Consider the following 72089-nt stretch of genomic DNA (forward strand, 5'->3'; position numbering starts at 1 on the left):
AGGGTGGACTAACGCATGCCCCCGTCAAGCTGCTCATTTTTTATCATCACCAGGCAACGAACGCACCTGGAGGGAAGCACTGCACACCTGGCTCCAATGCACCAGCCTGCAGACGCCAGTGATGGCCAGCACTGCAGCAAAGCGATGTGGGGAGAGAGCGCCATCTACCCACCCAAGAGAAAGCAAAGCCAATTGTGCGCTCTCTGGACCTCGGCTGCTAATGGCTATCAGCATGACCGTGATTCGAACCAGCGATCCTCTAATCATAGTGACAGTGTCTTAGTCCACTGAACCACTCAGGACACAAATAAAATGTTTTATGCTGATCATTTAAAACTTGGCAAGTGCACCCCCTAGTGGTGGAAACATTCAGCTGTGCTGTGTCTGTAACTCCACCTTAATTGGTGATGAAATAGAGAGGATTATTATTCCCTCTATTATGTAGCGATGGGAGGCGACCTTCTAAATTTAACACTCTCGTTGGTTGGTGCATCAATATACCAAGCAAAGAAGCCTCTGACTTGCCCCATTCTTCCCTGCTCTCCCATCACTAAGCAACATTAGGCGAGAATTGGTATTTCTTGCTACTGAGCTCCCCCTACAGTCAGGGTGTATAATTTGAGCTTTGAGATAGCATTAAAGGACACGTTTTACACATGCATTTCTGGACATGCTGAGAGATTCAAAACCACCACTTGCATGGAAAGAAGCATGTGGACTGAGGCAGTAGAGTAACATTAACATTTACACAAATATGACTTGTTCTCACAAGCATTGTCCTGCCCGCTTCTCCATAGTACAGTTAGCAGTGAGCTTGGAGTAGCAACGATAGAGATGCTCTTCTCCCTTTTACAGTCAAAGGAGCATCACAACCATTTTAAATCTGTTGTTTTAAGATAAGAATGCTACATTAGGTTGCTTTGAGAATGATACATCCATCCATCTCAACCAAACAACATCCATAAATTTCCATGAAACACCATCATTTGTCAGACAACACCATCATTCCCCATCAAAAAGTTAGCAAAGATTGTCATTCTCCACCCAACATTCTCAAACACCCTCATTCTCTAACAAACACCATCATTCCCCAGTAACACTGATATTTTCCATCATACATCAACAACCTCCCCTAAACACCATACTTATCCATCAAACATCATCAATCCCTATAAAACACCATAAATCTCCAATGAATATGATCATTTTCCACTGGCACAGCATCATTCTTCTCTGAACACTATCATTCCCCACCAAACGCCATTTTTCTACTAAACACCATGATTATCCCTGGAACATCATCATTCTTTACTAAACCCCATTGTTCTTTACCAAATGCCATCATTTTCCACTAAGCACCATAATTATTCACAGAACATCAATTCTTGCACCACTAAACACCACAAATCTCACATGTAAATGATAATTTTCCACTGGCCACCATCATTCTCCACCAACCAGCATCATTCTCCTCTGAACACCATCATTCTCCACCAAATGCCAATTTTCTACTGAACACCATACTTATCCCTGGAACATCATCATTCTTTACTAAACACCATGGATCTCCAATAATTATGATCATTTTCCACTGGGCACCATCATTCCCCTCCAAACGCCATCATTTTCCACTAAATACCATAATTATCCACAGAACATCAATTCTTGCACCACTAAACACCACAAATCTCCCATGTAAATGATAATTTTCCACTGGTCACCATCATTCTCCACCAACCATCATCATTCTCCTTCTAACACCATCATTCTTTATTATTCTCCATTAAACAACATCATGCTCCAGTAAATATGACCATTTTCCACTGAGGGCCATCATTCTGCATAAAAACACCCACCAATATTCTTCAGTCAACACTATCACTCTCCGCCATCATTCCCCAAACTTCAACATACTCCGAAATCTCCATTAACATTTTGCAGCGTGAGCACTGATCATCCAAATGACCTACTGTGATGGGTGGAGAACATTCTAGAGGTATTACGAAATCCAACATTTCGCGTTTGTAAGTAACTATTGAGAAATGTTGAGTCAGTGCGCTACACCTTTGCGCTCACCAGTCTCCACTGAGCTGCTGTTTGCCCAAAGGCAGGATTAACAGTACTCTCACAGTCACATCCACTCACATGACCCTCTTCTGTAGAGTGTACGCTCAGAGGAGGAAACAAAGGATGGGGAGTGGAGGAGAGGAGAGGGGGGAGGAAGGAGAATAAGGAAAGAAGAAAAGGCTGGTTGTCACGAGTGTGTGTGCAGAACTCACAAGGCCATTAGCTGAAAAAAAGCTATTAAAGAATAGTAACCTATAAACAGTGGAATTTCTTGTCATGGTTAAGAAGTCTGAAAGTACTGCACTTAGTTCACAAGGCAGAGTTTTACCATCTTACTGTTTCATTAAAAAAAAGGGTCTGGGTGTTTTCCCACCTGTCAATAAACTAAGCCATACAACCTAATGACTTCTTGACCTTACAGCGCTGTGTAGTTTCTCTTTGGACATTCCTTGCAAACGGTGTGTGAAAGTGTGCAACTGTTTGAGGGGAATAGTGGAGTAGCAAGGAAGGCTCAGCCAGTTCACATGACTTTACAATCCATAAAAAGGCCTCTGTCAGGTCAGATGGTTAACACAGCAGTTTCATAACTCACTCAGAAGAAATTCTCAAGAACACTCTTAAAAAATAAAGGTGCTAGAAATGGTTCTTTGAGCGATGCGATAGAAGAACCAACCACATTGGTTCCATACAGAACCATGCTTGGCATAAAAATGTGAGGGTGTGAAGAACTGTTAAAAGACCTAAAAACTTTATCTTTAGGCAAAAATTCTTCGTCAGTTTAATGCTACATCTCTATTACAGAAAATGGTTCTTTATGGAACCAAAACTGATTATTCTATGGCTTCACTTAAAGAACCTTTTGTAGCACCTTTACTTTTTTGAAGGACAATTGTCAGATGAATAGGCAATGAACTTCTAAGCTGCAGTTAATGTTCCCACTCCATTGCATTTCACTTCATTTGAGTATTAAGTAAACACATGGTCTTGGTTTTTCATCCTTGCTTTGGACTTTGAGACCTTTTTCTAAAAGACAAGAACGCAATTTGGGAGTATTCCATATTTCCCTCATATTCTCTGTTTATCTCTAATCCAAAGAGCTTGAGCACATGGCAAGAAACAGGCTTCAACTTGGCCAAATCGAACTAAGTAAATGGTTTTGTAGTTTAGTGTTCCATTCAAATGTGACTGGGATTATGCTCAGTGATTTGGAGGTGGCCTTAGTGTACCTCTAAAACCCGTATGGAGTTACAGCTGGTTGGTCCCAAACAATCCCACGCATATGGCCATTCCTGGCCTTTACCTACTTCTCTGCCTGGTTTCTTGCACTTTCACACACAGGACATATTCATAACTGTTTGTGTTCTGTTTATCCTTACGTTTACTTTAGTTTGTACTGAATTAAGAACGATTCATTTTAAGCACAATGGACAATATCTAGCATCAATACGTTAATCATCTGGCCCAAACACCAAAATTCTCTAAAAAAATGGAATCTATTAAACACCATTAATCCCCATCAAAGTCTACTATGTTCCATCAAACACCATCATTCTCCATTAACCACCATCCATCGCCACTAAAGACTAACAAACAACAAACACTATCATTATTCATTAAACACAATCACTCTCCACCAAACCACCACATTCTAACAAACACTCTCATTCTACACCAACAGGTTCCATCAAACACCATAATTCTCCACAGAACACCAACTTTACCATCGTTCTCAACAAACTTCATCCTTCCCCAGAGTACAACCTTACACTCAAACACCATAATTATATATTAAACACTATAGCTCCCCACCAAATGGCATGCCAAAGTTCCATCAAACACCCTTATCTATTAAACACTAATTTTCTCCCTCAAACACCATCATTCTCCATAATTTACACTCCATCAAACATCATCATTAACCATTAAACACCATCATTTTCACCAAACTATCCATTAAACATCAACCAAATGCCATAACTTCTCACCAAACACCATTATTCTTCAACAACCTCCTTCTCTAGAGTACAACCATACACTCAATCAAACACCATTATTTTCCATCAAATACCACTTTTTCCCATCAAGAACCAACACAGGGCACAGTATAACCTCACTCTCCATCAAACACCATCATACTTTACTAAACTCTAACTTTGTCCATCAAACTCCATCATTCTTCAACAAACTCCACCCATCTCCAGAGATCGTACACCCCACCAAACACCATTATGTTTCATTAAACTCTATTATTATACCATTACATCCCTTTAAATACCAACATTGTGCACAGTAAAATCTCACTCTCCATCAAACACCATCACCATCATTTCCCACCAAACACCATCATTCTCAACTAAACACTTACATTTTCCAACAAACACCAACATTATCCATCTAACCCTGTCACCATCACCACCATTCTCCACCAAAACGATAATTCTCTGTATTGAACATCATTCTCCATCGAACATCATTCTCCACAGTACAACCTCCCAGTCCATAAAACACTGTCATTCTCCATTAAACACCACTATTCTCCATTAAACACTTACATTTTCCCACAAACACCAACACTTTCCATTAAACACCATCATTTTCCTCCATCACCAAATATGTCCCAAACCTCAAATCCGCAAACGTCCACCATACAACCTGTTCACACTTTCCCTCTCTCATTTTTATTAAGTACCAGGATCTTTCTTTCTCCTCCAGTGTTACGTTCTCTCTACTTCTCTGTCCAGTGCTTTTGAAGATACAGTGTGGCATCGGCAAGCGTCTCAAGTTCAGAACTACGCACCATTACACAGATGTTCCAACTCCAACAACAGAAAACACAACGCATTCTCAGCAGCCCCTACTGCATCTCCCTGTTCACCCATCCTCACATTAACAAAAAAAATAAAAAAAACTTGAGACAGGCTCTTAATTAAATCCTCACACCTCCCTTGGGTAAATCCTAATGTCCCTGTGATATCAGCTAATTAATAGCAATGAAAAAAGCTAAACAGACAATTGCAGACCAGACTAGACTGCCTTAAGCTTATACTCATTCTGAATCCAGCAGGGAAGACCAAATGTAATAACTGAATGTTCCATATGAGCAAATTTGATCTGATCAGACATTTCTCACATTGTTGTAACCCATTTGTATGAGCGCCTGGATCTGCCATGTCAGCTTACATCCAGAAAATGGCATTTGATCACTTTTAATCAGGTAGAGAAAAAGGAAAGAAAGGGGAAGGGAGTGAAAGCCAAATAGGCTGGGTGATTTGCCTAATGTGGGGGATATTAGGTTTTAAGAGGGGGGCTTTTTTCTACCAGGCTCTCGTGCCACCTCAGGCTTAAAAGGTCTTAAGACCAAGATCTCACATGAGCAAAAAGAGAAGGGTGTGTTTGAGACTTGGCTGATACAGGCATAGATATATGCAGTAGTGTGCAAAAGCTAAAGTAGCAACTGTGTAAATTAAAATGGAAAAGAAGCTCCTGATCTGGGCAGTAAGTGCTTATTTACTTTCTAATAAAATTCCAATAAAATACTTATTTCTAATAAAATTCATACAAAAAGCAGTGATTTTACATCACTGTGTCCAGTCTAGTAATATTTCTAGCCATCATCCAACACCTGCTTTGGTAAATCAGTGCTTAAAGAGCCTGGGAACACATTTTAAAATATTGAATTTTTCTATAGCACTAAAAGTGGGTGTTAAGTGAAGTGTTCAGTTGAAATAGGAAACACAAAGCAGAAATATGATAAAACACTCCTCAAAAATCGCCAAATCGATCACTGGCAATAGAGTTACCATGGTGACGCACACAGCTTTGAAACAGGGAAATTGTGTTTTTTTTTTCTTTTTACTTTAAATTGCCGTTGTGATTTCACAGATCCTTAGGGTTTACTGAGGTTCCGGTATCGCCCCCTGTCGTCCCTTCTGTCCAGCACCCATCACCTTCTCCACCTAGGTAGACACGATGCATTCCCCCTAGTCGCAGCCCAAGCTTTAGCTCGCCAGTTTTAGCCTTAGTTTTAGCTCTAGCAAGCTCTCTTAGAGCTCGAAGAGAGGGCGGAGCCACGTTAGCCTTGTGATTGATCAGGGGAATGATGATGCAAACCTGACCCACCAGATCAACCTTTCCATGTCTAGATTAGAGCATTACAGATGAAATACAGCATTTATTAGACTTTGGGAAGATAGGACATACTTTTTGTATACTTGAAAAAATAGGGGGTTATGTGAGAAAACATATTATTTGATCATTTGAGTTAGAAATATCTTCGGGTGAAATGGGCACAAAGGGTTCCACAGAAAGAGGCTACAGGGCACATGCCTGTGAAAAAGACTTTAGGGCGTAGTTAGAGTGGTAAGAAATTGCTTTGTCTCAGCCAGATCCATTAGCATTTATCTGACACATTAGCATGCAACGGGCATGCTAAATGTGAGTGAAGCAATTGACCCTGGTTTCTAACCGCTCGCTTACAGTGTCAAATTAACAGTACTACTGCAAACGCTGTGTGTATGGGGACATGGCTGGGTAAGGACAGACATGCTGCTTTCACCCACCGCAAGGAATTAAACCATTTAATTGAGTTGTTTAATGGTTTATTTTATTTTATTAACGGCAAAACATGGAACTAAAGAGGGAGGATACGGACAGCCATACAAGCCAAAAGAAGTATGGACAGGGATTTCAGAACCGTCGATTGCTTTGTACCATTTGCCGCTCCCCATGTCATCGTTCCCCTCTGGCATCAATAGCCCGACCATTGTTGGTACGCTTTCACTACAGCGGCTCTAGAACATCCCATTAAATTAGAGGTTTCAGAGAGGCTGCCACACTTCGCCCGGTGTCCTATTATTATGCCCTTTTGGACATTAGTCAAATTGCATCCTTTGCCCTGATGTAATTTTGTACTCTGCTACAACTGACTGGTGTGCCCGCTTATGTATACATGCAGCAAACCCAGCCAACCCAGATTCCACTGTGACAATATTGTGATAACCTATTGTTTTGTCATGTTCTGAAATATATGATTTCTTCTATTATCAGAAAACGGTTAATGGAAATGTGATTGGTATTTTGGGAAGTCGTCAACAGGTCTTATGACCAAGAGGTAATGTTACCTATTGTTGAGCAAATGTAAACAGTAACAGCAACCTTTGGACAACGTTGTAGCAAAAGACAACTTTGTCACAGTGTTTTGTGTCATGTGGCATCTGTGGCATCCCTGGCCAAGTTCATATCTAATTACAATCAGCTTTAAAGAATTAGCATCAGACATATTTGACAGATATATACAGAAGTGTTAGCTATAAGCTATATATAACTGACCCAGCGTTCCTAGAAGAATAAGAAATGAAAGAAAGACAGAGGATGTCTGACTCCACCCTCACTCTCTACCTCTGATACCATGCAAACAATCACATTAACAACATAACGTATCCAACATACCATACATTTCTGAAAAGTATCCAAAGCATTGATTAGCCTGAAATAAGCCAGTTCTCCTCTAAGGAGTGCAGAGGCCAAGCATGTGATCATTTTATCGAGCATAGTAAGTCCCTTGGCCCTTTATCCTCTTTACTCGTGTAAGCCAAAACCACATTAGCCTGACCCAAAACTAAATCCAGGAGCCCACATAGATGGCTGTGTAAAAGTGTGCCATGCTCCGAACATTCACAGTTCAAATCCCAGAACATGAAAAAGGCCAGTGGAGAAAGTGAAATCTACACCCTCGCCTTACATATTCTCACATTACCATGTAGAGAAACATGGATGCCCCCTCATAATGTCGACACACTGACTACATAATTGTGCTTTGGCTACTTCCTTGCGACGTGACTTGCAAATGCCTGCATTTCTGGATTAAAAAATACAATTTTATGGTCAACTTTTGTCATTTGTCATAAGATAATAGTGATCGGTATACTTATTTATTTATTTACAGTTATATTTTATAGTAATATCTGATATAATGATAATAACAACAAAATACTTGTACATCTGAAGAAGAATGTCCAATCCAGTTATTTTCTGCTTTTTTTTCTTGATATTTCCATCAATTACACCGATCAGCCATAACATTAGTACCCCCTGCCTAAAACTGAGTAGGTCCCTCCTGTGCCACCACAACAGATATGAGCATTCGAGGCAAGACCTTTGAAGGCATCCTGTGGTACCTGGCACTGAGACACTGAAACATTAGCAGCAGATCCTTTAAGTCCTGTAAGTTGTGAGGGGGTGCCTCTATGGATCACATCAGCCTTAGGTGCCCATGACCCTGTCTTTGGTTCACCGGTTGTCCTTTCTTGGAGCACTTTTGGTAGGTACTGCCCACTGCATACCAATGCTGTCTCAGCAATGGGTGCAGCGTAAAGTAGCTGACTGCATTCATTAGAAGAGTCCACATACTTTTAGACGTATAGTGTACAAAAAATGGTGATTTATGGAACCCAAAGTGGTTCTTCTAAGGCATTGCTTAGAGGATTAACTATGCTATGGGAAATCCACCTACCAGCAAGAAAGATGGAAATAAAGAGAGATCAAGAACGAAAGTACTGGCCCTGTGACTGTGGATCTGTAGGCACATGACTCTGTGCTGTGGGGCTTGTAGAGCTGCACTCAGAGCCGTACAGAAGTACAGAGGCAGCTCATTTAAAAGAACTGGGTTAAGTATGTGGGTTCTTGCATTTAATGTCAAGTATACCTCTCAAACTCTAGCCTACACATGTACTATTTTTTAATTAGATGGAGGTACTAGCGAACAGTCGACTAGTGAACCCTCTACAGAGGAAGCTTTCCAGTAGGCCGCCTGCAGTAGTATGCTGCAGCCTGAGGCCGAGCTGGAGCTACCTGACCCTGCTAACCCCCCCTGCAGCTGCCTAGTAGGAAATGTGACGTGGTCACGCGGGGATCAGAGATCCAGGCAGTCACGCGCTAATCCGCTATTTAAGCTTCTGTGCTCATTTGGCTCGCACGCAGCCAATCAGAGGGATGGGGTTTTTTGGGATGGAGAAAGGAGTTCAACAGTGAAGGCTTGTAATTGTCTGTAGGTTCACCAACTAAGCCACAGTCGTGTTATGCAGCGTGACTGACTGACTGACTGAGCAGCTTCTGTTCATTTTACGTTAAGACATAGTCCAAGCACTGAAGACTAACCCAGTAAGCTAGCGCAAGTTGTCCTCAGCTACGATGTGGATGTACGGGGCTTTGGTGCTGTTGTGGGCCGCTGTCGTGTGTGCCCAGTTTCCGCGGGTATGTGTTACACCAGAAGGGCTCCGGAGCGGTCAGTGCTGCCCGTCTCCCTTCGGCCGGGCTGCCGACCCGTGCGGATTGAGCTTGAGAAGAGGGCAGTGTGTGGCGGTGCGGGTGGACGCTCGGGCTCATGGGCCACAGTATCCTCACGACGGGCGGGACGACCGCGAGCGTTGGCCAATCAGGTTCTTCAACCGCACCTGCCAGTGCAGCGGCAACTTTTCAGGTCACGACTGCGGGAGATGCAGGCATGGGTTTACTGGACCCAACTGTGACCAGCCGGTGCCTGTAGGTAAGGGAAATTCATCACTGTACAAGAGAATTCATTGCTATTGCTATACCCTAAACTCAAATTCAAAATAAAGGTGTTTCAAAGGGTTCCTTGGGCGATGTCATAAGAGAACCACATTAGGTTCCATCAAGAACCATGTTTGTTATAGAGATGTAGGAACCTTAAGAGGTTTGAAGAAATGGATGTAAAGGTTTTTTGCCAGTTCTCTCTTTCACAAAAGTGGTTCTTTATTAATCCAAAAGTGGTTCTTCTGTGATACCCCTTAAAGAACCATTTGTAGCACCTTTATTTGAGCCTTAATATTTTTTTTCAAAAAATTGACACACTGTGAAGAATGGCATGAATTTTTCTTAAAAATAAAAGCGCTAATATGGGTTCTTTGGAGTGATTTCAGAAGAACCACCTGCGGTTCCTTAAAGAACCTTGCTTAAGGTTCTTCAAAAACTATTTTTACCAGTGTGCAAGAGCTTGATATCAGTTTAAGTTACACGTTTGCTCTCTCTCTTGCTACCTCTCACTACTCTCGCCACTACTCTCGCCACTTCACCCCTCTCTTTCTCTGCCTTTCTTAGTCAGAAGAAATGTAATGACCCTGACCCCGAACGAGAAGCGTGCCTTTGTGGACGCCCTGGACCAGGCCAAACGTACCGTCCACCCCGACATCGTCATCGCCACCCGCCGCTATTCGGAGGTGTTCGCACCCGGCGGAAATACTACCATGTTTGAAGACATCACCATCTACAACTACTTTGTGTGGTCTCACTATTACTCGGTCAGCAAAACCTTCCTGGGTGGTGGAGAGCCAAGCTTTGGAGGTGTAGATTTCTCTCATGAGGGACCTGGCTTCCTAACCTGGCATCGCTTCCAACTCCTGCAGTTGGAACGGGACATGCAGGTAAGAGCAGCAGAAGCAGTGCTGGTCTAATCTATTTACTGCTTCTCAAATCTAATCCAGATTTGCTCCAGGCTGAGGTGCGCATCTTCATGCATCTTCAGATATGGAGCTTCAGAGGCTTCAGATCATTTGTAGCTGTAGAAAATAGGATGGGTTCAGGATGATCAGAGCTGTGGATGATTTTAGAATGTCTGTAAAAGTTATGTTGAGAGTTACAATGGAATTAATATCCAGAAGGCCTCATATTTGCTTGCTGGTGATTACAAATCAATCTATCTAGTTTATATCACATACACTACATAGACAAAAGTATTGGGACACCTGCTCATTCATTGTGTCTTCCAAAATCAAGGCTATTAAAAAGAGTTTATCCTGCTTTTGTTGGAGTAACTGTCTCTACTATTTAGGGAAGATGGCTTTCTATTAGATTTTGGCTGGGTAGTGGCTGTGAGGATTTGATTGCATTTAGCAACAACAGAATTAGAGAGGTCAGGATGTTGAATGATCACCACCCCATCTCATCCCAGACTCAACCCAACCCAACAGTATTGGATGGAGCCCCACCATCATTCCAGAGATCATTCCACAGTTCCACTGCTCCACAGCTAATGCTAGCATTAGGCACGATGCCAATAGGTTTATGTTTTTTTTGTTGGCAATACTTCTCTTCTAAGCTATGTGTGTGTGCATTTGCACGTTTGAGTCAGCAACGGTGCAACTTAAAGTAGCTGAATGCATTCATTAGAAGGGTTGTCCACAAACATTTGGACATGTAGTGTATACATGACTGCTTTAATAATTAAGAGTTGTAAGATCATACTTCACACTCACTTCTCTAGTACGAACTTGATTCTTTATGGAACTAAAAGTGGTTCTTCTATAGCATCGCTCAAAGAACCTTTATTTTTAAAAGGTGTGCAAAACAAAAGATGAATGGGAGAGATCTTGCAGCCTGTGATAAGTATTTAGTGATTAGGTCTTCCACCTGGTGCCGACATCCTAGGCGAGAAGCGGATATCCAAACCTTAGGCATGTTAAAGTGGTCTAAAATCAGAACTGTGGGGGGGGAAGGATAATATTATGCTATCATAATTAGAAATCAAATAGCAGAAAATGTTGTTAGGCTTGTAATGATGTGAAGCCAGCCTTGCTGCTCACTCTAAAACAAAGAAACTGCTGATCCCAAAGCTGATACTCATCTGGAAGCGCTTTGCTCTCTGCATAGCATTACAAACAGGATTACAGGCCTACGCCATTAAGCATGGAAGGCTCCTTACAAAGGAAATCATTCCTTGCCTTTCGCATGCGCAGGCCCCCCAACGTCGCAAGATAAACACTGCCGGGTTCTTCCATGGTTTCTTAGGCATCTTCTTTCCATATCTTGATGTAAAGGATAGCCTAAAGCTACAGTCATATGGAATTTACCAGATGACAAAAGATTATGAATCTTAATAAGAGGGTTCAGTGTGCACTAAATGTTTGTAGACACTTCACACACACACAGTGACTAGTCCCTGTAAAGAAGTATAGAAAACAGGACTATCTGGATCAGAATAAAACTGAGCCTATTGGCATCCTGCCTAATGCCAGGCGTGGGCTAGAGGGACATAAAGTCCTCCAGCATTGAGCTCCATTCAATACTTTTGGGGTGAGTTGGGGAGTTGGGGATGAGGTGGTGGCCTGGTGATCATTTAACATCCTGACCTCACCAATGCTCTTGTGGCTGAAGGCAAACAAATCCTCATAGCAATGCTTCAAAATATAGTAGAAAGCCTTCTTCCCTGGACAGTAGATACTAGACAGTTACTTCAACAAACACAGGATAAGCTCTTTTTTTTAATACCCTTGAATTCTGAAGAAACAATGAATGAGCAGGTGTCCCAATACTTTCGTCCATATAGTGTAGTTAAGTGGAGGAACTACAAACCCCCTTTAAAACACATTTGAAAATGGCAGTGGAGAATGGACAAAGTCATGGTTGTGGGTTTGATATTCACATACACAAAGCTTCAACTGTTGGGCCCCTAAGCAAGGCCCTTAACCTTCTCTGCTGTAGAGATACCATAGCATGGCTGTCTGTGCTCTGACGCCAGCTTTCTAAACCAGGGTATGGAAAGAGACTCATTTCATTGTACTGTAAAAGTGTATAAATATAATGATGATGGAGGTTTACATTTATTTAATCAATACCTGCATCTAAATCAACCGGTACATTGCACATCTCCACGCAGGACATGCTGCGAGACCCGACTTTTGCACTGCCATACTGGAACTTTGCTATCGGGGGCAGCGAGTGCGACATCTGCACGGATGACCTAATGGGCGCCCGCAGCAACTTCGACATGAACGGCATCAGTTCCAACTCCATCTTCGCACAGTGGCGTGTGATCTGCGAAAGCGTGGAAGACTACGACACTCTGGGCACCATCTGCAACAGTGAGATCTCTAGATTCCTCTTATGTTTTTTCAGCGGTGCCTTTACAGCTCTGAAGAGTTGTTGCCTCACATATGGGATTTGACATTATTCTAACTACCAATTCATTGTTTGGCATCATAATTCAAGACCTGCATGTTTTCAATAATAGACAAACAATTTGGCTACAATTCACTACAACTACAATGCTAATGAAGCCTAACCTCCTAACCTGTGTGATGACTATGGCATGCAGTTAGCACTATACTCACTATAGTTTTTATACTACATTGGCTTCATAGACCAAGATACGGTCTCCACCCTTTTCACAAATGTGGAGTCAATCAGTGGATCCCTGCATCATTAAGCCCACCCACATAATAGTTCTAGGCCCCCAAGTTAGCTTAGCATGCATAGTACGCAAACCATGTCCATGTGTGGAAGAGCCACAGGAAAAGCATCTCCAGGTATGCAATGGTCAGTACCTACCAAAAGTGGACACCCAAGGCTCACTGGTGTATGCAGGAGGCGAAGGCTAGCCTGTCTGGGCTAATCCCTCAGAAGACCTACTGTAGAGCAACATTAATGCTTTAATTAACATTAAAGTCTTGTGGAGTCCATGCCTTGAACTTGACCCTGATCTGTTTTGGAAGCACAAGAAGGGCCTATACAACATTAGGCAGGTGGTTTTAATGTTATGGCTGATTGGTGGGTATTTTGTAGCCTGACAAGAGTTTTACGTCTTGCAGCGCCCTAGAGGCATCCAATCTTCTGACGGAACATCAAAGACATTCTCGATGGCATTATTAGAATAAATACTGTTTCCCTCAGATCCACTAAAACATCAGAGCCAGGGGCGAGTGACCCTGTCTGCATTCTGCATTCCCCATAATCATACAGCGTGCAAATGTCCGGGTGCTCACATGATGAAAAGCTTCTGGAAATAATCCTGCCCTGTCCTGCACTGCTCGTTAAAAACTTACCAGACTCTAAACAGTAAAGTATGCAGCAAAAACTGCTTTACACTTGAGATCGGGCTCTCTGTAAAGGCAGTGTGGTGTTTAGATAAACTTGTACCTGCCATAAAATGAATAGCTCAGCATGCCCTAAAGCTCTCATTCTCTCTCTCTCTCTCTCTCTCTCTCTCTCTCTCTCTCTTTCAGGTACAGAGAGTAACCCCATCAGGAGAAATCCAGCAGGAAACGTAGCTCGACCTATGGTGCAGAAGCTTCCGGAGCCTCAGGACATAGCAGCATGCCTGGAGGTGAACACATTCGACACCCCTCCGTTCTACTCCACCTCGTCCGAGAGCTTCAGAAACACCATTGAGGGTGAGGAGACACACAAAACACACACACCCTTTCATGGACACTCACCTCCAGTGTTACAGCAGTGATCTTGCAGACAGACCAGCCAACATGTCGACTTAGCGCCCTCTGCTGCCGACAGTCAGGAACTCTAAACACCCAAACATCAGAGCCATCAGTGATAGCTGCACCATATGATACCGGTTTTGTCCATTTTTGACCCAAAAAATGTAATTCATTACTACACTATGAAATAGCATAGTGCGTAGGATCTATAAACATTTGGAAAAGGGTTCTATACTACTCTATAGTTTAGTAAACAATAGTACAATTTTTGGTGAAATCTACAAAGAAACACCAATCTGAAGGACGCAACAGTGCAGGCTAGAAAAAGTAAGTAATCCCTTACTTACTTTTGGATTTCTGGATTTCTGCACCTGGATTTCTGCACTCTAGTGGTAACAGTGGCACGGAAAAACGCCCTCAGATCGAGAGGAAGAAAGCGTAGTAATACAATGAGGTGAGGATGAATGAAGGCAAGGCCCTAGAGCAGGACAGCGGACAGCAGGTAGTGCCAGGTCTGTCGGTACCAGGATGGAACAGTTGGAATCTCAATACATGGGAAATTAAGAAGCTCTCTTTGGAATTACCTGAATTTCTGCACTCATTACTAATAAAATGTGGTCTGCTTGTTATATAAGTGACATTCTTGAACTGTTTATGACTTTTATTGAGAACATTTAGTAAACATCCGAAGTGCAGGCTAGAAAAAGTAAGTAAACCCTTTGGATTTACCTACATTACTGTACGAATTGCTAATAAAATGTGGCCTGTTTATAAGATAAGTTACAATTATAAAATATTATTTATTTTATTGTGCACATTGAGGAAACGTCCACAGTGCAGGCTAGAAAAAGTAAGTGAACTCTTTGGAATTAGCTGAATGTCTATTCTATTGGTCACAAATAAACTGTGGCCTAAACATGATTATGAACAAATACAGTCTGATAACACAAACATCCTTGTTCATGTCATATTAATAACCAAATTGAGTAAACGTCCACAGTAAACAGTTTAAATGTAATTAGTTAGATAATATTTGTTTATAATTGTGACTTAGGTAAAACCACATTTTATTAGTAATCAATGCATAAATACTGAGAATTCTGAAGGTTTTTGCTTACTTTTTCTAGCCTGCACTGTAACATTTACTCAATGTGCTCAAGAAAAGACATGAACAGTTCATAATTGTGGATGTTTACTTAGCGTAAATAATAAATAAATGGCAAAAATGACATGATCACATTTCATTAGTAATCAATATAGAAATCCAGGGGATTCACCTGTATATAGAACCCTTGTTTTTACCCAAAGATCCATTTTTTAGGAGTGTACAGTAAAAGACTGCCACAACCGTATGCATAAATGATTATCTACATTCTGTCAAGTAGATGTTAATGCTGGTACCCTCTGTGCTGTGTTGCTAGGTTACAGCGCCCCTGAGGGAACCTACGATCCTGTGGTGCGAAGCCTGCACAACCTGGCTCACCTGTTCCTGAATGGGACGGGTGGAACAACGCATCTGTCCCCCAATGACCCCATCTTCGTCCTGCTGCACACCTTCACTGATGCCATCTTTGATGAGTGGCTCCGGAGACACCCAGGTAACACAACCTACACACACACACACTTACACACACCTGTGGTGCCAAATGATGCTCTTTTCTCTATGTCATCAATATGTAATTAAGAAATGATGGCCACGATTAAAACATGAAGACATGAATGGTTTCCAGTCTGTGGTTTAAGACCTGTGATATGTGTGATCAGTGTTGTATATTGTGGTTTGTGAATAACATCACCTTCTTGTCTTTATATTAGAGTCTGCCATATATCCTGTGGAGAATGCACCCATTGGCCATAACCGAGATTACAACATGGTGCCATTCTGGCCTCCCATCACCAATGCTGAGATGTTTGTCACAGCACCAGAAAACCTGGGTTATTCCTACGAAGCTGACTGGCCATGTACGTATAATGCGCACTTAAGCTCAGCATGCTTGGATTGCTAGACCATGAGATCTTGGTGCTGGTGTGCTGAGGTCATAGGCTCTAGGCTGACGGCTAAGTACATCAGTACAGAAGTGGCAACATCTCAAGGTATACCACAAGCTCTGGTGTACTATAGCAGTTATACCACGTTCTATTGCTGATATTACTGTTAGATTTGGAGTGAGTGAAGAAACATCGTACCTCTTACATCTGCAAAGAGCTCTGATCTGCAAAGAGTGCTGCTATGGGAAACTCCCACTTCTCTCCTATAGGGATTAGTTTCTCCTTGTCCATTTTCGGCTACTATAACAGTTTGAAGTCCACACACAGTGTAAAACACAGTGTAAAATATTACAATTGCCTGTATGATACTAAAATTAATAAAGAGTGTTAGACTAGACAGACAGTAAAATCTGCATGGAGAAACGCAGGCCAGAAATGTGAAGTCTTGGGCGACCATATTCATCGGGGACACATCAAGCAGGCCTAAGGTGTAGGACTGTGGCAGTGTGTGTATGTGTGTGTGAGAGTCTCACAAACAGCTTAAAGAGAGCTTTACTTTTTACATATATTATATAGATTTATGTCTATTTTTGAATGCATAAATAAGATTCCATAAAAAATACCGTTTACGTTGAAGTCTATCGCCGTCTCCTGCATGCCTTCTCTCTCAGGGAAGCAGTTCGACCAATAGTTGCCTGTAGATACATGTAGAACAGTTGTAGTGGCAAGAAGGCAGTAATTCAATCAGACGTGAAATCAGACGTGAAATCAGACGTGAGAAAAGGTTTAAAGATTTACTGTAGAGACGGAGGTGCAGCCAGGAAACACACCCACCCAATGCTAACATGGCTGGGTGGATGAATGTACATAGAAACAAAGACACAGGCAAAGTGACAGACAGCTGAGCAGCTGAGCAGACAAATGGCTGAACAAACAGACAGACAGACAAATGTATGGACCACAGGCCTGCAGGGAAAATGACGTGTTAGCTAGTCTGCTAGCTTTTAGTTATGCTGGTTGATTTAGCTTTAGCTCGCTAGTCAGGTGTCGCTAATTAACTTGCTAGCTTTTAGTTATGCTGGTTGATTTAGCTTTAGCTCGTTAGTCAAGTTTTGCTTACTAGCTTGCTAGCTTTTAGTTATGCTGGTTGAGTTAGCTTTAGCTCGCTAGTCTGGTGTCGCTTATTAGCTTGCTAGCTTTTAGTTATGCTGGTTGATTTAGCTTTAGCTTGCTAGTCAATTTGTGCTTATTAGCTTGCTAGCTTTTAGTTATGCTGGTTGATTTAGCTTTAGCTCGCTAGTCTGGTGTCGCTTACTAGCTTGCTAGCTTTTAGTTATGCTGGTTGAGTTAGCTTTAGCTCTCTAGTCAGGTGTCGCTTATTAGCTTGCTAGCTTTTAGTTATGCTGGTTGATTTAGCTTTAGCTCGCTAGTCTGGTGTTGCTTATTAGCTTGCTAGCTTTTAGTTATGCTGGTTGATTTAGCTTTAGCTCGCTAGTCTGGTGTTGCTTATTAGCTTGCTAGCTTTTAGTTATGCTGGTTGATTTAGCTTTAGCTCGTTAGTCTGGTGTTGCTTATTAGCTTGCTAGCTTTTAGTTATGCTGGTTGATTTAGCTTTAGCTCGCTAGTCAGGTGTCGCTTATTAGCTTGCTAGCTTTTAGTTATGCTGGTTGATTTAGCTTTAGCTCGCTAGTCAGGTGTCGCTTATTAGCTTGCTAGCTTTTAGTTATGCTGGTTGATTTAGCTTTAGCTCGCTAGTCAGGTGTCGCTTATTAGCTTGCTAGCTTTTAGTTATGCTGGTTGAGTTAGCTTTAGCTCGCTAGTTAGTTTTTGCTTATTAACTTGCTAGCTTTTAGTTATGCTGGTTGATTTAGCTTTAGCTCGCTAGTCTGGTGTCGCTTACTAGCTTGCTAGCTTTTAGTTATGCTGGTTGATTTAGCTTTAGCTCGCTAGTCTGGTGTCGCTTACTAGCTTGCTAGCTTTTAGTTATGCTGGTTGATTTAGCTTTAGCTCGCTAGTCAGGTGTCGCTTATTAGCTTGCTAGCTTTTAGTTATGCTGGTTGAGTTAGCTTTAGCTCGCTAGTCAGGTGTCGCTTATTAGCTTGCTAGCTTTTAGTTATGCTGGTTGATTTAGCTTTAGCTCATTAGTCAAATTTTGCTTATTAGCTTGCTAGCTTTTAGTTTTGCTGGTTGAGTTAGCTTTAGCTCATTAGTCAAATTTTGCTTATTAGCTTGCTAGCTTTTAGTTATGCTGGTTGAGTTAGCCAGCTTTAGCTTGCTAGTTAGTTTTTGCTTATTAACTTGCTAGCTTTTAGTTATGCTGGTTGAGTTAGCTTTAGCTCGCTAGTCAGGTTTTGCTTATTAACTTGCTAGCTTTTAGTTATGCTGGTTGAGTTAGCTTTAGCTCGTTAGTTAAGTTTTGCTTATTAGCTTGCTAGCTTTTAGTTTTGCTGGTTGATTTAGCTTTAGCTTGCTAGTCAGGTTTTGCTTATTAACTTGCTAGCTTTTAGTTATGCTGGTTGAGTTAGCTTTAGCTCATTAGTCAAATTTTGCTTATTAGCTTGCTAGCCTTTAGTTTTGCTGGTTGAGTTAGCTTTAGCTCATTAGTCAAATTTTGCTTATTAGCTTGCTAGCTTTTATTTATGCTGGTTGATTTAGCTTTAGCTCGTTAGTCAGGTGTTGCTTATTAGCTTGCTAGCTTTTAGGTATGCTGGTTGAGTTAGCTTTAGCTCGCTAGTCAATTTGTGCTTATTAGCTTGCTAGCTTTTAGTTTTGCTGGTTGAGTTAGCTTTAGCTCATTAGTCCAATTTTGCTTATTAGCTTGCTAGCTTTTAGTTATGCTGGTTGAGTTAGCCAGCTTTAGCTTGCTAGTTAGTTTTTGCTTATTATCTTGCTAGCTTTTAGTTATGCTGGTTGAGTTAGCTTTAGCTCATTAGTCCAATTTTGCTTACTAGCTTGCTAGCTTTTAGTTATGCTGGTTGAGTTAGCTTTAGCTCATTAGTCAAATTTTGCTTATTAGCTTGCTAGCTTTTAGTTATGCTGGTTGAGTTAGCTTTAGCTCATTAGTCAAATTTTGCTTACTAGCTTGCTAGCTTTTAGTTATGCTGGTTGAGTTAGCTTTAGCTCATTAGTCAAATTTTGCTTATTAGCTTGCTAGCTTTTATTTATGCTGGTTGATTTAGCTTTAGCTCGTTAGTCAGGTGTTGCTTATTATCTTGCTAGCTTTTAGTTATGCTGGTTGATTTAGCTTTAGCTTGCTAGTCAATTTGTGCTTATTAGCTTGCTAGCTTTTATTTATGCTGGTTGATTTAGCTTTAGCTCGCTAGTCAGGTGTCGCTTATTAGCTTGCTAGCTTTTAGTTATGCTGGTTGAGTTAGCTTTAGCTCGCTAGTTAGTTTTTGCTTATTAGCTCGCTAGCTTTTAGCCAAGTTTAAGGTGCTGTCAGTTGATTGGATTAAGGAAGGGAAAAAATGCTAATTTTAAAAGCTTAGTTAACATTAAAGTTAATTGAACTTAAAGTAGCAATTTAACAGAAAAATAAATTAAATTTAAATATTTTTAATGTTAACCTTTCACTGAGTTTCATCTTTAAATGACCCTTGAGACCTTCACAGTGCTGACCCACTGATTATTACCTATTATAATACATGTGTTATAACAAGTCGTCTAATGTAATAGCACATATATAATCACTGATTCTGTCTCCAGCCCGTCCCATCACTCTGACCGAGATCATCACCATCGCCGTGGTAGCAGCCCTCATCGTCGTGGCCATCATCTTCGCCATCACCACGTGCGCCGTCCGCTCCAGATCGTACAAGATGGACGGCAGACAGCCGCTGCTCGGAGAACAGTACCAGCGCTACGACGACCACGACAGACACAGCGACAAGACCCAGTCTGTGGTCTAAAACCACCGGTGCCAGAAAACTCCACCACTGCCCTCTATCTCTCAGACATTTTGTATCATTTCCACGTCGTAGATAGAGAAAGAGCCGACGCCATTAAATTTTGTATGTATTTACAAAGAAAGGAGACGTGCCTCAAGCCATATGTAGCCAAAGTCTGGGCCCAACTCCTCACATAGAACAAAAATGCCTAATTGCACTTAGTTCGATGGTTTAAATGACACAATATTAGGTGCTAACCTTGCTTCAGTAACTGTTTTGTGTAAATTTGTAAACATACATTTGTAATTGGTCCTTATTTAACTGTTTTTCAGTTGAATGAACACAATAAAAAACTTTTACCATGTCCATTGTAACCAAGGGTTGTGTGTTAGTGTGGTCTATGAAGCCCAATGCCAGCCAGTGTTAGACTTCAACCTCCACTAGATGGCAGACCATGCAGGATAATGAGGACTGTGTCCTTACAACTAAGGCAAATACTGAAGTAGTGTTAGCCTTGCTGTTGTGAGTGGGGCTTAAACAGATTAGAAGAGTGTACTGGTGGACTGTTGGGCGTCCTTCCATGTCCTTCGGTGTTAGCACTGCCAAATGCACCTTTACCTTTTCTAAAACATCTGTAGTTCTGAAGGACAAAAGTATGGGGACACCTGCTGTTTCGTTGCTTTTTCAGAAATTTAAGTATGGAAAATAAAATGATTCTACTTTTGTTGGGAAAAAAATGTCTCTACTGTCCAGGGAAGGCTGTCCACTAGATTCTATGAGACTTTGGAGCATTGCTGTAAGGATTTGACTGCGTTCAGAATCAAGAGCATTAGTGAGGATAAGGTGATGGATGTTCACCACCCCACCTCATCCCCAACTCCCCAACACATCCCAACAGTATTGGATCATCGTTCCAGAGAACACAGTTTCGCTGCTCCCCAGCTCAATGCTGGGGGGCTTCATATCCCTCTAGCCCATGCCTGGCATTAGGCAGGGTGCCTATAGTATAGCAAAGTATGGTGCGTCTAGAGTAGAAAAATATAATAGTAATATAGAATAGTATAGTATGGTGTCTATAGTGTAGTGTAGTAGAGTATGGTGTGTGTGTATAGGGTACAAAAATATAATGTCTATAGTATGGTATAGTGTAGGGTAGCAGAGTATGGTGTGTATAGGGTAGAAAAATATAATGTCTGAAGTATTGGATAGTATAGTATAGTATGGTTTATATAGGGTATAATAATGTAATGTCTATAGCATAGTAGAGTAGAGTAGAGTATTAAGAATAGTAGTAGTAGACTTAAATAATGTCTATAGTATAGTACAGTATAGTGTGTAGAATAATATAATGTCTGGAGTATAGTATAGGATAGTATAATATAGTATAGAATAGTAGAGTTTGGTGTGTATAGGGTAGAATTAAATAATGTCTATAGTATAGTATAGTGTAGTATTGGGTGTATAGAGTAGAATAATATAACGTATATAGTGTAGTATAGTGTAGTATGGTCTGTATAGGGTAGTATAATATAATGTCTGAAGTATAGTATAGCATAGTAGTGTGGGTATAGGGTGGAATTACATAATGTCTATAGTACAGTATAGTGTAGTGTAGTATTGTGTTTGTATATGGTAGAATAATATAATGTATATAGTATAGTACAGTGTAGTATTGTGTACTTTGGTGTGTATAGGGTAGAATAATATAATGTCTATAGTGTAGTATAGTGTAGTATGGTCTGTATATGGTAGTATAATATAATGTCTGAAGTATAGTATAGCATAGTATTGTGGGTATAGGGTGGAATTACATAATGTCTATAGTACAGTATAGTGTAGTGTAGTATTGTGTATGTATATGGTAGAATAGTATAATGTATATAGTATAGTATAGTGTAGTATTGGGTGTATAGAGTAGAATAATATAATGTCTATAGTGTAGTATAGTGTAGTATGGTCTGTATAGGGTAGTATAATATAATGTCTGAAGTATAGTATAGTATAGTAGTGTGGGTATAGGGTGGAATTACATAATGTCTATAGTACAGTATAGTATAGTGTAGTATTGTGTGTGTATATGGTAGAATAATATAATGTATAAAGTATTGTATAGTGTAGTATTGTGTAGTATGGTCTGTATAGGGTAGAATAATATAATGTATATAGTATAGTATAGTACAGTATAGTGTAGTATGGTCTGTATAGGGTAGAATAATATGTCTGAAGTACAGTATATATGAAATAGTATAGTATATATGATATGGTATAGTATAGTATAGTATAGTATAGTATAGTATGATGTCTATACTACAGTACCGTATGTGGCTTCAGACGCTGCCTTGATATGGCAATGTGCTCCTCCTGCGCTTTGATTGGACAGAAGTTCACAAGCAGTTCGCAGACAGACCATCCCACTAGCCAATCCAGGTCCATTAGGCGGGACACTAACTGCAACCCCTGGCCCGGGAAGGCGGGGCTTATCGGAAAACGGGTGGAAAAGAAAAAGCATAACTTGTCTCCGCGTGGCGCGTAAACCGATTAGTGCGCAGGCGCGCTGGCCGAGTGAGTTCACTGTCTCTCAGAGCAGACTGGTCATCTGTCTGACCGGTTCTGTCACTTCATGTGTCCGCGCTGAATCCAGAGGAAACTCGAGGAAACTGGCTGAAATCTTATAGGACAGACAGTCTAGGCTGTTTTCTCCCTCAGACCTGATCTCCACCGAGGCGTCCAGACTGAACCTGCAACAGGAGCGACACCTGGACAGTCCACCTCACTGTTCGTTACCCAGCCTTGTCCCTGCCGACCTGTAGCGCGCTCCCGGAGCCATGGATGAGGAAGAGAGCACCGTGCAGGACTTCAAGGATATAGAGATGAAGCTGGGTCGTAAAGTCCCGCAGAGTTTGATTCGCTCCATTGCGGACATGGAGCACAGGGGCAAGAGCGAGTCCAGACTCACCACTCCAACCAAAAAACACTTCAGCAGCACCAACCAGGACCTGAAACGTCTGGAGAGCAAGATGGTACTTCTCAAGCAGGAAATGGTGAGGACAATGTGTCTTTCTGTATGTCTTCTCAAATGAATCTTCTTGAGTGTGGTCCAGCTGTGGTCTTCTCCACCTTCTGACCAGGGGAACTGCATCAAATGTTCTCTGGTTGGGAGAATAAAGTGTGCTGGAGCAGATAAATGACCACTTTGAGCTACATCTGGCCTTTTTTCTATTTAACATCTGATCTGAAAGCATGGAAAACCATGGAAAATGATCAGATCAGGTATCAGAGCAGACCAAACTACACTAGAAACTCATTACATATGCAGGATGCTGACCTTAGAAAGACCCTTCGTTCCACAATTGAAGGCATTCTGAAGCTAGAATAGTTCAGGATAGTCCAGTTGGGTTCCTAGAAGTTTCTAGTCCAGCATAGTTTGGTGATGTACCTGAGAACAAACCACTGAATCGAACCTGGGGTCTTTGAGCAGGTAAATGACTTTAAACTGTGCTGGACCCAATATATGCAACCTGTCGCCAGCAAACCTAGAAATGATCTGAGGAGTTAAACCGGTGTGTTTAAGAGCAGCCTGTTGAGTCTTCATTAGACTCCTAACGTCATTTAATAGCTAACCTAGAAGAACTCCATTGCAGCAAATTTTGGCTATTGCTCCTACTTTTACACTTGCAAACCTAGGAGTGATCTGAGGGGTTGATCCAGGTGTGTTTAAGAGCAGGTAAATGACCAAACTCTACTAGAAGCTGTGGAAGCCTATGTAAAGAATAGCTTCTTGAGAGTATTCTGACCTTAGAAAGACCTGTTTTAAAACTAGAATAGTTCAGGATAGTCCAGTTGGATTCCTAGAAGGTTCCAGTCCAGAATACTTTGGTGATGTACCTCCTCTAACATTTACCAAACCTAGGAACGAATCACTGAATCAAACCTGGGGTCTCTGAGCAGGTAAATGACTGCAAACAGTGCTGGACCCAAGATGTACAACCTGTTGCTTGCTAACCTAGGAGTGATCTGAGGGGTTTGATCCAGGTGTGTTTAAGAGCAGATAACTGACCAAACTCTACTAGAAGTTGTGGAACAGCTTCTTGAGAGTATGCTGACTTTGGAAAGACCGTTTAGTCCTGCAGGGTTCCAGTCCAGCATAATTTGATGCTGTGCCTGCAGGCTGCTAAACATGGGAACAACCTGCTGAGTTGAACCAGGTGTGTTTGAGCAGGTAAATGACCAAACTGTGTAAAGGCCCAAAGTTGTGCAACCTGTTGCCTACACAAACTTGCCTGAGTGCCTTTACTTGGTTAAAGTTTATGCCAGCGGGTTCCACACAAGGGCATCCCACACGGTAAATTCAGTTCAGCTCCAGCTCTTCATTCAGTTTCTGCTGTTCATTATTACACATGCCCTCAGCTTCAAACTATGTGACCTCAGATTTCGCAGAGATTGGCTATTATGTTGCCCCTGATGGGCTGTAGAACATCGACCCCTGATAACATCAGGCTACACTTGCAGTCGTCCGGAACCCAACAGTAATGCCTGGGGAGACTGTGGACTGACTGGTTCCTTTACGTTTAACGTCTGTTCTTCAAATAATCCTGGGAACTGTACAGTGGAAACAAACGTCATGCCTTAACTCTCCCCCCGTTTAGCCACAAATCCAGGCGTATGGTTTGAAAGCAGGAGGCTCATATACTTAAAAAGTGCTTTGCAAATGTATAGGCTGGAGCTATAGGGTTTCTACACTCCCAAAACCTCTTGTTTTCACAGGCTTTTCATCACCAGAAAAGCCTTTAAGAGTCGGGAGAACCCATTTGCACTTGATCCAAAAGCTGTTCACACGTTATTGTCGGCCCGTCTGGCCGCTTGCACGTCATCCAGCTGAGGGTTCAGGGTGCTGTCTCGGACTATTGTGTTTCAGTGAGCTGGAGGGGGGAATTTCATGCATGTATCCTGCCTATAGAAACTGTGCCATGCCATTCATTGGTTTGCACTGGAAGCAAGTCTGCAGTGAGCATATATAGTAGCAGTGAGTGACATTGCAGAAATACAACATTACAATACTAATATTTTTCATAATACATATTATTTATATACATATATACACTGTCATATCAGAATATTATGACCACCTTCATAATAGTAGGAATAACCACCCTTAGCTTGGCGGACACTAGCGAGACATCACAGCATGAACTTTATTAGGGTGTTGGAAGGTGTTCATTATAGAGGTCAACTGGTTCACAGTGGTGCATCAAGTGCTCTGTACCACTGGATCAAGGGGCACCACTGTTATGCAGTTGGGAGGCTCTCAGTGTGTAAGAGGTCCATTTTTGGAACACTTTCACCCTGAAGTTAGTGGTTTCTGAGATGCTTCCTCCCTTCGCCTGCTGTCACAGTCGGAGTATTTTGACCTCCCCTGGTTCGGAATGAACTGGGCCCGGGAAGATGCCATGTGACAGGGCTGGCTGCACGTATAGAGAAGCGAGCACACCAGTCAGTTGTGGCAGAGTGTAAAATGACGCGATTTGACTGACGTCCAAAAGTCCTATGCAGGACGTGTTTTTCATTTCGTACTTGTAAATAAGTTCACATTCTCTACAGAGGATACGCTCCTGCACACTCCTAAAGCATAAGTACTGTTTACTTATTTGCTTTATGTAACATGTTAGTATAAATAATTGCATGTGGCATGTGCAACAATCACTGTTGCCTACAAAAGCTAGGTATCTCCAAAATGGTAACTTTACAGGTAATTAAACAAACCTTAGTAACTTTCAAATGGATTTTTTTTAAAAGACAATTTGGAGCATTTCTATTGGTCCGTTCATCATCCGTCTAAAAAGACAAAGAAAAAAAACAAAATACTTAGGTATTTGACTAACAGTGATGGCATATATACATACTGATCAGTCATAATTAGCTAATAGCATTGATTATCTAGTTTCAGTGGCACCGGTCAATATATGTTCAATGCTAACTGACTAAACAGGCAGTTCACATAGTCGATGTGTTGGATGTGGAAGAGAATCGCTCAGGTCTGAAGAGCTAAGCAACTTTTGCATGGGCCGCAGTGGAGCTGTTGCTGATTGGGTGCTGCATAATTCTCCCGAGTGACCGAACAGCTCATGTGACACACGCATATTAGACACATTGGTGGTAAGCCCCCAGTCTGAGATGGACAGACGGAGTGTCATTAGTGGAGCAGCAGATGGTCAGGCTTTCCAGGGTGTGAAGGCAGCGGTAAGGACCAAAGCTGGATCAGTTTTTATTGCCCCTTATTGTTGGGCTGGACGATTTATCATCTATATTGGTATTGCACAACAATGTTGAGCTCAAATAAATTTGAACTGTAGTCAGAAATGAATCAACAAAGTCCTAAACAAGCTTATGGTCACTGCCACTCAACAACCTCCTCTCCATTTTTCACTTTTCATTTAGACCTACATTGTTGTCTTAAATAACAACACTTTCATTGGCCCTAAAACAGAGCCCTGTGGGACTCCACAAGATATGCTACAGCAAACAGTTGCATTCTGTTATTAATCCTGCATTAGAATTAATAACTGAATCCTAAACCTAGAATCCGAAAGGTTTTGTTTCCTTGTCCTGTTATATATGATGATGTAGACTTTATTAATACAGACTTAATCATCATCTGATAATATGTAAGTTTCAAGACTAGCACTACCTCACAGACATTCATATCATGCCATTGTTTTGTCTGTATGTTGTCTGATGGCTTAATTCTTAGATATTCCAGTCAGAACGAAACATTCGCTTGAACTGACAGGTCAACCCGACTGATATTAGTGGGACAGGTTGTTCTCTGGACATATCTCGGGGGAAAGATTGTACAAAACAGTAGACACACCATTTGTTCAGGGACTGAATGTGTGTGTGTGTCATGTCTTCATGATCTCAGCAGCTGGCCCTGGGCATGTCTGGTCACCCTGTCTGTTAATTGTGAATGATAGCAGTAAAGGTCAATAGGTCAGGCCTCAGATCAGTTGTTAAAGGAGAGTAGTAAGACAGGCATCTAATACACACACACACACACATACACACTTGCTTAACTTTTAATGCAAGTATCCATGAATGGTTGCAAATGCACTTGAGTTCTCCTTGGATTAGACGTCTCATAGGACAAGGAACATGATATTTAACTGATGATTTTTTATGTAATAATTAGGCTAATTTAGGCTTACTTTAGTTGTCTAGGCTAAAGTTTACAAAGGGTCTTTTAAGAGAGCCGTATGGTTGGTCTGTGGCACCACAGTCTCGGAAATATATTTTTGGTGTCAGTTAATAGTATTAAATCCATGCTGCCTGCCATCAGCAGCCGGAGCCAGAGAGAGCACAAGTGGCCTTGCTTTCTCCGGGTGGGTAAAAGGCTCTCTTTCTCTTGCACATCACTTTAGTGTGTGGTGCTGGCAGACAAGAGTGTCTGCTAGCCGATGCATCAGAGCTGGGTGCTTGGAACTTTCCTTCGAACATGGTATTTGATCGCTAATGTAATGTTGTATCTGCAGCTGTTTAAAAAAAAGAGCCAGTGACTGGTTGTAGGGGTGGCATATGTGGGGAGGGGGGTTAGGACGATTATGAGAGCCTGTGACTGATGGACCCTTAAAATGTATTAATTGAGTGGTTTGAAAGAATTGTTAAAAGTTGTGGGGCCCAGTGTAATATCCTTTTATGGAGCCCAAGATCCCTGGCAGCACTCCTGACCGGTTGTGCATGTGTCGGAGGAGGCATGTGGCAGTCTTCATGCTCCCAGTGTCCGGAGCATTACATGTGATAGGGAGTGGGTTGTGTAAGTGGCTAAATGGAAAACTGAACATTTATTAACTGCAGATGCAAAATATAATACCCTAAAATCAACCACCACAGTTCTCATTTCCAGGTCTTTTAGTTTTGCTGTATGAGTTTTAGTGTTATAGCTGTTCTAACAAAGCTCTCTGTCTACGTACCTTTCAGTATTTTTGTTTAGTTGTTATTTATTGTTTCACCTTCTTCCAAGAAAATGACTTGTGGCCGGCAGCGATGTTGCTCAAGCTACAGTTGGTTTCCACACTCCACAGCTTAATCTTTAATCCAATCAGGGTTTTGTCCTCTGACCCCATAACAGGCTATGGCTCTGAAGGTGAGCCACCACTATTGTTCTGCTGTGGTGTTTTATGGCTTAGAAATTCGAATTGTTTTCACACATATCACAGCCAGGTGGCATCGCCACGTGGAATTCATCCAGACAATACACTGTAAAACCTTTTAAGGACAGGACTGACTTCAACTTTTACATATTTTGAGTTAAGTCAACATTTCTCCTAACTCACATTTTCTACTTCTGCAGTTTCTCAGTTTGGTCAATAATACATATTGATTGCATATTGAGCCTCAGAATCGTTAGGAAACAAGATGCAGCTGAAACTGATTAAATATTGTGTAAGAGCTTTAATCTGTGGCTCCTCCCCCCTCAGCTTGTTTACTGTTTATCCCCATCTGTAGGTTGGAACTCCCTCATCATTTGGGGAAGGGCTTCCTTGTCACTTCATATAACCAGTATCTGGGTATAGTCTCACTAACCGAAGTCTACTTAGTCGGGATTCCGATTGCTGTGTGGGACAGAATATGCAAATCCGCTCCCTACTCAGCAACCAGTTGTTTATCCTTTCAGCATCTTCCTGTGCTGTGCTAAATATGGCTGCTCTTGCAACTTTACATGCCGCCATCCTCCATGATTATCTTCATCTTAGACTGTTGAATCACGTGCCTAACAACGTACTGCATGGGGAGGTTTTTGGGTTGTACTGGGAGGGGTTTTAGTCGTCTGCTGACTCTTGGAGAGACAGATGCGTTTTCACTGCTGTAACATGTTGCTCTAATGCGTCTCAGCCCACCCCCTGAAGTGGTTTGAGAGATTGGATTTGTATCTGGTTTAAATGAGTGTTGTGAGAGTTGGCTTGGTCTTATTGTGCCACTTCAGAGCTGTGAAACCATGTACATTTCTGTGTCCAGGAAAGAACGGAAAGGTACATTTCCTCAGAACTATGTCATTTTTATGTAGTGTAATTTCACAGCTCTAGAGTGGCCCTACAGTCTAACTGCCTGCTCATAACGTGTGAGGAGATCAGAACTCTGTTATCAGAAAACCCCCTATCTGAAGACTGGGACGGAAATAAACAGTAAACAAGCTGAGAGGGGGGAAAACCAACTAAACATCTTACACAATATTCAACCATTTTCAACTGCGGCTCATTTATGAACGATTTTGAGGCTCAACTTAATATGTATTGTTGACCAAAATGAGAAACTGAGGTAAAAAAAAAGCGTACCTTTATATAAATATATACCTATTACTAAGCTACTGCTGTCACTTTAGTATTCATTTAGAATAATAATCGAGAAATCTATTGATAATTTCAATAATTAAATTAAATTAAATTAATTAAAATAAGTAATCACAGTTTGTAAAAAGGCCAGACTATAAAAATGGATCTAACTAAACAATAAAACCATGCAGAACACTTTACAAAATGTGTAAAGTACTTTACTGGACACGAGTTAATATATATATATATATTAACTCCTGTCTAGTCACTGCTGATTCACTGAGGCAGTATTAGTTAAATTATATATTTAGTTTAATCATATAATTTATATAAACTGTATAATTACCTGTAAGAATATAGATAATAAAGTTAATAAATATAGTATATATAGTTGTATAGTATGTATACATTAATTGATCTCTTTTTTAAAAACTGATATTTTGTCGCATGTATCTCTGCCCTGACACCCATATCATCTAAGGACACCCATGGTCTTGATTTATTTCACGACCACGAGCATGTGTAGAAGTGATTGGTCATGGTATGCACTATGGACCAATAGCAGGTCGCTGTGTTAGTTTCGCATGTGCTAACAATTTTAGCATATGTTACAGGTTCAGGAACTGCCCTGTTAATGCTTGACCTGTTCAGGCCTCACTGCTCTTCTGAGGGAGCATATCCTAAAGTGTCTTTTGTCCTTTGTGAAACAGTGAAGGGGCAGCCTCAGGTCAACACATAAAACATCTCAGTGCACCCCCAGCTCACTCATACACACACACAATGACAAACCCATAAACCCTTAGAGACCCATAGTCTCTTAGAGATAATAGATATATCCAAACGTCAATAGCACAGAAGTCTGCGGTTTTTCACTTTGGCTAAATTAACCCTTAGCAGGCCCAGTTATCGCAAACACTAACAAAAGTATGCTGTAAATTCATATGAATTGTTTTTCAGACTCATGGTTCATGGCAATTAGATGACAAACACTGCAGAAAGTACTGATTGTAAGCTTTTAATTCACACCGCATTAGTGTTTTTAAGTGGAAGAAGAGATTTTATTGTAATTTAAATTTAATGAAAGGTTATCAATGGGTGTATAGAGGTTTTTGTTTTGGTTTTTTTTTTGGGGGGGGGTAATTTCTTACTACATCATAAGATCAGATCAGTTTACTTATCCTAAAATGTATTCATCTAATATATTATATCTAGTATTAAAACAAAATATATATATATATAAAATATTTGTAAAAAGTTGAATGTACTTAAGGTATTAAACACTGCATGTTTGGTACCTTAACAACTTAAAAACAATGTTCTAAGTCCTAATACTTAATCTAAAATCTCAATATAAGTAAATACATTATAAGTTTTATTGTTTTAGAAGCTAAATGAGAATTCACTGATATCAACTATCGTAGATATAATATGTTAATTCAACTCAAAGATCCACTCAAAAATGAATGAAAATGATCACAAATGTTACCTAAAAACAGTTAGTAAAGTAATAAATGAGATATACCCAGTTTTATGTACATCAGTTGAAGTTATTTGGGTTCAAACAAATGAATTATAGTGGATGATGGGATTACAGTGTATGTAAGTAAACCAACGAAAATTCTTCAGCTTGTTGATACAGAATGTCATAATTTATTTTGTAACTGTGTAACATTTTATGTAACATTATGCCCTTTACAATGTAAGACTTTACAGGTCTTTAATGTTGGATTATAGTTCAACTGTATAAAATGTCCAAAAAAATTAACATTGGATATAAAAATTAAGGCAATCTGTAAAGAAAAAGAAATTGTAAAGGAACAGAAATTGTAAAACTAATTTGAGGCAGAATGTAAACTTGTGTTATGTAATGTATTACTATATATTACTAATGTATTATGTATGTTAGGACATTTTTTTAGATTTCAAATTATATTTTTTAGCCTCACAAAATGTCCTATTGTTAAATGTTGAATATTATATTATATATATTATTATATATATTATATTGCAAGTGGTCATGTGGTCAGAAACTTGCCACTCTTTGAAAGAAAAAAAAAACATTAATACATATTTGAATGTATGTGTTGTTGAGAATTGGTAGTAGTATAATTTTCCTTTACTTAGGTCTTAAAAAGATCTTAGACTAGGCTTGTACTAGGCCTTAAAGTTAACAGATATTCATTCCTATCCTAATCAGGAAGTGGCCTGATCTGTCATCACTGCTTCTATACTATCTTTCCCACTGATCTGTGTGCGCACAGTAAAACCCCACAGCGGCCGTAGGGTGAAGTCAGTGAGATGGTAAAGGCAGGATGTGTGGTCACAATGCAAACAGTAGCAGTATTATAGGCTGCTCTCTTTGTGAGCCTCTGTTGAAGCCCAGCTGCATGTGCGGTGGGGCAGGGAGTGGGGGGTTAGTAGCCCTAGTTTTTTGTCTGTTTGAGTTATATTACATATGTATTTATTAGTAACAATGTAATTACCCCATTAGTTACACAGTTGGTCATGTGATTCGTTCATTCTGTGTAAATCAAATCTACACTTTCTGTTTGACAAGGGCAAATGAAATAATAAGTAATTGAAAAAATGGATATAGCATGTTTTTCTTTCCACAAAACAAGACTAAACACAACAACGCTGGTATTCTGCCTTTGTGTTTTTTGCATGTGCAAATGTTTTTCTTCGTGCAAAAGTCTGTACGAAGCTCCTGGCTGTTTGGCTTGGCTTCAGCCGTGCCGTATTTTGCATCCCATTTGGGTCCTTATGTCATGGCTGAGCACTCCCAGCAGCTCAAGTCCTGAAGTGTTATGCCTTTGCTTTGTGTATCTTGACCTGGCTTGTCAAGCCAGCAGTGACAAACAGTGCATTTCTCCTTTTAAAGGCAGAGTGTAGCTTGAGGACAGGGCGCATTTGAGCAGCTGGCCCTGGTTCCCTGTCTGAGAGAAACAGCAATGCCGTCAAGAGGCTGTTAAGTTCAGCTAGGGTTCCAGAAGTTTTAGTACATCCTAGAGTCCAATCTCATAAGAATCTTATAGTTGGACTTCGCTTAGACAGCTGCTAGGCTGGACAAGCTTTACGGAAGGCCGAAGGCTTTAGGCATTTCCGTCTAAAATGCTACACTACTGAGCTGCGCTACGTTGATATGCACTATATGGACAAAAGTATTGGGACACCTACTCATTCATTGTTCCCTCTAAAGTCAAGGGTAATAAAAAAAGAGTTAATCCTGCTTTTGTTGGAGTGACTGTCTCTACTAGAGTTCTACTAGATTTTGGAGCATTGCTGTGAGGATTTGATTGCATTCAGCGCTCATAGGGTTAGTGAGGTCAGGGTGTTGAATGATCACTACCCCACTTTATCCCCAACTCAAGTATAGGAGGTGGCACCAATCATCATTCCAGAGAACACAGTTCCACTGCTCCACAGCTCAATGCTGGGGGGGCTTTGTACCCCTCTAGCCCACGCCTGGCATCATGTTTATCTGCTCCGTGGTGTTCTATTCTATTGGCAGTACTTCTCTACAGGGTGCAGATGTGTACATGTGCATTTGCACATCTGTGACTGTAACAGGTGCAACTTAAAGTAGCTGAATGCATTCATTAGCATTTGTGGGCGGAGCACAAATAGATCAACCCAAGCAACATGACTTGTCCTGTTATAAACACTTGCGTCATGCTTATGAACTAAACTTTCCTTCCTTCCCAATCGCAGGCCAATCTCCGTGCCATCGACGTCAAGCTGATGCAGCAGCTCCTGTCAATCAACGAGGGCATCGAGTCCATTCGCTGGGTGATGGAGGAGCGTGGCGGAGTGGCCAGTCGAGAGAGCAGCTTGAATGGCAGCTTGTACAGTCTAACGGACAGTCCGGATGCGTCCCTGCACGGCAGCCTTAGCAGCCTCCACGACAGGACTGACGATTTGGATGGGATTTCAGTGGGCAGTTACCTGGACACTCTAGGGGAGGACTTAGCTGATCACCCATCGCCCACCGACCTGTCAGGCAGCTTCAGCGACAAACCCATCATCGAGGACGACGCCTTTCAGAAATCCCCACTCCGGCCAAGAGTGGACTCGGATGAGTACTACTGTTTCGGATAACGCTCCGAAATGATTGGAGTCAGTGACGGGGTATTTCCAGTTGCTGCTTCTGAATTGCAGCCACAGTAATGACTGAATGCAGGACCGAAGAACTCTAAACTGTTCCTTTAGCAGGAGCAGCCTGTAGTCCACAACCAGCCGTTAGCATCTTCTGCTGCTGCTGCCGATGTGGTCATGTCACTGTGATTCTGTTAGGTCAGCAGCTATTAACTGGCTGGCCTGAAGCCAAAGTCATGTTCATGAAAACTGCAGTTACAGTTAGCCACCCCTAAAATGTTCTTCCTACAGCATCGTCATTCCTTCAAAAGCAGAACATTTGGATATGTCCATCTTCAAGCAGTGCTCCTTGTTCTTAATTCCCAGGTTCTCCAATGCCGTAAAACCTTGTCCTAACTAATTTCCCACTCACTAATCTCTGTAGGTGTTGGGGTTTGCGGAGTTACCTTAGATTACCTTAAGACCCTTTTTGGTAAACCAAGGCAAAGAAGAACATCCAGACAGATGTTCCTACAGTAAGAACTGAACGTCACTGACCAATAGAAGTTCTAGAAACCTCCAAAAATACGCTGTTAACATAGTGACATTTAGAGATGGGCCAATCAGTGATTTTGGGGCTCCAAGCACCACCTGTAAGGAACTGCACTGTGGAGCTTAAAGTGGAAATACAACCGAGCTGCATATGTAGCACTCCATCACCTTGGGCTGGATTCCTTAAGCTTTCCGCCTGTCGCTGTTGTGCTTTTGGTGGTGGTTAAATGTGGTCTGCACTGGTTGCTGTTTTGTGTGGTTAGCGTTTGTCAGCTAGGTTGAGTGATGTACTCTCGAGAGGGGTTTCCAGTTACTCTGCTTCACCCCAGACACATCCTATCCCCCCTGATGTCATCTTACAGAACCAGTACCATTTAGGACCCAATACAGTGAGCAGCGACCCAAAGCAACCAGTTCACCCGGGGGGAATCAGCGTAAATTGCTAGAGGTTAGAAAGCCGAGCTCATTCCCCTTTGATTGTATTAGCATGCTACTCACATCACAAGAAAAGAACACAGTCATAAAAAAAAAAAAAAAAAAAAAAAAAAATATATATATATTTTTTTTTTTATATATATATATATATATTTCCATTTATTTCAGTTGTGAATGGCCAATTAATCACATGGACAATTGTCATGGGGATAGGATGTAGATATCTGTTAATAATATTTGTTAGCAAGCTAACACATGCTAAAAGAACTAGCTCGATAGCAGATAGCTAGCTTTACCTGTTGCTGTCAGCTTTATATGCCAGCGTTGCAACAACACTATTACATTGTTGAACTTGGTAATATGTGATTCACATTTAATAAATAAAGTTAAATAGCAACGATTTATCAAGATAAAAACGCCTCTATAATGATCAATAAATATATTTCATTAAATTTTAATCTGGCATATAAGTATGACAGCCTATCGGGGGGATAGGATGTGTCACGACAGCGGCAAAAACCACACAGAGCAGAGTACAACACTGGCTCTAATGGACTCCTGCAGCCCTGCGCGAGCTTCGTAGTTCCAACCAGCGGTTGAACAAAGGAACTGCAGCGCCCCCAAGGCCGAGAATCCTCGCGTAGGGCTGCTGTAATCCTTAACTCGTGAATTTGATTCAGATCTGCTCACTTAGAGATATATCGGCCCTTCGCCCATGGAATATTTTGACTAAAGAATGACCGAGACGATACACAGCCACTCAATTTTCCCGTCTCTTGTGCCAGTCACACCAGGCACTGTTGATGTTAATGTGAACTGAACGTAGATCTTCACACCATGCTCCACAAACTGCTATGTAGTGTTAACATGTGTCTGATGTGTTCTGTATGTGGGTACAAAGGGATATCATGCCTTTGCACTTCAAGGTCAGTGAAGCTTTGAACTGAAGTGCAATGTCTGCTCCTGCCAAAGTTATTCATCTTTATTATAAATTATCATAAAATGAAATTTAAAAAACGACTGAATTTCCAAAGAATGACGCGTAGTTTGGTTTTCTTGACGGATGTGCGGACACTGTTTAAAATAACTGAAACTTGAGATTTTGTACGGTGTACTTCATCTAAACTCACTAAAGACCTTACAGCAGTCTTATTGGTTCTTTTTTTTGTGATTCTGAAGTTGTGTGTTTATGTGAGCATCTTGTGTGTAATTCCAAATGTTATAAGGGGTGTAATGGTACACAAAAGTCACGGCTTGGTTCACACTGTAACTTGGAACTCACGGTTCGGTACAGTGGATTTAAAAACCATTAACCCAGGCTAACCCAGGTTTCTTAGCCATGCAAGTTTGCCCCACCCAGTGCCGTATAGTCCCCCCTATGAGGTAGCAGCTACAGCCTGTAGTATATTAAGCAGTGAAGTGTAAACACTAGCACGTTGACTGTATTTTAGCACACATACTCTTCAGCTGTTCATCAACACCGACACACACTGTCCTCGTACGATCCACCATGATTTCCCGAGGGTTGAAATGGCCAGAAAATGGCCAGGAAACACTCAGGTATTTTCAGTCCTTTCACTTTAACAGAACGCAGCAGTGAGATAGGGAGGCAGAGAAGGGCAGGTGGGGGAGATAACACACAGACTACAATTACCATAGCAATAATCCTAAACCACTACAATTCCCACAATACCATGCAAATGCCATTCAACAATCACTATATAGCACCCTACTTGTCCAAAAATGAAGCTCACTGTAACAATCCCACAAAGCACCATAATATATATCGTGTACAAATAAGGCACCCTAAACAAACATGGAATACCCATAATCCATTGCGTTGTTTGGTTTGAAGATTCGTGTGTAGTTTTTCTGAAGAACGCTGATGTTCACTTCACATGTAGGGGATACTGAATAGGGCACAGTTTCGGACACAGCTAAGGTTTCATGGTGGTCTGTTTGCTTGTGAAATTACCGTATTTACCATAATAGCATGTACTGTGTATTCTTCATGCCACTGCGCACCAAACCGTGACCCCTGTGCAGTGACCGTATGGTACGAAAACATGTACTGTTACACCCCTACTTCCTATTGTACTGAATAACATCCAGCTTGTTTTTTTTCTAATTTATTACAGTTTGATGGTTTGTAAACTGTATTTTTGGGTGAATATGTTTTAATATATTGTGTTTTCTTCTTACATCTTCACTCGTGTCCTTGTGTGTTTGTAAAATCTCCTAAAAGTGGACACTGCCATTTGTTTGTTAGCATTCTGTCAAATAAATTAAAGGGACGTTCCAGACAAAACGAAAAAAACAGTGACCATCGTTGCAGACGTTGTTAATATGACTGCTCACCTACTGCAGCCATGACACAGAAGTCTCCAGAGAGAGATTTGGGGTGGAGGGACAACTTTCTGGACCTAAACAATCCTGCTAAAACCCAACTGCTAAAGTTTATAGCGCCCTCCAAAAAATAAATTGGCACCCCGGTAAACATTCGGTAAAAAAAGGCTGTAAAATTGTTATTACTTTATTACTTTAAACCTTTATTCCAATTCATCCCACAAACCAGTAGATTTGAAGAAGCAAAATCCTAAATGCTACTAATACTTTATGCAACCTTTCCTGTTGGAAAGATACCAGCTGTGAATCTTCCCAAATGCTTAACGAGACTGGAGATATCTCCAGATCCTTCAGCTCTCCCAGATCCACACTTGTAGATGCTTCTCTTCACCACATGCCAAAGGAGGGTTCGCTGAAGACACAAAGACATCCATCCAGAGAAGAAGACCTCATCCTCATTGGGTAGTGTGATGATGGATTTGTGACTGGTAGGACGGGTTTTTTTCCAGAGGCCCTGGACAATAGATATATGGTACCATGGACTCCATCAAAAACTAGAAGATCCAAAGCACAGCCAAAAATCAACCCAAAAATATGCTCACCTCCCACAGAATTACAGAGGTTTTGCCATGGTCACCCCAGTCTCAGCTTAAACCCCATTGATAAATTGTGGCATGTGGTGAAGAGAAGCATCTACAAGCGTGGATCTGGGAGAGCTGAAGGATCTGGAGATATCTCCAATCTCATTAAGCATTATATGAGAAGATTCACAGCTGGTATCTTTCCAACGGGAAAGGTTGCGTAAAGTATTAGTAGAATTTAGGATTTTGCTTCTTCAAATCTACTGGTTTAATGGTTGGATTGAAATTAAGGTTTGAGTAGTAAAGTACTAAAGGTTTTACAGCATATTTTCACCAAATGTTTGAGGAACAGTTACATTACATGTAGTCCATCAGCCAAGACTAGAACCAGAACCAGAACTAGAACCAAAAGCTAATGTAGCTAGCTAGTGAAACAAGCGTATAGCCTACTAATAAATCTAATAGACTTGCTTATGTGGTTATGTGGTTTCTGATTGCCACCCCTGATTGCTAGCACCATTAGTCTTCCTTGTAGCGCATTTACTCTTCAATTGAACCCGGCATGTTGAAGGGAAACCCCTAAACTGTAGGGGGGTCTGACTTAGAGATTACTGGGCCATATGCCTCCTCTCTTTAGATTTAGCTTTGCGGATCATTTAAACAGACAGTGGAAAGTATTTCACTCCTCACGCATCTTGAGGCCAGCCTCGGTACTAAGAGCTAAGCTCTGATAGACATTAGCGTCGTTGTGGTTGCTATTAAATTAATTACTCCTAACCACTGTAGTTCAAACAAACGGCTGTGCCAGGACTCCAGACGTGAGCTAAATATACGCTTTCCTTTGCAATCTTCAGCAAATTGGGGGGTGTGGAGAGCTTTCCACAGGTCTGCCGTAATCACCTCCTTTACGAACGTTTGTCGTGCATAGTGGAAGAGTAATGGTGTGTATTAGTAGGTCAGAAACAGGAGTCGCACAAAGCAGAAAATGATGAACGCAGCACATGTTCGGGTCGGACAAGACAGGAATGTCTGTTATCCGCCGTGTTTTAATTTCCACATTAATTCAGCTCGCTGGTGTCCTGCCGCGACAAGCCTGTTTGTGTACTCAGCATATAATTGAGTCTGCAGGCAAAGAGTCAAGACTAGTGTTATCTCTCTCTTTCTCTCTCTCTCACTCTCTCTCGCTCTCTCTCTCTTCTCAGTGTAGTCCACTCAGCGGCCTGGGCCACGACTCCCAGAAGCGTCATTACTGGAAAGGGCTGCAAAAGGCATCCCTGTTTTCTTGACGTTGTACTTTTGTTGCCATAGCTGAAAGCCATCCTTTCAGTTGTGTGAACGTTCCATGATGAATGCACCAATGGAAACCATCCAGGGCGAGCTCCATAACATTGCATTACGATAACAGGCCCGATATAGGGACAAAAGTATTGGGACACCTGTTTATTTGTTGTAATGGTATTAGACAAAAGCGTTTATCCTGCTTTTGTCAGAGTAACTGTCTCTACTATCTAGGGAAGGCTTTCTACTAGATTGTGGAGCATTGCTGTGAGGATTTGATTGCATTCAGCAACAAGAGTGTTAGTGAGGTCAGGATGTTGGATGACCACCACCCCACTTCATCCCCAATCATCATTCCAGAAAACACAGTTCCACTGCTCCACAGCTCAATGGTGGAGACTTGCCCACACCCCGCTTGCCCACACCTGGCATTAGGCATAGTGCCAATAGGATTATGCTTATCTGCTCCAGATAGTCCTATTCTATTGGTAGTACCCCAGGTAAGCTGTGCCTGTTTCAGCAATGAGTGCAACTGGGTGTAGCTGAATGCTTTTATTAGAAGGGGTGTCCACAAACATTTGGAGGTCTGCAGGTATGGAAGAATCCAAGGTAAATAGGGAAGTGTATGTAAATGAACAGTTGAACCATCCTATTATTTTGCCAACATTTTTGCAAGAAAGGTAACATTCAAAATTAAGCAATTGATCCATGGCTTGAATGGAATTTTTCTGTGTGAAAGCAAACCAGTAATAATGAGCCTATACCAACGAGGATATGAACATTCTAAAATACAAACCAAGTGTTGTTGCTAGATGCTTAACCCCTTTAAAAGACTATAGTCTGCTTTCTTCTATTACCAGAGAACAGTTTGTACAAAAGTCCCTGTAGTTACTGAGTAATACACCTTAGTGTGTAATAAGACTTGGCGTTTTAAGGGGTTAATTCAGTATGTTAATTACTTATTAAATAAATAGGCAAATCATATACTGCAATTAACGTTCACAATCAACCATTTTTCACCCCTTCAAAGAATCAAAAATAGATTTTTTTATTCAATTCTTCTTCAGGATTGGGTCAAGGTGGGTCAGGAGCCTACCCAGAAACACTTGGCTCCCAAGACTCCTAACACTGCATTTACCTACCTGTGTGCAACATGATTTTAATGTAAGCCCCTCTGGATAAGAGCTTCAGCCAAATTAATTTGTTAATGTAAAAACATAGTTGCAGCCTAAGCTAATTAGGCAAACTTCAGATTGACTGTCTGCATTTGGAGTACATGGGGAAAGGTGTGAAGTCCTAACAGCAGAACCAGACATGTCCAGACAATTAGGAAATCAAGGCTTGGCCAATCCACTTCCTAATGTTATTTAACACATTATCATCAGCTAGTTGAAAAGGAGTACACTTTAGAGCAATTATCATCAGGCACCCTCAGGCTTAATCTAATTACCATTCAAATCTCATAAGGGTAATGCAATTTGTTTAAACACCCCCTAACTGTCTACCTAAGGGATGATATTAAGGCTAATTTTAATCGGTGTGCTCAGTACCTGCCTAGCATATCATAAAGGCATAAATGAGAATGTTATTTAGGTATATATATTCGTACACCTGTTTCTTCATTGTTTCTTCCTAAACCAGTGGTATTAAAAAGTGTTTATCCTGCTCTTGTTGGAGGAGAAGACATTCCAGCTAACATATTCATGTCAGGCCTGTATGGGCAGCCCAACAGGGAACCAGAACGTTATGTCCCCGGGTTCCATATTGGCCCTACATATGCATGCCCACCAGGGTCAGTGATGAGACCATGAGAAGTTAAATTTGGACCCCATCTGGGTTGTATATGACACATTGGGCCTGGATGGGACCTATGTGAGATTAAGGTGGGGTGTGACAATTGGGCCCATTTGGGAAGCCCAACTGCGTCCCAGCAAAAAACGTGCAAATCTGGAACCCACCTAGCCCACGTTCCACCTACCACCCTACCTCATTCTCAACTTCCAAACTCATTCCAAAAGTAATGGATGGCAATGTGGGCTCAGGGGTTAGAGCTCCGGGTTATTGATGACAGGGTCGTGGGTTCAATACCTGGGCTCGGCAAGCTGCCATGGTTGGACCCTTGAGCAAGGCCCTTCACCCTCTCTGCTCCCTAGGCGTTGCAGCAATGGCTGCCGACTGCTCCAGACATGTGTGCTCAATTTCTACTGTGTGTATTTCACTGGTGTGTATGTGTGTGTTCACTGCACAGATGGGATAAAACCGGAAGCCAAATTGTGTCTGTCAATGTGGTTGTTTAATGTTTTAATGTTTTAATCATCATTCCAGAGAAAACTCTTCCTCTGCTCCACACAGTAGAAAATGTCTGTAAATTTTACAGTAAAAACTGTCAAACAGTAAAAGAGTAAACTATAAAGATGGAATTCAGTTTTTGTAATAGTGAAATACTGTAAATTCATATATCAGCCTAAACAATAATTTATTTCTTTACATAACAAGTAAACATTATTTCATTATTCCATCAGAAATATTTATATGACAGCCAATTTTGTGGTCATTTTAGTAAATAATACATTTCATTTTTATAAAAAACAAACTCATGCGCTGACGGATGGATGGATGTAGTCGTTTCTGGCCTAAGTGTGGAATTTTTTTTTTTTCACAGATATATCAGATACCCATGGTTAATCCATCAAACTGTATGTTATGTGCAAATCTTTAGTGCTAGCTACATTTTTAAATGCTGCTTTTATAGTGGACTTGTTTTTCATCATACAGTGGTGCCAAACAGGCCAAGCAGCTGGCATTACTTTGTACTGCACTTGTTCGAACCCTCGTGATTCAGCTCACGTAGGCCCTGATTATTAGCCTAGCTGACTTGCTTAATGAACCCATGCTCACATGACAACTTCTATACAAATACAAATGTGGTAGCGTTAGCATTAGGAACAGGTTTGTTGACTCAGATTAAAAGGCCTTTAATTCCACTGAAAGCTGCTTGCTTACCCACCAAGATGGATGTTTGGCGTGTTATTTTTGGTGTGTATTTTTGGCGCGTCACAAAAACCCCAGTGTAGATGCTGTGAGAACTAGTAACCACCCCTGTCACTCTGACCTGACAGCAGCTTTGCAGTTTCATTGACGACACACAGTATTACATTTAGTTGAGGATCATTCTGAATGCTAGCTGCATGCTCTTTTGCTTCGTAGCTGTGCACTTGTTGCTAGCCCAAACATGTATAGTTCAACACAAGGCCATCCTCCTGATTTTGATTGTTTACAGCTTGGGCTTTTATTTAACCACCCACCTGTTGTGTATACAAAGCATGTTGGGAAGCCTAATCCCTGTTAGAAATGTGGCTAGGTGACTATTTTTCCATCCTAACAATAAAGATGTTTAGTGATACTACTGAGATGACTTTAGTGCGGTATGATGTTATACATTATTCCAATTTATTTATATGTTATTTTCTTTGACATTTCAAGAATGTGTGTTGGGAGTCAGAGTTCAACTACAATGTACATCAGTGTTTGGAATACAGAGAGATTTAACAACCCCCCAAACTCTAAGGGTCCATTTGTGAGTTTACATGTCAATTCTTCACTTTCATGATAGAAACTGAATCATTCATAGATATTGCTTTATACTGAATTATTTATAGCAGTTACCTAAAAAAGTCCTAGTAGATACAGTAAAAAGTAATAATATTAACAATTCCTAGGAATGATTTGCAATAGTTCTAAATAATTCTGTAGAGACTGAATAATTTATAATAGTTTTGAATAGTTTATATTAGATATTGGGTAATTCATAATCATTTCTGAATAATTCATAGTAAATACTGAATAATTTCTAGTAGTTACTGAATAATTCACAATAATTACAGATACAAAGTATACACTCAATGTTTCCTGGTAGTGACTGAAAACCCCACTACACACTAACTACTACATAATCCATAATAGATACCGTATTTTTCCAGTAGTTAATTGTAGTCAATTAATAATTCCGTTTCTAAATAATATTTGCATGATACTGAATAATGCATAGTACATACTGGCCAAGCTGTAGATATCCGGAATAAGTTACATGTTAAAATATTTTTTATATGTTTTTTTTTTTTATAAATGTGCCAGCCACAGCCAGTTCCAGTTTAAGTAGGCTTTTGCTATTGTTTTTAGCTGTGATGTACTTTTAGTATCCCACTGTTTATAGTGGGATAATTTACGCCTGCAGTTAGAACTATGCTAAGTATTGTTATTATTAGCCTTGTAGCTCTGGTTATAAACTAAACACATCAGACATCAAATATTTATTGGTGAATAAATGGGAAATTCTGTCAATTTGATTGTTCTTTAAACTATTAATTCACAGTGGTCATCTTTGCCTGTAGACTTCGGCTTGCACCAGCCTATGAAAGAAAGACTAGAGGCTAAAGGCTTCACCACAATATCACAGTCATGAGAAACAATCATTTATTCATCAGGATTAACCCTAATTGCCCTCTCAGGGGCCGGATAATCATAGAGAGAGAAAGAAAGAGAGGGAGAGAGAAGCTCCAGGGGGATCTATTAGCAAATTAGCCCCAGCTCCGGCACTCGGGGGAAACCAACACCGGCTACAACTGTGAGAACCTGTCAGTGGACACACGGAGCATGAGGATATGGGCTACTGGAACAGGACATCAAAAGACTTCTGATCTGAGAGAGAGAGAGAGAGAGTGAGAGAGAGAGAGAGAGAGTGGAAAGGAAGAAAGAAAGAAAAGAGTGAGGAAAAGAGAGATGAGAGACAAAGAGACAGAAGGAGAGAGACACTGACTGTAAAGGGGCATTGAATGGAAAACTGTATTTTGATTGGCAAAATTAAACAAACCTTATACACTGTTGTTCCTTATTATATTTAGACCCTCAACATTTACAGAAACTCAGCCCACTAGCGAATGTCAGCCCCCTTGGCAATGAATGAGATGGGAAAAATGATAGCTAAAGCTAAAACCATTGATTATCTTTGGAGTAGGCCTTAGAACTTAGAGGCAGGGGCGGAGCCTACCCCCAGGCAACCGTCGGTACCAAACAGGTCTCTTAACACAGGTGAAGGCTGGTGATTGTCTGAAGAATGGTGCAGATGCATTATGGTATCCTGGTAGAACTTTCGCTGGAGCTTTCATTTCTTCACCCCAACCCCACTGACATGTACATATTTAGACCCTCTACATTTACAGAAACTCAGCCCACTAGCGAATGTCCTAGTCAAAGCTGATGAATCGCTAAAATGCAATGACGACTTCAGCAGAATATGGGGTTGTTGATACTGGAGAGCAGCTCATCACCTCCATACTTAGTTTTGTGAATACAGGTTGCTACTCCAACCAGACCTCATGATCATGGCTTTTTCTGTGCCAGTATTCACAGAAAGAGAGCTCATACCTGGCACACGACTAAGAGAAAGCCAAGGAGAATACACAGGGATCTGAGCTAGGCTAAAGCCTGACGCTAGCTGATGCTAGTTTTTACAGTGGGGGGTTAAAATGGACAACCCCATCAGACCTAAAGCAACCTGAAGCTAAAAAACACATCAGATAGGAACAGCGGCCTTATTTTTTTTACCAGTGAGATATAAGGAGGGCAGAGAAAACCAGAGAAAATGAGAAGGGGCAAGGCTAAAAGCTAACCGGCTACAATCTCTGCAGCTTGCTTACAACATATCATGCAGAGAGGACATGTAGTGGTTGGTGTGGCACAACAGATAACACCCATGGCTGCCACTGAGCTACCACACCATGTGGAAGGCTGAGGTTCGATTCTCAGGATTCTCTGGGTCACTATGCTGCGCTTACACCAATAAGAGTCCTTGGGCCAGACTCCTAACACTACATTGGCCCAACTCTGTAATACGAGTAACCTTGTAAGTCACTCTGGATAAGACAGCAACGCTATCTGGTAAGGCCCTGGAGTAATTGCAGTGTTTTTTGTTACTGTTAAAACCATGCAGATTTTGTGAGCTCTGTCAGTGTCGTAAACCAGCCAATAAAAATAGAGCTTATCATTTATTTATTTTTAATAAATAAGCCATCTGTAAAAGGACAATCAGTTTCATTCTGAAGCAAAATAACAGGGTTGTAAATCGGCTTATTAAGTGTCATCTAAGCATTTTTACCAGCAGACTCTGGAGACATGAGGTCAGTAATTCGTAAATTTAATCTTGGCAATGAATGAGATGGGGAAAATGATAGCTAAAGCTAAAACTATTGATTGTCTTTGGAGAGGCCTTAGAACTTAGAGGCAGGGGCGGAGCCTACCCCCAGGCAACCGTCGGTACCAAACAGGTCTTTTAACACAGGTGAAGGCTGGTGATTGCCTGAAGAATGGTGGCGATGCATTACGGTATCCTGGTAGAACTTTCGCTGGAGCTTTCATTTCTTCACCCCAACCAAGGTCACATTAACTATACTCTTCTCAAAATCCTACTGTGTACTTTGATAGACAGCAATGTTGGCTCTTAAGTGTGTTCTGAGAGAGTGAGAGGACGCCAGTGGAAAAGGAATCGGTCAACCAAGCCGAGGCCCAACAATGCAGCCCCTTTTGTGCGTCAGTGTACATATTTGACTTCCCTCCCGACATAAAGCTTTGCATTATACCCCTTTGAAGCCAAGCCTGCCGCGGATGCTTCGGTTCCAAGGAGCATTCCGCCTTCAGCATGAAGGGAAAGTGCAGTCAGGCTGGGCTGTATAAAGAAACTGGTGGCCCAGCATGAAAAAGAGTGGTTTTTATTGACCGTAAATGTGCACTGACATGTACATTTTGCCCACTACTTCATCAGCATTCCGTTTCATCTTCCAGCAGCAAATATAATAATAATGCATGTGCTGGGCGCTGGGGACGTCTGGAAAATCTAATATTGTGCAATGGAGCCAGCGATATTGGGTTAGGATACCCATTTAGAAGAGAATTTGAGTCTCGACTAGGCCGCTTCACAGTGCGAATCCCAATATGGTTTATCTGACACGTTGGCCTGCTTTGAGGAATGCCTCATTCCCCTCATTAATTACCCAGCTAACCTCATGCCACTGGAAAATGCACCGAGTTTGGAGGAAAATATGCCACTCCATCTGCCTTTATGTCTCTCTGGTGGAAAATAACTCCACCGAATAGATTTCACAAGCAAGGCACATCACTTATGAGTGCTGCTTAAATATGATAGCTATTTTAAAGTGAAAAAGCTCTGCACATTCAGTCCTCGGTGGGGAGAGTTGATGAAAATAAACAAAACATAGCATCTAATGTGCAAAGATGGGAGTAATCAATGTAATCTCACCTCTTTTTCTTCCTGGTTTGTATTTTATTATGCCACTTGAAAACTCAGCAGTCATTTACACTGAGCATGTCATGATGAACAGACCAACAGAAATCTAGAAAATGTCAAATTGGCATCTAAATGTTTTGAATAGGAAAAACTTCTGGACAAAATGTAATTGAATAATGGATTTAAGACAAAGCTTCAAAAGTTTCTCGACACTAATTATTGGGTGTAGGTGTTTCAGTCATTCTTGAATCTCGTGGTTCTGGCTCCAGTGTTCCTGTACCTCTTTCCAGATGGCAGGGCTTGGAACAGGAAGTGGCTGGGGTGAGTGGGGTCAGAGAAGATGTTGATAGCTCTCCTCTGACATCCCTTGTTGTAGAGGTCCTGTATGGGTGGGAGAGCAGCTGCAGGGAAGTGCTGAGCAGTTTTCAACACTCTCTGCAGGGCCTGCCGTACCAGGCTGTGCAGTGGCACTGCCATACCAGGCCGTGCAGTGGCACTGCCATACCAGACCATGATGCAGCTGGTCAGGATGCTCTCCACAGTCGCCCTGTAGATGCAGAGGTGCTGTTGTGGCTAGTTGACTCTCCGCAGCTGTCGGAGGAAGTGGAGGCTTTGCTGGACCTTCCTGACGAATGAGAATGAGTCGCATTGAAGAACAAGTCAGAAGTTTTTATGCTCTGCTAGAGCTGCCCCAGTCAGCTGTAAGTGCTGGTAATATAAAATGGAAGCAACAACTCAAGAAGTGGTATCATGCAAAAAGAGAGGGTCTATAGAGTGATGAACGTAGCCCCTATAACATAGTTGCTATAACATATTGCTTAGCATAATAACGTGTAACAATCACTTATACGTAGTTGAATGTGTTATTTAGGATGCAGGAAAGAAGTTAGCTAGCCCTGGTTTGTTATTTAATGTCATGATGATATGTCACATGGGTGGTTCTAAAAAGCTCAGCTTCCAGCATGGTACTTTAATAGGATGCCATTGTTGAAACAAGTCAGTTAGTGAATTTCTTCCCTCCATAATTTTCCATGTGTGCCAGGAGCTTCATGGCATGGTTTTCCATGGCCAAGCAGCTGCATGCAAGCCTTTCATCACCAAGCACAATGCCAAGTGTTAGATGGAGTGGTGTACACCAGTGCAGTGGGTCTGGGTTTGGCAAATGCCAGAAGAACCCCATCTGCCTGACTATATTGTGCCACTGTTTGGTGGAGGAGGGATCATGCATTTAGGGCAGTTTTCAGGGGTTGATCTGTAAGCCCCTTAGTTTAAATGAATGGAAATCTTAATGCTTCAGCACACCAAGACATTTTGTACAAGCGATGTTTTCAACTTTGTGATTTGTGTATGGAGAAGGCCCTTTTCTCTTCTGGCATGGCTGTAGCTAAATCAAGGTCCATAAAGGCATGGTTGGGCACACAGAGCCCTGACCGCAACCCCATTAGACACCTTTGGGATTAACTAGAACAAAGATTTATTGGTGTGTCCAATATTGGTCTGTGACCTCACCAACGCTCTTCTGGATGAATTGGCAAAACCTTCCACAGATACCCTCCACAATTTTGTAGAAAGCCTTCCCAGATGAGTGGAAGCTGAAGAGCAGAGCTGCAAGGGGGTGGCAACTATTAACAACTAATAATGCTTAAGGATTTAGAATGGAATGTCATAAAAGCTCCTGTAGATGTAGTATGTATTTGTCCCAAAACTTTTGTCCACATGAAAATGCTATTTTTAAAGAATTACAGGAAATCCTGTAAAGGCACCATTTCAGAGATAATTAGGTTTTGTTATGAAAGCAACTAAGTACATATTTGGTCTGTTTTTCCCATGTGACCCAAATATGAACAACATTTAAAATAAAAAAAAACAGCAGCGCCATTACAGCGTAAATATTGACATACAAAAAGAAAAAACGTGAATGGTAACCTCAGGAGTGACACTGATGACTGTGGGAACCCGAACGGCCTTATATGTAAAGACTGTCTGAGCTTCGTCGTTTGGGGCGAGGTCATTTTTTTATCCATTAAAATACCCCCCCCCCCCCCCCCAAAAAAAAAAAGCTGTAGTTTCATGGCGAGCCAAAAACTCCCAGCACTCTCAGAATAGCCCTTCCTAAAGGGGTCAGCGTGGGGACAGAGTGCTTTGTTTGTTTGTTTTAGTTCTGTTATTGAGGCAATTAGAGTGTCTTCACCCCATTTCTCATAAGCCATTGCTTTGTGTGTGGAATGTGGAGAGGGCAGGAAGTGATTGTGGTTTGTGTGGTTATGGGAGAGACGGGGTGATAGCAGCACACGTCTAGTAGAAGACCAGTAAGTCGAGTTCCATTTTCAAGTACTTTATTGTCTCTATTTCCCTGAGGCATGATTTGTACGGTACACTGTAAAATGTAACAAATAAAATATTCAGTTGAGTGTATAAATGAATTTTAACATCAACTCAAATGGCTTTTAAATCATAGATTTATTATTCTGTTATTAATCCTTCTGCATTGCTTCATATTTTGTGTGGTCCCACAGGGTTCAACTTTAGGGTCTGAAACTAATAATTCTGAGAGTAATGCAGTTATGAGGCTAAAGAACTGAAGTGTGGGCCTAATTAGTTATTGAAGTTTAGGATTAAACGTTGATATTTCTAAGTAATATTATCTTAAGATGTGATACAATTAGCTACTGAAAGAATGGGTTTGTTCAGACATTGTTCGAACATTGGTAAAGTGGGATATTTTAAGCTTTAGCTTCAGTATCTTCATGTACACAAAAATAGTGTATTCTGAATTGAATGTGCTTCTGATGGTTCTGTGAGCTGTGCTATAGAAGAACCACTTTTGATTTCATGAAGAACCATGTTTTTAATAGAGATGTGTGTGAGTTCGAAGAACCTTTTAAAAATCGGAATAATCTTCATTTGACGTAAAAGTTGAGTAGAGGTCTCAGCCAGCTTACAAGTACAAAATAAACATCATATACTGCAAAACCACCAAAATCCTACTATAAAACTATTTTAGTTATTTTGTGGCCCAGCCCTAATAAAGTTAGATAAATAGACAGACTGGCAGACAGACGGGCAGACATACTGGCAGATAGAGAGACAGACAGACAGAGAGACAGATAGATAGATAGAGAGATAGATAGATAGAGAGATAGATAGATAGATAGATAGACAGATAGGCATGCAGACAGACAGACAGACAGACAGACAGATAGGCAGGCAGACAGACAGACAGACAGATAGATAGATAGACAGACAGACGGGCAGACAGATAGATAGATAGATAGTCATACAGACAGATAGAGAGATAGATAGATAGGCAGGCAGACAGACAGACAGATAGATAGATAGACAGACAGACGGGCAGACAGATAGATAGATAGACAGACAGACAGACAGACAGACAGATAGATAGATAGATAGACACGCAGACAGACAGATAGACAGACAGACAGACAGATAGATAGATAGATTGATAGATAAATAGACTGATAGATAGATAGATAGATAGACAGACAGACAGACAGATAGATAGATAGACAGACAGACAGACAGACAGACAGATAGATAGATAGATAGATAGATAGACAGACAGACAGACAGACAGATACATAGACACGCAGACAGACAGATAGACAGACAGACATACAGACAGACAGATAGATTGATAGATAAATAGATTGATAGATAGATAGATAGATAGATAGATATATTGATAGATAAATAGATTGATAGATAGATAGATAGATAGATAGACACGCAGACAGACAGATAGAGAGATGCTTCAACATCTACAAACAGTCTCACTATTGAATCAAAAATCCTCTCTGTGTTACATCATCTTTCCTAACCACTGTTTGGCCTTCTCATGAGGCCTACACTAATAACGTAGCAGCTACAGGCTAATAACAGTCTGTCACAGCAGGTTCAATCCCTGCTGTCCACATCACTGATGGAGACACTGACCCTGAGGTGGACATTGGCAGACCTCAATATAAAAAATATAAGTCGTTCTGAGAGTTTAAATCTAGTCTAATTTTCTCAGATCATCCTAGTAGAAAACCGGGGTACACACTGGATCACAGTTTAGCAGAAATATGAACTCTTGACTTTTCTCTCTCTCTCTTTCTCTCTCTCTCTCTCTCCCTCTCTGTAAATCATCAGTCTACTCTGCTGGCTCCTGTAATGACACACTTGGCATCCAGCGCTGGTTGAAAATAGCCCCGTTTGGATGACAGTACTGTCATTATAGTACAGAAGGATTTTCTGCCCATGGACACAATTGAGGCTGAATGAAGGTCCGGCCAAAAGCAAACGCTAGGCAGAACGATTCCTGAACCGAAGACTTATTCATTTGTACTGAATGGTTATATTATATGGTTTGGGCTGATGGATAAAATTACATTTGTACTGACTTAGACTCATAATGCATAATTCAGTAGATGCATGCATCATTTATGCACAGGTGTGGAGGAGCACTGGTGCGAGTCCAAGCTTTGGTTGCACTTTTTTCCATGATATGGATCCTTTGGAAATTTAAGAGTGGTTTAGTTTGGACGCATGTTCAGGTTTCAAAATACATACCATTCAGTCTATGAAAACTAAGCAGCCCATTTAGAATCACATCACAGCCTAAAACCTCATTCTAGACTTAAATAAGCTTATAACATGTTCTGGCCTGGACTGATTTCTAAATAAGACACTATGTAGCGCAGCCAAAACAGATGATAGTTATATACACAGTGTGGGCAAAAGTATTGGGACGCCTGCTCATTTATTGCTTCTTTCAAAATCAAGGGTATTAAAAAATGACCTTTACTGCTTTTGTTGGAGTAACTGTCTACTGTCCAGGGAAGGCGTTCTGCTAGATTCTGGGGCATTGCTGTGAGAATTTGATTGCATTCAGCGAAAAGAACAATAGTGAGGTCAGGGTGTTGGAGGATCACCAATCCACCATACCCTCAACTCACCAACTCATCCTAAAAGTATTGGATGGAGCACTACCGTCATTCCAGAGAACACAGTTCCACTGCTCCACAGCTCAATGCTAAGGAGCTTTATGCCTCTCTAGCTCACACCTGGCATTAGGCATGGTGCCCAAAGGTCAGAGAGTCCTATTCTTTTGGGTTTACTTCTCTACAGGGACTAGACAAGCTGTGTGTGGGCATCTGCACAGCTGTGTCAGCAATAGGTACTACTTAGTACTAAGTAGCTGAATGCATTTATTAGAACGGGTGTCCACAAACATGTGGACATTTAGTGTATATCATGTCTTTCTCTCTGTTCCTCTCTCTCTCTCTTTCATGCGTGTGTGATGTGGGATTACCCTTTTCTGCCCTCTAACCTGATTGATCTTGACTAGATCAAACTGCAGCCTCCACACACACACACACACACACACACACACACACATATGCACACACACACACACACACACACACACACACACACACACACACACACACATATGCACACACACACACACACACACACACACACACACACACACTACTTACTTGTGTTCTCAGCTGTATATTAAACGCTCTGATGTTGAAGTCAGGCTCTGGGAAGGTCAGAGAGAGAAGGACAGAGAACAGCCCTATTTGATCCACCTGTCTAAGCCCCCCCACCCCTTCACCTGTGCTGCTTTACTATATATGAGAGATAATAGAAGTCATACCCTTTATTTTAAGTACTAACATCCCTACACCACCTTAGTAGCCACTCGCTGCTCAAAGTGAGGAAGGGAGAACAAGGCCGAAGCACACTCCTCCCTCAGCATCTTTATTGAGCTAGCCATCAGCTAGCCGTGTAAACCCCAGAATTTTCTCAACTCAACTCAAGTGTAAATGTTTTATCTGGCCATAATCATGTTTGAAACTGGGGTGTATCATCATCTTTTTCATTGCTGCTGTTAGCCGTGTGTTCCTTTAGCTTGCTAACTAGCAAGCAGGCACAGTAAAGTGGCTAATGCTGCTGCGTTAGCCTTACAGTTGTGTCTCCTTACTGTTTACAACCTAAAGACAACCTTTTTTTAATATCAAGCTGCTATGGCTTATGAACAGGTTCATCCAACATTCTGTTGGCTATGACAAAGACAAGTTCTGCTGCCCAAGTTGGCACGTATGTGCACTTGATACCTAGCCTCTCTGAGGGCTCATATAACCAACTTCACTTCAGCTAATAAAGTAATGGAACGGCCTTTCAGGATGGCGTCTGGGATTCCCCTGAGGGCAAATGCTGGACGAGGAGGGCGTGTTAAAACCTGTAGTGGAACACAGGAATAGACTAGAGAACCTATAGAGGGCAGCTGCTGTTTTAAATAGTATAAAAATATCAGCTGACAGAGAAATAATCAAAATACAGAGACAAACACACACATATATTCATTAAATGGCTTTAATAAGAAGGTTTCCTATGCAAACAATGTTAAACTACATTGGTAATGAACATGTCTTATCATAATATCATAATATCATAATGCGGTGTTACGCAGACACACAGATATGCAGAATTTGATGGTATGCATTACAAGCCAAGTAACAAATGAGTTTTGCTCTCCAGGGTATGATGTTATCATATTCAAAAGGTCAAGGGTCAGTGCTGGTGGGCTGGTTTCCCTTGGTTTTTAACAACGTCTGAAGTCTGTAGTCTACAAATAGACGTCTCTGATCTAACGGGAGGGACCTAATTCACACCATTTGAACTCACTGGGTCTGCTTTTCTGGTGTAAATCTCCTGTTATGATATAGCATAAGCCCCGTTCAGACATGCACGGTAACCCAGAACTTTGAAAGACCCGAAGGAGGTGTGTGTGTGTGAACGCAAATGTCAAAATCAGTTGTACCATAAATCTTTTTACCAAACTATCCGGAGAACCAGGTCCGGATATTTTCCAGTTTTCCTTTCTTCCATGTGATTTTCCGTGTTTTCACTACAGGTAATGTTCAGCGTGGTTTAGGCCAGGGGCGGGGCCTGTGTGGCGCGTGCATGAGGTACAACATGACCCGCTGTGAATTCTCCAGAAAAAAATGACGCTCAGACATTACCCAGGGTTTGCATTTGAGGGCTGGAGCCCCTTTCAGACACAATTGGCAACCCAGAGGTTTTCCTGACATTACCCGGAGGAGCTGTATTTGTGTGTGAACGCAAATGTCCACATTATTTGTGCCGGACTTTATCCTGTCAGCCCTCTAGTACAAAGTCTGGGTAATGTCATGTGTGAATATAGCAGGTCACTTTCCAGAAAATGAACAGTTAAAGGTAAAGGTGCACGTATTTGTCACTGTACAGTGTACACTGTCCAGCGAAATGTGTCCTCCGCATTTAACCCATCTGGTAGTGAACACACACTCACACACACACACACACATGTGTTAGGGGCAGTGAGTACACACACACACCCAGCCAACTCCAGCGCCCGGGGAGCAGAGAGGGTAAAGGGCCTTGCTCAAGGGCCCAACAGTGGCAGCTTGCCGAGCCCGGGAATCGAACCCATATACGGAGGAGTCGAGAGGAGCCTAGTTCCCCATCTTCGGTGTGCTGTAAACAAAACCGCAGTGTAATTCCCGCAGTGTAGTTTTTGCCTCCTGCCATGCCTCTTGCTTAGGCTTAAACCACGCTGAACATTTCCTATAGTAAGAATATCTGGCTGTACACTACATGTGTGAAAGGGTGGCTGCGGATTTTGTACGGACTGGATTCTCTGGACATCTCATCACCTGCTTCAGTCCCCTGCTGCCCTCACAGTCCCCTAAGTAGGGTTGCCATCTGTCCCCTAAACTAACCTTACAAATCACCATATCCCAATAACAAAACCTTTCATATATATCAGTATACCATATGGCCAAATGTTTGTGGACACCCCTTCTATTGAATGCATTCATCCACTTTAAATTACTCCCAGTGCTGACACATTTACATTTACATTTATGGCATTTAGCAGACGCTCTTATCCAGAGCGACTTACAAGGTTACTCGTATTACAGAGGAGGGCCAATGTAGTGTTAGGAGTCTTGGCCAAGGACTCTTATTGGTGTAGCGCAGCATAGTCACCCAGACCGGGATTCGAACCCTGGTCTCCCACATGGTGTTGTAACACAATGGTAGGTGGTGGTGTTATCTGTTGCGCCACACCAACCACACAGGTGTGCAAATGCACAAATACACACACACTAAGCTAGTCCCTGTAGAGAAGTACTACCAAAAGATTATGCAGATAAACATAAAACTGTTGGCACCATGCTGCCTAATGCCAGGCGTGAGCTAGAGGGGTACAAATCCCCCCCTGCATTGAGCTGTGGAGCAGTGGAACTGTGTTCTCTGGAATGATAGTGAGGTGGGGTGGTGATCATTCAACATCCTGACCTCAGTAACGTTCTTGTCGCTGAATGCAATCACATTCTCACAGCAATGCTCCACAATCTGGTAGAAAGCCTTCTTCCCTGGACAGTGGAGACAGTTACTCCAACAAAAGCTAGATACAATCTTTTTAATACCCTTAATTTCAGAAGAAACAATGAATGAGCAGGTGTCCCAATACTTTTTTTCAATTAGTGTATGGCTTAAAATTACGTGTGTGTGTGTGTGTGTGTGTGTGTGTGTCTTTCCTCACCTCCCCATAAACCTTCCATGCGTCTGGCTTGTTGATCTGTCAGACTTTGGCCAGAATGGGTTTCCTTCCCAGCTCAGAGCCAGCAATCATTTCATTTTTTTTTCCATTTTTCCGATCCTGACATTTCCATTAAGGATCTGTGGGCCTGCCGTCATTCTGGAATTTTAAACTCTTGGAGAAAAATGCAGAGGCATGCATCATTGAGTAATTAAGTGTATTTTTATTGCTTTGTTAAAAAAAAAAAAAAAAAAAACACTATTGATTTTTTTTCTCAGAGGTTTCTTTCATGGCAGCTGTTCTTTTGGATGCCGGCATCAGAAAAGTTCACTAAACGTTTCCAGCTACATTCTTTATATGGTCCTTTCTAACACAGACTGTACATAGCTCCCAGCTTAAAGTGAGCAGTCTGAATTCTATCTGGATCTTGCTTTGCAGACACTTTTGCTTATTTAGCACCATTTTCCAGGACTATTTTCCAGTTTCTGAAGCACTGTAGAAATGGTAATTGTGTTTTTGTAGCTCAACCCTGGAGCGAAGGCCTATGTAGTCACCTTTCCAAATACCTTCTTTAATTGCTGCTTATTTTACTTACTCACATCTGCTGCAATTGAGAATAGGCTTTCCTATTTCATCTCCTTTGTAAGTACGCCTGTGTTTATTAAATGTCATTGATTCCAATCATTAGAGCACATTTCAGCATGCTGTTAGCTTCTTGAAAGGGCCGCCTTCGCCATGAAGACAGGCTGAATAGCTGATGTTTGAAATACGCTCTCAAAAGCTATTTTACCTAGTTTCGATCAGCATGGTGTTTAAACAGCTGCTAAAAATGAAAGGACTGCTCATTCAAATCACTAAATCAACCTAAATAACATAGCTAGATCATTATAGCAGCCTATAACATAAAGACAAACAGCTATATCAGCCCAAAAACACTAAAGATAAATCACTAAATCCATCTAAAATACTAGGATATATCAGTAAATTAGCCGAAATCTTAACGACAAATCACTAAATCAGCCCAAAACACAAAGATAAATTAGTATATTAACTTAAACCACAAAGATAAATCTGTAAATCTCAGATGAATTAGCTGCTACTGGGGCATTTTGTCTGGATGTTAAAATATTGCAATAAATATAAAAAAAAAGGTAAGCATGAAAATGCCTTTAAATATCATGATACAGTATTTTTTTTACCATATCGGCCCACCCCTACTGTATCTTACTATGTTGTATGTTAATAGTTTTTAAAAAGCTATTCGTTATTTTAGATAGGCTGTTTGTGTGATCTCCTCACACTTGATTAGCAGCAGTTAGACCATAGGGCCACTTCAGAGTTGTGAAATTACACTACACTACTTTCTTGGACACAGACACTTTATGTATGTGGTTTCACAGCTCAGAAGTGGTGCGACTGTCTAACTGCCTGCTTGTCAAGAGACTCAGGAGATCATCAGTATGAATTCTATGATAAACACCACAGTCCTGCATGGTCAAGAGTCTGACCAACACTCCAAGGCTTATTACACACTAAGATGTATTATTCAGTAACGTCAGGGACTTCTGTTTAAACTGGTTGGCTGTTCTTTGGTAATAGAAGTGTGTCATAACACTTTCGGTCGCCGGGGGTCTACAGCCTGTTTAAGGGGTGAAATTGGCCAAACAAAATATACAGCATAACGTAACTCGGTACGAAAGGGGGATTTCCCAGCCTTTCCGTAAACTCAGTGGTTACAGCTCACAGTGAGTGAGAAAAACCCTCTTGGTTAACATTTGTCTCAGTGGGGTCAGTGTGCAGCAGTCCAGTGCTCTGTCTGATGTCACCCTGAGTTTTATGCACTGCTGTCACTCTCTCAGGCCTGTGGGCGTCCTTTGCGTCAAAACTGCACTTTAAATGACAATGTTTGTTTATGCATGTCATGCGCCTGGGTATTTCATAATTTCTACAGAATACAAGTCATTCATTTCGTACACTCCCTCTTGCTCTTTTGTGCAGACCCTCAGTCTTCTGTGAGGACTGTGTGTGTGTGTGTGTCTGTGTCTGTACAAGGGAGTACGTTGTTTAGACGTGCTGAAGTTCGAGTTGGGCAAAAAATCAAACTTGCATTGTTCCTCCATTTGCCAAGTGTATTCGAACAGCCAGGACATGTTTAGTGTCTTAGGTTTGATTCTTTAGTTGAGTACTGTAGCTATAATGCTAATCTTGCTAACGAGTGAGGGAAGCTTTCAGTCTACCAGTTAGCAAGATGCTGCAGCCTAAATTTAAGGGGCAGTGGTGGCTCAGCGGTTAGAGCGCCGGGCTATCAATAACAGGCTTGTGGGTTCGGTTCCGGGGCTCAGCAAGCTGCCAGTGTTGGGCCCTTGAGCAAGGCCCTTCACTCTCTCTGCTCCCTGGGTGCTGGAGTTGGTTGCCCACCGCTGTGTGTGTATGTGTATTCACTGCCCCTAGTGTGTGTGTTCACTACCACAGATGGGTTAAATGCAGAGGACACATTTCACTGTACAGTGACATATATGTGCACATTTTACCTTTGAATCCTCACTGTTAATGTCTAAATTGTTAATTGCGTGGCTGATTTTGAACACTGGCTATGTTGACGTGCAAAGATTTGGTCCAATCTGATTGCATTCTTTTCAATTACAGAATCAGACCATGATCACCACCCCACCTCATCCCTCACCAACTCCTCAACTCCCAATCCCAAAAGTATTGGATGGAGCACTAACCATCATTCCAGAGATCACAGTTCCACTGTTTCACAGCTTAATACTTGGGGGCTTTATATCCCTCTAGCCCACGTCTGGCATCATGAGTTTGAGTTTCCCTCCTTTCCAACGTCAGCATCCAGAATACCTCCAATATCCACATGCCATCCTGACATTGTTGTCATATGTTGCCGTTTTGCCAGCCTTGACTAAGGCTTTTTCTAGTGGGCGGGGATTATGTAAATTTAGGGTGTGTGAAAATAATGTTTAAAGACTGTTACATAACAGTTTGGGATTCTGGAATTGACCAGTTTTACAACTTTGTTTAAGTAATGCTGGATTTTCCTTTGAAGGAGAACCAACCGGGTTTATATTATGATAAATAAAATATTTAAATTCTGAGATGTTTTATGTGTTATTGTTTTTATTTTTAGTGTCGTCACTGCCAGTTCCCTCCCACTAGCTAGGACTCCCCACATCCCATGATGCTACCAGTGCTGGGAGTATGAGGGTTAGCATGTGCTTCCTCTGAGGCACCTGAGTGACCACTGAGTGACCTGCATCTATTTAAACTGCTGCTAATGCAGCGCCACTGCACAGCTGAACACGCTTGGAGGAGAACACTAACTAGTCAGTTCTGTTACATTAGCTAACAGATGCCTGCACTGATTAGCAGTGAGCAGAGAGAGCATTACTGGCCATGGATGGTGGTGGCGTCACCAGGGATCGAACAGTAGATGAGGGTTGCAGTGTAACTCAAATTTCTCTCTCTCAGTCTCTCTCTCTATACTTCCCCACTACTGAAAGACTAAACACAGCAGCGTAACTCAAACTGAGCGATATCATCTCCAGTGTAGCTGTGGGTCAAGTAGCTGGACAGCCTCAATATCCGGAGATTATTACAGACTAGCGCCAAGCTGGGGGAGAGAGAGAGAGAGAGAGTGAGAGAGACGTTGTATTGTAGAGATGGCCTGTGCAAAGCTGCAGGACAGATGCTACTTTGGCAATAGGAAAAGCAGAAGAAGTCATTTCGGCCCTTTTAGTGTACACGCTTACTGAATGAGCTTAGTGAAGTGTTTCAAACAAAATACTAAAAGTTATTATTTCTTTTGTTTAATCAAAGTTCTGAAAGTTATTATTTCTTTTTCAATCAAAGTTCTGAAAGTTATTATTTATTTTTGTTTAATCAAAGTTCTAAAGGTTATTATTTCTATTTTTAATCAAATTTACTAAAAGTTATTTCTTTTTTTAATAAAAGTTCTAACCGTTATTATTTCTTTTTTTAATCAAGGTACTAAAAGTTATTATTTATTTTTTAATAAAAGTTCTAACAGTTATTATTTCTTTTCTTTCTTTTCGTTCTAAAAGTTTTTTTTTTAATCAAATTTCTAAAAGTTATTTTTTTATCAAAGTGTTAAAAGTAGATTTTTTTATAAAAGTGCTACAGGTTATAATTAATTTTTTATCAAAGTACTTAAGCTGATGGTACTAGTCACAATGTGACACAATGTACAAAAAGTTCTTTTACAGTTTGTACAGAGTTTGAAAACAGATACTAGCATCAATTTTTAGCCCAGTTAGATTCATACAGTGCTATGTACCATGTGCAAAAAGTTTAGCTTGTTCTGATGAGTACAGTATTTACCAGTTACTCTTAGTTCATTTAATGCAGTTTAGTGTTTAAAACAAGGTCCTAAAAGCTCAAGCAGACAAAAAAAACCACAAAACTAAATTAAATGATCCTAGCAGCAGTGATTCATAAATAAAACATCTAAAGGATTTTTATTGGTTATTTTATTATTTGTTTATGTATTCTGATTCAGATGAAATGCTCAACGTTGTGTTATGTTGTGATACACAGCACAGCTATTTTTCACAATGTTTTCTTCAGAAGCTCTGACATTTCTGGTTCTGTCAGTGGTCATCACACACACACACACACACACACACACAATGCAGTAATTGTTTGTGCATGTTGATTAAAATGTGCATGTGTTTATCTTTGAACACCCACCCACACACACATCATAATGGGCAACTGTGTCATTACATGTCAGTGTGTGCAGGCATGCTTTGTCTATTGATGTGTTTTAGGGTTTGAGTGTGTGAATGTGTTTGTATTTTGCACACCCACTTATTAACACCACACACACACACACACACACACACACACACACACACACACAGCAGGCGTGCATTTCAACCCTGTCATATATGTATACACACTGTATGTTTGTGTGTGTGTTTGTGTGCTATGTGGTTGCCCTTATTGTTTATTCAAATGTTCAATAGCCATAAGGGAAGAGAAGTGTGTGTATGTTTGTGTGTGTGTGTGTGTGTGTGTGTGTGTGTGTGTGTTTGCATTTTGAATGGCCACCCACACACCCATACCCACATCAGGATATGTGTTTTAACTTCATCGTTATATATATATATATATATATATATATATGTGTGTGTGTGTGTGTTTGTGTGTGTCCATTTGTCCGTGAGTCTATCCCTCTCCCCTCCCCTATGTTCCCTGTGGGGCGAGCCACCTGTCCCTCCGGTTGACTCTGTAGTGGACGGGGGGCATACTGCTTCATTGTGTGCAAGAGAAAAGCCTCTTAGTGGGCAGCAATATGTCCCCCGGGGCCTGTGTGTGGGTTAGAGAGAGGAAGTGTGTGGAGGATCATATGTTGCACAGATGAAAACCCCTACAAACCCCACACGGCTCTGTCTGTCTCTGCTGGGACGGGGAAGGGAAGAGGGGAAGGGGCTTACACTCGTTCCCCAAGTCCTCATTCACTAAACACTGTAACACTGTCAGAGTGTGGGTTAAATGTGTGTGCACTGTGTAAACAGGACTCGGGGTTATTGCATGTAAGCTCCAGTGTGTGTATGTTCAGCAACACTCTCTTCTGGGCCTTATTCAGGGGGAACAGTCCTTTTAAACTGCTGGATGCTTCCAATATGCGCTGTCGGATCAATGCAATTAGGCAGGGAGCTGTTCGGAAAATCAGCTGGAAAATAGGTCAGTGTACTACTGTAACAGTCTGGGGTCAGTACGGATTGTTCCAGTTCTGGAGGCTTACATCAGAATAGTGCAGCTCACGCCAGATTGCTTTGGTATATCAGGTGGTTGCAATGGTATCCTAGGTGATTGCTGTGGTGTTGCTGAGTAGGTGCTAGATGGGTGCTATATTGTTGCTAATTGACAATTGCCAGTTGCAACCAGCTGGGTTGCTAGGTAGTTGCAAAGCAGTTGCTGTGGTATCCCATGTGGTTGCAATGGTATCCTGGGAGGTTGCTGAGTGGGTGTTATATGGGTGCCGTTATGTTACTAAGTGGTTGCTATGGAGTTGCTAGCATCAATTGCAACCAACTGTGTTGCTTAGTGGTTGCAAAGCAGTTGCTATGGTATCCCAAGTGGTTCCAGTGGGCTTACTAGATGGTTGCTCGTGGCCATGATTGTGTTGCTAGGTGGTTGCTGTGGTATTGCTAAGTGAGTGCTAGATGAGTGCTATAGTATTGCTATGGAATTGCTAGAGTGTTACTGCTTAGCAATGCCATAGAAACCACCTGGGATACCATAGCAACCACATAGAAACCCAATTGCAACCAGATGGTCTGTTCAGTAGTTGCAAAGCAGTTGCTGTGTTAGCCCAAGTGACTGCATTTGGGTTGCTAGATAGTTGCAAGGTGGTTAAATTGTGTTACTAGGTGGCTAGTTGCCTAGTGTTTACTAGAGTTTTGCCATTCCTGGTACACCTGCCAGTGTTTGGTCTTAGCAACCACCTTGGATATCATAGCAACCACTTAGCAACCCAACTGCAACCAGCTGGTCTGCTCAGTAGTTGCAATGCAGTTGCTATGGTACCCCAAGTGACTGCAGTTGGGATGCTAGGTAGTTATTGTGTTATTAGCTGGCCTTTATGGAGTTGCCTAGAGTTTGCTACAGTGTTGCCATTCTGAGTAAACCTGCCAGTGTTTGGTCTTAGCAACCACCTTGGATACCATAGCAACCACCTAGCAACCAAAATGCAACCAGCTGGTCTGCTCAGTAGTTGCAATGCAGTTGCTACGGTATCTCAAGTGACTGCAGTTGGGATGCTAGGTAGTTATTGTGTTATTAGGTGGCTTTTATGGAGTTGCCTAGTGTTTGCTAGAGTTTTGCACAATCCCATAAAACTGTGCATAGGACTGACACAGGCCTGTTTCTTTGAGAGGCATTGGCCCTGTTTCACAAAGCGGACTGAGCATGTATTTCATGTTCCTAGTCGCCATGTTTTGACTTTATTTTTTGGCTGTGTTCACTGGTTTCCAATATACTGCTTTGGCTTTTTTTTTTGATCTGGCTTGTTTTTGACCCCTTTGGATCTCCCTTATGTATCGTTGGCTCTCAGTCTCGATTTTGACCTTAAAGTCTGGTCTTGTAGTTTGTCTGCAAGTGTCTGGTCAGTTTGCGAAGAGGTCTATTAACTGCATACTTGTGAGCTGCAGGCTTTAAAAGGTGCAGCAAAGTAGGCAGTTAACAGGCTTCATACAAAAGGGAAACTTCATGTATTGTCGCTAGTACTAGTATCTTCAAAACAGCACCCCAATGTTGAACTACATGGGCCGGTGAAGACAGGAAATTTATCGGAGAGGGTTATCTAAGGACATCAGAGAGAAAATTGCTGAGAAGCATGACAAGGTAAAGGATATAGGACCTTCTCCAAGCAGCTAGATATTCCTGTGTCTACAGTTGCAAATATTATGAAGAAGTTGAAGGTCCATGGGACTGTAGCCAAGCCTTCTGGATGTGGTCACAAGAGGAAAACTGAGCTTGAAAGGAAGGATATTGTGATTGGTGGATGAAGAGCCAAGGAAAACATCCAAAGAGATACAACCTGAACCTCCAAGGTCGAGGTACATCAGTGTTTGATCACACAATCCATCATGTTTTGAGCGACAGTGGACTCCATGGACTAGGAGTCCCAGGAGGACTCCACTGTTGCAAGAGCAACATTAAAAAGCCAGACTGGAATTTGCTAAACTGCATATTGATAAGCCCAGACACTTCTGGGAGAATGTTCTTTGGACAGACGAGACAAAACTGGAGCTTCTTGGCAAGTCCTATCAGTCCTATGTTTACAGATGGAAGATGAAGCTTTCATTGGTTCACTGGATCTGACTGATATCAAATGTTTTAAAATATAAATATAAATAAAAGTTTGCTGTGCACTAATCTCGCAACATGAGGCCGAAATTCCACCTTAAAACACTCCTGTAAGCTCTGCACCATTTAAGGTGGAATGGAAAATTCCAGTAAGAAGCTGGATTACTCCAGCCTTGATGGTGCAGCTGTGGTGCAGTCGCTTACAGTGTGAGCATTCACAGACGGAAATGATATACTAAGGTTATGTGAAGAGAATATCGGGATTACGGCCGACAAAACCGAACATTTCCACAAGGGAAAGACATCACAGGAGTGAATGTTGAGCACAGAACTTAAACTAGCACACAGAGTTTAAACAAGCCAGCGTGTGGCCGGCATGACTGGCAAAGTTATATTGATTAACACAGTGTGTTTTAGGGATGCGCTGTGGGCTGGGGGAATCCGGTTAGATGAACTAGTGGGATTATCTAGTGGAATTTAGGTAAGTATCCATGTATCCAAGTATCCAAGTATCTCATCCAGTGTACAGTAAATTCATCACAACAGCTCCAGATAATAGAAGCGAATCGTGAAAATGAGTAGTCAAGGTCTTTAAGATAGGTCTGATACCCGATCTGCAAGCAGGACTATTTTTCTTGTGCTTCTAAGCTTGACCAGCACAGTTATGAAAATATTTCCTGTGTACTGAGAGAATTTTTCCACAGAAAATATGAGATCTTTCAGTATCAGTTCATCGGTATCAAAAACAAACGCCTGCCACCATTAGCGTCTGATGCTATAGGAGTTAGCAAGGAATCTTCTCTGCAGAAACATCTAAAGCTCATTGTTACTGTTGAATCTCTCGTCAACCACTGCAAGACAACAAGCTGTTTAGCTTGAAGCCTTTTAGCCTAGCTTGTTAATGCTAGCATGGTTCTGGCTGAATGGCATGATCAGTGTGTATACAGATGTGACCACTTGGCGTTCATTGTTGTATTATGAAGCACACGCTCCCGTGGGAAGAATGTGGAGGGCTTTGTCATGCGTCGCATAGCCGGGATTCCACTGCAGCCCACCAAAGAAGAAAAGAAGACAACGGATGGCCAGAACCGTCCTTCACTCAGAGAGCCTACAGCAACTCTGGCAATATGCTGCCCTGCTCTTTCACTATGGTGAAGGGTTAGAGTTCATCTGAGGTTGGAGTTAGGTTTACAGGCTAGCATTACAGCTGAGGGTTAGCGCTCATATCTGAGCACCCCTCCTACTCTATGCCTTAGAGTAAGTTAAGGCCAACAACTGAAGACCTATGGACTGATGGGGGTTGACCTTCCAAAACAATAAATGAAGATATTGAGACAGTCAGAAAGTGATTTGGGTTTTACAGAATAAAAGATTTGCCGTTTTATGGCTTTATTGCAGCAGATCTTCGAGGTCATGTACTTATCATGTCGCCATTAGCATCCAGACGATCTCTGGGTCCAAGGTCTTTTTATTGGTGGGAAAAATTAATAGCATTGTCAGAAATCACCCCAGTTGCTTCATGGTTAACCGATGAGCTTCAATGCCAATTCATTTTGTTTTACATGCTTTTCTTCCCTTTTTTACAGTCATTGAATAATAAGAGGGTTATCAGTCAAGGAGAGTTATTGCTATGTACAGCAAGGGAGTTTTGTATAGTATTGCAAAAGGTTTCTTTGAGTCTTTCAGGTAATGGAACCCTTTTTCATGCTGTGTAGAAGGTTTTAAGAAGGTCTTTCACTGAAAGGAAGAACCCTTTAAAGCAGCATTGTGCGAGAATTGGCATTTCTTGCTCCTGGGCTTTCCCCACAGTCAGTAAGTGGAATTCACACTTTGAACCAACGCTAAAAGACGTTTTACACATGCATCCATTTCTGGACAAGCTGAGAGATACAGAACCAGCATCTGACAAGTGAAAGAGGTAGCAGAGTTATATTACAGGATTCTATCCAAAAATGACTTGGAGTACGTAGAGTTACACAGTTTCCACAAGCATTTTCCTTCCCGCTTCACCAAAGTGTACTGAAGTTTCAGGCGTGCTAAGCCTGGAGTAGCAACAATAGCAGGGCTACTCTCTCTATTACAGGTCATTGGAGCCTCAGCTTGATTTTGAAGCTGTTATTTTAAGGGTAAAAAAGTGACATAATGCTGCTTTAATCAGGCAAGAAACCACTGAAGTCTCCAAGTAGTTATTTGAGTTGTCATGATTTCATTCCACACTAAACCACTAGGAATCTTACACTACAAGACTTCAACCTGTAGCTGATTTATACCGAACACGCCCTAAAACATGCATCTCGAGTTACCTGGGAGAAGCGGATTTGGGAGATGCAGATTTGCGCCACCATTTACGCTGACCCAAGACGAAAGAAACACGAAAAATTGGTGGGAAGGCGGGGTTAGCAGGGTTTATGCAGACAGTAGAGGGAGTTGGAGGTGAGTAGCGCAGCACATATTGGAGGCTTTTCACCTTAAACAGTGCTGCAGTATCGGACGTGCTCCATCATTTCAGCTGAGTTTTCGTTGGCTACTGATGGGACCTGTTCAGATTGAGTTGCTGATAGGCTCCGACAGGTTAGAAACACAATCAAGAGGCCAACATTTGGAGTTTGAGCCAACCATCATGACTTACAATCGGGGTAAAATCGAGGTAAAAATTTGTGTAGGCTGCTCACCGTTCCAGGTGACTAGAATGCATGTTCATTGCCATTGACGGGCTAAATGCAGATGCTAAATTTCACTGTACTGCTGTGCAAAGGCTACAAAGAATGATATTAAAATTCAACATGAATTAGGAATCATACTGCACCTTCTAGTTTTTATCATTCGCTAATATTATTTTGCCCTGCCACTGGTCCATGGTGACATCACCAAAAATCAGAAGATGTTTTAGAGGCCGCAAAAGTCATTACAGCAGTACTTGAGAGACTATGCCAACGCATAGGTACCGTATTTTAAAATCAATATGAACACTAGGTAAATGTAGCAGGTAATGCACCCTGTAATTTTCTCAGGGGAGGAGGGTGACATGAAAAGAACAGTGACGTGGCCTTTCTGGATGGAAATCAAATCGAATACCACATGTAGTCCCGTCTGAATAGAGTCATGCATCATTTATTCACCCTCATAACTACATTAATGTCCTAATAAACATCAATTTCATAGGCCCTAAAATAGAACCCTGTGGGACTCAAATATAAATTATGCTAAATAAACAGAATAACAAATCTAGGGATCAAGTGTTTAATGTAAGAGGATAGTAGAAGAGGGTAGAAGGCTTCATGCAGACTTCAGCGTATCAATAAATCGTCACAGTGCACAAAGGCAGGCACAGGCATGACTCAGGCTCAGTATACTGAAGACAGAACATCCGGTCTTAGTGTATGTGTGTGTACATGTCTATGAATACAGCCAATGCCGCTTCAGCGCATTAAACATTAACTCCACTGAGTGTTTCTAGAGAGTCTGGAGCCAAATGGGGCAGTGCCTTATCTAATCTATACTGCTGTTTCACCTTTACTCTGTCTGGAAGTAAAAGAAGCCGAACGCCTTTAAGGCAACAGCAGCAGATGACATTCCAGAGGCTGTGCTGCATTCAGACAATCGGTGCACAGAAACCGCATCAGCTTTAAGAAAGTGAATAAGCCTAAATTACTAATGCTAACAGTGGCCACAATTACAGCCACCATTGGATGCAATGGTTGAAATGCTGCTGCAACTACTATCTATTTGTGTCTGCAATGCATTAAGCAAACAAAATGTGCCAAAGTGTGTTTCCAAAGCTCAGAGCTATTAATGCAAGTGTTATTTTGTTAATAATATATGGGAAAATACTACTTATGAATATATTGATATATTTACATTACATTTACGCCATTTAGCTGACGCTCTTATGCAGAGCGACTTACAAGGTTACTTGTATTACAGAGGCGGGCCAGTGTAGTGTTAGGAGTCTTGCCCAAGGACCCAGTCTCCCACATGGTGTGGTAGTTCACTGGAAGGTAGTGGTGTTATCTGTTGCGCCACACAAACCATAATGTATATAATCATTTCCACATGTCCATATGGAGCAAGATAATATTTAAAATGTCACCAAATAAATGTTATTTATTAAACTTTATTATTTTGAATACTATATATGCAATATTACATACATCAATATTACATTCCATTCTTATGATTTATGTGTCGTCCCTCAGTTTGACTCACCACCCCGCCACACTTGTTTTGTCTGTTAATCATGTATTGTTTCCTTGATTTTCTTGTAGTTTTTACTGTATTTGTTTTAAAGCACACAATTGTATGTTATAAGTCGTAAAAACTGCCCATTTTGTATTCACTGGTTCTGTGATGTTGCATAAACAAACACATTTATATATACCTGCCTATTCAGCCTACAGCAGTTTAGCCCTGCCCTTTTAAATGTCAATAATTTCTCTTTTGTTGACATTACTCACCAATACAGGGACCTGGCAGCTTTACTTGAAAAGGGTTTCTTTGGTTGGTGCAATACAGTGCATATCTTCCCTCTCTGTTTTAGCTTCCCTCAGTGTTTTGTCTTTCTCCCGGCCTACTTTCCCTTGTATGTGTGTGTGTGTCCTGTTGAGTTTACTTAAGAATCATGACACTAAGTATTAAATCTACAAATTAAAAAACATTTATATTTATATTTTTTGCATTTTCTTTCTGGGAAAGTAAGTAAAACATTGTTTTTTTAACCTTGATTAAAGACTTAGTAGTAAAGTATACTATTATTATGAACATGTTCCAATAATGATTAGCTATTACTATATAGGAACTATATATTATTATTATTATTATTATTATTATTATATATATTATTATATATATTATTATTATTACTACATAAAGAACTAAATTACATAGCTTTACCTTAATCTATTATCCTATATTGCATTCATTGATGTTTATTATTTGAACAGTGTTTAACTTTAGGGTGCCATAGAATGCATTTATCTAAGTTGTATATTGGTGTATAAATATTCAGTATATGATTCTGTTTGGGTTAAAAAATGCATTTTTTTTAAAAGCCAGGTGCAATTTCATGAGCCTTTTTACAACCTTGTGATTTTGCTCCAAAATAAAACTGGGGGAGTACAGAGGGAAAGCATTGACCCGTTCCCGCTGGAACAGACTCTCTTCTTTCAGACTGAGTGGCAAAACATTCTGCAACACGGCTGCGTTTATTAGGGGAAACGGTCAAACCAGGAATCAAACAAGGGATGATCTGCTTAAGTTAAAGGCAGCTGGATTCGACAGCAATCCAACCAAATGACCAAAGAACGAATAGCTCATAGACATCGATGTGTAGCCAGGAACTTTCCGCTAACTGAGACTCAAATCACACCTGTTTAGAGGATAAAACATCATATCTGAGAGCACAAAGTCGAGTGAATGGTATTGGGGGTGTATTCCACTGTTTTCAGGAACATTTAGAAGTCTGGTTCATCCAGGTTTACTAGCTTTCCGTTTAATCAAACAGATTTTTCAACTGTCAGTGGGGCTAATGTTGTGGCTGATCTGTGTATATGTGTTATTGCTGCATTATTAATGTATTGATACAGAATACTAGTACACTAGCCTAAAGAAAAGACCCTTCTAGTCTTTTGTTAAGCTTTTTTTAAATGTTTATTTGGAGTAGCAGGAATTCATCTCTGTGCTTAGTTATGTAAGAACGACACTGAGCTACATAGTTGAGGGATTGTTGGGCTTGTCTGAATGTGCTGCTATATGACAGATGGATGAAGAGAGAGAGAGAGAGAGAGAGAGAGAGAGAGAGTATTTATGAAAGGAGCAAGTTACTTAAACGTATCTGCATACTAGTAGCCTATATAGCGTATACTATACATCATACATGGAGAAAGACATGATGAATGAACAGTTACACGATATATAGAAAGAAAAGGAGACAAATCAGAGACAAAAGACAGAGACAAAAGAGAGAAAGACAGAGTTAAAGGGAAGTGTGTGTGTGTTGAAGCCTGGCAGTGCTCAGAAGTGTCAGGTTTTGTAATCATGGAGGAAAGCACAGCATGACACCACTCATCTCTCCCTCTGCTTCTTCTCCTTTCTCTTTTAGCACTCAGAGACAGAAGAAGAGACAGATCCAGGGCGAGCGAGCATGCCAAACACTCTAATACTTCACCATAACAAAATCATGGCAAACCTTTCTCTCATCTCTTTTTTCTTTCTCTCTCTTTCACCTACATGTATACACTGTAGGGACAAAAGTATTGGGACAACTGCTCATTCATTGCTTGTTCCGAAATCAAGGGTATTTTAAAAGATAAGAGCTTATGCGGCTTATTTGAAGTTATTGTCTCTACTGCCCAGGGAAGAAGGCTTTCTACTAGATTATGGAACATTGCTCTAAGGATTATATTGCATTCAGCTGCAAGAACATTAGCGAGGATGTTGGATGATCACCACCCCACCTCATCTCCAACTTATGCCAAAAGTATCGGATGGGGCACCATCCATCATTTTAGAGGACACAGTTCTACTGCTCCACAGCTCAATGCTAGGGGGCTTTTTACCCCTCTAACCTACATCTTTCATTAGAAATGGTGCTAATTGGTACATAGGTTCATCTGCTCCAGAGAGTCACGTTCTATTGGCAGCACAGGACTACAGGGACTTGACAAGCTGTGTTTGGGCATGTGTGCATTTGCACATCTGTGTATCAGCAATGGGTGCAACATTCATTAAAAGGGGTGTCCACAAACATTTGGACATATACAAACTATAGGCCAGATGTATGGAAGAAAGCAGGCAACACAAGTTTATTGATATGTATTGCAGAGCAGGGGTTCTCAGAAGGGTTTTGCAGCCAGGGAACCTTTCCATTGAGGAAGACATTCCACAGATCTAATTTATGAAACAGTTGAAATGAGTGAGTCAAATATGTATCATAATTTATTTGACTGGAGCTCAAGTTCTCCTCTGGTGATGTATGGCTTTTGGTTTTTGGCTTTTAGCTTTTCTGCTAAGCTTCTGACAATGACCAGACTGAGAAATCCTTATGTTCTGCCGATGTAATCAAGGTGCTTTGTAACACGATGTAGCTCGGCTAGCTGTAGGCCTTCTCTACAGTTTACAGTCATTGTTCTCATCTTAAAACTAGATAATATCCTATTAATTGTATGGTGATGTTCACCCATGCTTACAAAAACAGTGTGTCCAGCTCAAGATAGTTAAGCTGGTGGGCCAGCTTAGTTCTTGAGTTTGATGGTGACCAACCTGACCATGATGGTCCACCTGTATGACCAGCATGACCAAACTAGCCACCCAGTTTGACCAGCTTGAGAATCAGCTCGGTCAAGTTAGTCCCACTAATCTAGTTAGTCCACACAACATGGTCTAGATCTGGTTAACCTTGGACAAACAACTTTGTTTTTTTCAGTAGGGATTTTTTTTTTGTTGTTGTTTTTTTTGGGGGGGGGGGGCTCGTTTTAAAGTTTTATTAGCTCTGATTAAAAATTGCGGACCTCCTGGACCACTGGATGTTCCAGACCACTGAGAGTTCACTGGACACTACTTTAGAGTGCAGAGTTTGAGAGGGTTGTTCCTAACAATTCCATTGGTGTTGCAGAGCTGTTCCTCTTGCGTGTGGTCTAAAAGCCTCATTCTGTGCCTCACGGCAGAACTGATAATATCAGTGAAGGTAAGCAACTGATGGTGGCATGCAGCCATATAAATGTTGCTATGGTAATAAGATTATTAGAACAGTGACTGTGAGTGTTTGAGACACAGTTTCATCCTAAAATGTGCTGTGAACTCATCTTTTATTTTTTTGAGTTCTTGTTCAGTAGTGGATTGGATGCCAGGTCCCTTTTTACTGACAAATCCAACTTTCCATTTATCCCACTGCTGAAAATAAAGGCCGAACATTCACTGCTGTTTGTTTCTTCCATAATTTTCTGCCATTGAAACATGAAGTATTTAGTTTGACATCATCCGGCTTCCATCATAATGCAAATGAGCATCCATACCCATTAACTCTAACCATTCTTAACTCCTATTATGAAAGGATAGTTGCGGTTCTAAAATTTGATTGTCTGAGCTGTGTTCAAAGTTGAAAAACACAAACATGACCACATACATTCTGTATTATTGTGCCACATTATTAAACATATGAGAATAACCTCAAAAGACCATTACACTGCAACGTTGCTTAACAGCTGTTGCCTACTGTCAATAAAGTACATTGCTTGGCTGCAGAGCTGTTAATTGTGATTATTATTATGAATAATATCATGTAACACACTGCACTTTGTTAATGTGCTATAAAAGTAACTACTTTCAGTGTACTTTCAAGAGTTGAGGAAGCATCAGGAGCATCTGAATGGGGCAATTAGGTGTAATAAACATCTGCAGCAGAATCAGCTGGCATATGGAAGCCCTTACTTTCTATGAAGTTAAAGGGAAATGGACCTGGACAAGAGCCAATGCAAGTTGTGTCAAACTAAACTAAAATATTTTAGAGACATGATAACGCTAACCTTTATTTGCGTCTGTATTCAGTCGTTAAGAACCTGGGCTTTTACTCTGAGTTGGACATTTTGGAGCCAAAATGCAGCAGCGCATCTCGAAGATATTTTATTGACACGACTCTACAATGAGACCAAAACCCAAGTCATGGAATCATGAAGAAAACAGGTAGGATAGCTGTAACGTGTGATGCGTGGAGGTCCACTGCCACAGACTCTAATATTACTGTGACTGCAAATGTTATCAATCACTGATGAGCAGCAGCTATAATCACATGTGCTTTAAATAAGAGCAGTGAATGAGAGCCACAAGGGTGCAGATATGGCTGAGCTAATGATCACTAAGAAAGATTTAGATTTAGTCACTGATACCAGTCCAGCATGGCAGCTGCTGCTAAACTGGGTCAATTCTCACATGTAAAACGCTATGCTCACACGCTAAACCTGACATTTCAGTGAGTGCTCAAGTTGCCCACTGTGTCAAGGCTACTAGGGAGGGTAACACTTATTACTATGTTTTCTACCGCAGCCCTACTGCAAAACCTTCCAGTTGACTCACCACATCACATTGATTTGTTTTATTTAAGTACCAAGTACATTCCTGTAAAATCCTGTACAGAAGAAAAAAGAGGATATAGATACATCGATAATTGATTATCATGAATCATAATGAGATCAAAAAAGGGATGCCTAGAGATTGCCACCCATATTATACAACAATAACTTTGCATTAAATAAAGCATGTTGTCGTCTTCTAATCACAAATGTGATACGGATTAAAAGTTTAGAATTTGGCCTGCCCAGGGGTTGTGAGTTCAAATCCCAAGCCATGCCACTTTGCCATCAGCAGCCAGAGTCTGAGAAAGCACAACTGGTATGGGTAGGTTAATTGGCAGTATCAAATTGGGCAGGGGGATCAAAGTGGGCGGGGGGATTAAAGTTAATGTAATAAGTAAACATAAGAGTATACTGTATAGTATAGTATAGTATACTGTATGTATATATCCATTAACATGTGATATACATGTGATTATAACTGACTATTAATGGTTAAGAATCAGTTGCTGACCATATGTATG

The 72089-nt window shown here is 41.2% G+C and overlaps 2 protein-coding genes across 2 annotated transcripts; both read left to right on the forward strand.

The window, feature by feature from the left end:
* The first annotated feature begins 9255 nt into the window (after positions 1–9255).
* Positions 9256–20206, forward strand: LOC140546578 (5,6-dihydroxyindole-2-carboxylic acid oxidase-like). Its single transcript, XM_072669949.1, has 7 exons — positions 9256–9610; positions 10183–10505; positions 12737–12941; positions 14082–14249; positions 15713–15889; positions 16107–16253; positions 19986–20206. The coding sequence occupies exons 1-7, from the start codon at positions 9256–9258 to the stop codon at positions 20186–20188; spliced, it is 1578 nt and encodes a 525-aa protein (XP_072526050.1). The 3' UTR covers positions 20189–20206.
* Positions 20207–22730: 2524 nt separating this feature from the next.
* On the forward strand, positions 22731–36760 carry LOC140546767 (leucine rich adaptor protein 1-like). Its single transcript, XM_072670165.1, has 2 exons — positions 22731–23208; positions 33202–36760. The coding sequence occupies exons 1-2, from the start codon at positions 22993–22995 to the stop codon at positions 33586–33588; spliced, it is 603 nt and encodes a 200-aa protein (XP_072526266.1). The 5' UTR covers positions 22731–22992; the 3' UTR covers positions 33589–36760.
* Positions 36761–72089: the final 35329 nt, after the last annotated feature.

Source organism: Salminus brasiliensis, chromosome 24, assembly GCF_030463535.1.
Source record: "Salminus brasiliensis chromosome 24, fSalBra1.hap2, whole genome shotgun sequence".
Classification (NCBI taxonomy): Eukaryota; Metazoa; Chordata; class Actinopteri; order Characiformes; family Bryconidae; genus Salminus; species Salminus brasiliensis.

What these genes read in the sequence shown, in the direction of transcription:
- LOC140546767 (XM_072670165.1), top strand. Translation starts at nt 22,993, where the DNA reads ATGGATGAGGAAGAGAGCACCGTGCAGGACTTCAAGGATATAGAGATG. An exon ending in TACTTCTCAAGCAGGAAATG is followed by an intron (nt 23,209 to 33,201) that starts GTGAGGACAATG and finishes TCCCAATCGCAG; the next exon opens with GCCAATCTCCGTGCCATCGA.
- LOC140546578 (XM_072669949.1), top strand. Translation starts at nt 9,256, where the DNA reads ATGTGGATGTACGGGGCTTTGGTGCTGTTGTGGGCCGCTGTCGTGTGT. An exon ending in AGTTGGAACGGGACATGCAG is followed by an intron (nt 10,506 to 12,736) that starts GTAAGAGCAGCA and finishes ATCTCCACGCAG; the next exon opens with GACATGCTGCGAGACCCGAC. An exon ending in CTTCAGAAACACCATTGAGG is followed by an intron (nt 14,250 to 15,712) that starts GTGAGGAGACAC and finishes CTGTGTTGCTAG; the next exon opens with GTTACAGCGCCCCTGAGGGA.